Raw genomic sequence first — 71,808 nt, forward strand, 5'->3', positions numbered from 1 at the left:
AAAGGAAAAAAAAAGATGAAAGTTTACTAGCCTGCAAAATAGCTCACTTTTTCTGTTCTTATCAGCCTGCCCAGCTACTTAGGTCATAAGTCAAATACTTGAAGAGCCCCTGAACTGACTAGGATTGCAATGCATTATGGGCTGCAACAAAATGCAGCAAAACAACCCCCAAAAATAAAACACCTAAAGTCCCTGCCTAACAGTCAATGGGCAACGTCTGGGAAGATTGTGACCCCACAGTACTCAGCCTGTGGGGAACCGGGGGAGGGACCTGTGCACTGGGGGATAAACTGCTTATTGAAACCATGCTGGGTGTGCCTGCCCATCAGACACCTGATCTTACAAGACCATCATTAAAAGTCTCATGTTTGCCGTTCTCCAGGTGTCTGAGTCTGTTCTTCGGGTTTGGATGGGTAAGTTTGTTTCTCACATCATCACCAAGGGGAGAGTGCTAAGCCACTCACGAAGGAGCCACCCCATGATCCAATCACCTCCCACCAGGCCCACATCTCCAACACTGGAGATTGCAGTTCAGCATGAGTTTTGGAGGAGACAAACATCAAAACCAACACAGCTCCTTTTACCTTCCGTGCAGGCTGCACCCACAACTGCTCCAGGGCTACGTGGCTGGATGCAGTGCTCTGCAGAAAGCATGCTCCTTCATCTTTAACAAACCCTGCAGGGTAGGGATCTTTGTTCCATTTTAAAGATAACTGTGTAAGGCTCAGAGAATGGCAAGAACTGCCCAAGCTCATGCAGCACACTAGCCAGGGCTCTTTAGTTGTAAGCAAGAGAAAAACAGGTTCTGTCTAGCGTAAGCAGAACAGAAATGTATTAGAAAAATAAAGGGCAGCACAAACATGGCCAGAAGAAGGGGAAAATGCTGCGGAACTGATGACAGGAGGTATCTGTGGACACACGCCCTGCCGGCCCCGGACACGGGCTACTGGACCACACTGGCCTCTCCCAGTCTCTGTCTCCTTTTCCCATGGTTCCCATGCACAGTTCAAGGCAGACATCTGACTGGACACAATTTACAGTGGCTGTATCTGACTGTCCCTGTTTAGATCAGGTGCATCTGATTGGGCAAGACGTTCAGGGAAAGGGCACCTGATTGGACAGGTGACTCAGGGCAGGCTCATCTGATTGGCTGAGTCAGTCCACATTCCCGTGCCCAGCTTCCAGGGAGGCTGGAAAGCAGAAGGGACAGTGCTTTTAGAGTGTGTTCTAGAAGGGCAGGTTATCCTTACCAAGACCTAAGGAGGCAGGTCCTGGAGAAACACAGCACCAACAACCAATTATCTGTTGCTCAGCTACAAAGCCATGGGGAGGGAAACTAAAGGGAACCTGGGCGGGTCCAGTCCCAAAGCCCTTGTTCTTTCCATTTTCCATGCTGCCTCTGGGCAAGCCTGGCCCCTGGGTGGGCTCACAAGCCATGGGGTACCCCCCTCTGTAAGCCTGTCCAGCACCAACTTTCAGAGCTTAAAAAACAGAGCACATCTCCAGAGGACACTGCCTGTGGGACAAATAAGTGAGCTACAAAAATGGCTTGGCATTGATTCTGGTGCTGCTCTAAGAACAAAACCTTTCTCATCAAATATCTCATTATCCCTGCAAATCAGCTGATTGCACAGATAAGGGAGGCAGCCATATGGTCCGGCTTGCCAGGACAATCCCCGTTGTACACCTGTTGCCCTGGTGGAATTACTGATGGCACTAGCAGTCGTTCTCAGAACTGTGCAATGTGGATGACGGATGTGGTCCCCTACAGGTGAGGAGGAATGCTGAACTAAAGATGGGCTTGGCACGTCCTGGTGCGATTTCACCACCGTGCACCTGGATGTGGTCTTCCTCGTAATTTTTTTCTGCTCATTTGTACGTCTAGCATTTCCTTTGTTATTCTTTCCAGAAACATAAATTGAGATGAATAAAAAACACACTGTGGGCTCTGGCTCCCAGGATCACATCTTCTCAGCTGCACTCTTGGAACACAGTAAAGGTCAGGGCGATTTCTCTGCAGGGCTCCACAGAGCAACACCTTCCACTCAACTGCACTTGGCCGAAGCACAGGAGGCAGCTCCATCATTCTAATGGCTGATGAGGAAGTTTTTCTGCAGGTGAGCACAGAGCCACCTCCAGAGCCCAGAAGTTTCCAGGGCTGTCTTCCAACTTCTGGGTTCTCTCTCAGGTCTGCAACATCGAGGCTTTGCAGTGTCTACTCTGTTAGCATCAGCCCTCCCTCCCAGAGGCTTTGGGCTTGCAGCTTCCCTGATGAACAGCAGCCACTCTGCTCACCGTGCCCAGTCCCAGGGCAGCTACAATGCCAAATGCATCTCCCTGGCCTCATCTGTCCCCTGTCCTCTCCGACCCAGGCCAGGAGTCCCTGCTCAGACTAAGCTCTGCCCAAACCAAGCAGGAGAGCTGGCTGACCAAGGTGGAGGTCTTGGGCCAAGCAAGGGCCCTGGGTTCAGAAGGACCGAAGGGTGAGAAAAGAAGCCACACAGCCCAGAGGCCAGCTGGCAGAAGCCAGTGCCCAGCAGTCACCCTAGATCCACACCTCTGTGGAGGGTGAGTTGTCCACCTCCTTGTGCAAGCCTGGTGGACTGCAAACTCTGGGCCATCTATCACCGCACCAGGCTGCCCCAGACCTGGGCTGCATTAACAGGAGTATTATGTCCAGGACAAGGAGGTGAGAACCCAGCTGGGCTCTGGGATCACAACCCCAAACACTGTGGAGTACAGCGTTTGCTTCCTAGCAGTAGACTCTGGAAGGGGATGGATCCCCTTCAGAATGAATCCAGAAGAAATGGTCCCAGGAGCAACCAAAGGCAGGAGCCCTGCAGCCTGGAGGGGTCGATGCCTGGGAGAGAGCAAGCTGCTTTCTCCTGTGGAAATCATTCCCCATGAAGAGTGGAGACCTGGCCTGCACACCCCAAAAGTTGAGCTATAGGCTGGAGGTCAGTTCAGCATGACAACAACTCCTGTGCCCTGAGCACTTACCCTGTGCCTGGATCTGAGAGGATGTTGTGCACACACTCTCTTTTGAAGGCTGGAGACCTCTCTGCACTCGCAGTCCCGCAATGCTCCCACCAACCCTAGAAACTCAGGGAGCTTCTGTAACTTGCCCACATCATACAGCCAGAGCCTGAAGTCCCATCGGGCTCAGGTCTCATCTGTGCTCTGAACCACAAATGCTTGTCCACATACAGAACCTTCTAGTACAGTCATGTATCCACACTGTTATGGTCCCTGGGGTGATAGAGGAGGTGACTGGCCCTGTCCCTGCTTCCTGAAGCTTCCAGGTTGTCCGCAGAGTAAGGGTCTTGGGAAGTAGCGAGTCCCTGGATGAGGATCATTCCCACAGACACAGATGGCAGGGACTGGAGATGTGGATTCATGCACTCTGCAGGGCTTTGATGCAGGCAGCTTCTCAGAGCCACTTCCATGTGGAAACCCTCTGAGAAGCTTCTGGAGAACTGCAACCAGCTCCCATCCTCCAGCCAAGGACAGGCTCCCAGGGGGTGCATTGCAGCATGACCCTGTTAGACCTGTCTGTGGTTTTCCTCTAACCAGCAAAGCCTGGGGAGGCTGGAGGACTGCAGCTGGGGAGGACTTGCTAATGGGCACGGCAGGTGCAGAGAGGGGGCCAGTGGGAAGGAGCCAGGCAATGGGCTCTCCATGTGCACAGCCCAGCGGGGGCCTGGAAATGGCTGTCCTCCCAACTCAGCCCAGCTGGGCAGGGACCTGTGGGGTGCTGGGGAAATGCAGGAGCCAGTCCTCCTCTATCCATCTCCTGGGCCCAGCCTGAGCTCTGCCCCTCCCCTGGTGCACGTCTGCCCTGCTGGGAGGGCTTTTAGTGCTCAGGGTCCAAGTACTGCTTCACAAATGAGGAGACCACAAGGAAGATGCTTTCTCAGGACACAGCACTGCCAGGTAACTCTGAAAGACCCAACCCCTGGGTATGATTCCAGGACCAGTCTGTCCAGTACCACGGTGACCACTCCCCAAACCCCCATCCTTGTTTTCCTCCATAACCACCATGACCTGTGCCTACTGAGCACTTACTGCCTGCTAGGAACTGAGTGAGATGCTGTACACATCATATTTTTGGGTTTTCCCAATAGCCCTCTGTATTTCCCAATAGCCCTCTGTCTTAATCCCACCCCTATCATAGCAGAGGGAACTAAAGTTTGGGAAAATTCTGTAACATGCCTCAGGCAGCAGAGCTAGGAAGGGGTGGAGCCCAGGAGAGAGCCCAAGTCTCAGTGTAGAACCCAGCTCTCCATCACTCTGAACTGGGTTGCTCCTGTATCTGAGAGCAATCATTATGCAAGGAAACACCAGTCACTGAAGTGCAATGAGCTGGGAAGAGGAACTGAGTCAGCCCCTTCGTTGGCCAGCAGTGCCCATCTGGTCAGGTGTAATTGGCCTGGTGAATGGGCCCTCGGCCATCCAACCCCTTCTGGGGGGGCTTTCCATATTGCAGATGCCAGAAATCTAAAAACTACATTTCCCAGGTGCCCTTGCAACTTGGGCCCTGTATGCAAATTAGGCATCATATGCAAATGAGTTTCCTCCAATTATACACTGTGTGAGTCACAGCTGCTCTCAGCTTCTGTGATGGGCACCACCACAGGGATGTTGAGCTTTTAGCCTGTGGCCACTTTCTTTATTGGTGCCAAGAGGCAGCTGTGCAGGTGGCAGCAGCTGACCCCTGCATCATAGCCCTATGGAACATTCTGGAAGTCAGTATTTCCAAGGGCAGCCTTCTTCTCCCCATTTTCTTGCCTAAGACTTTCCTGGATATCCACTCTGGCCAGTCCACTCTTCTTGTCTTAAACTCTCAATCTAGACTGTGTGTGTTTCCTGCAGCTGAAGCTTGACTGATGACTCCGGTGATTTTCATTAAAGGCAGAAGGGAGAAAAATGTTTAAAAATTGTGCCTATTTTACAGATTAGGGTGCTGAGACACAGAGGGGATAATCAACCGAGAGTCTTGCCAGAGTCGTTCCTGGTGCTAAGACTACTCCCTGGACTCTTAGCTCTGGGCAAGAAAGGGATGGGGTGCAGACACAGTGAAGCCTACTGTGCTAGTCTTTGGATCCCTGCCCACCTTGAATCCCAAAGTATTTCCTTCCCAAAGGAGCTTTGGCATCAACTCTTCATCCAGTCACCAGCACAAATCCACTGTAGAACTATGAGTAATAGGATCCACGCCATTTGTGCAAAACAAATTTTAAAATGCAGGAAACAAAAACCAATTGTTTTGAGTTGGTTATGCAACGTATGATCCATTGTAATAGATGCATATGATATGCAGATTTATGCACACGCTTTGGAATGTGAAATTGCATAATCTTCTACCTTGCCCTTCTAAATCTCTGGCAAAAGGCGGGGTTTGCATCGGGGTGCGTTTGAACACCAAATTGAGCTTGAATAAAGAGATTAGAGAAAAGGGAAAGGCTGGCCCATCGCTTTCCATCTCATTTCAGCTACAGTTTTATGGATCTATCTTCATGATCAAGCTGCAATGCTTTTAATGTCCCTCATGCAGGCCAAGCATTTGGGGAAGTGCTGGATGGTCCCACCTGCCTCTGTGGCTGTGGCTACAGCTGTGGCCTCTATGGCCGGTGCCCAGGGTGCCCATCAGGCCTGACTCCTGCCCAAACACCCTCAAGGCAATGAGCCCTGAAAAGGTGGGAGGCCCTTTGTCCTGTGGCTTGGGCAGGTTTGCAATGTGTGGGAGAGGAGTAGGGTGGAGATGCTTAGCCTGAGGCTGGAGGTGGCCCCAGGATTTGCACTGAATCAAGTGTCTGCCTGGTCCTCCCAGGATATGGGCTGGGAAGAGAAGAGGCTGTTTTCTCTGCTCTGGTGTCCCCAGGCTGAGCCGAAATTCAGAAGCAGGAGGGAAGCTGGACTGGCCATCTGCTGACAGCCCAGCCCCAACCTCATACCCCCAGGTCTATGAGGGCAGCCCTGGAGACCCACCTGTAGTCCCTTGTCATGAAAGGGCTCCCAGCAAGGCTATTATAGGAAAGAGGAGGAGTCTTTGGGTGAGTAAACTCCCATTCTCCTTCTACAGGAGGGGAACCCCATCAGAGACGGGCAGCGGCTGAGGCATGCAGGGTCACCCTAGAAGCTGGCCCCTGATTCTGAACTCATGCTCCATTGCTGCTGCCACCCTGCCTGTTCCTTCACAGAGATTTGAGTTCTCTGCTCTACCCCCACCTCAGGTGCCCTAAGCATTGGTGGCCAACCTTCTCTGCAGTGCTGGGTGGCTGGTCCTGGCACCCTTGCTGTTTGCTCTTCCCATTCTGGCCAAACCCCAGCTCTTTCCTGAATGCCCCTATCCAGGGAACACCAGCAGGAATGCCCCTTGGTCCTAAGAGACCTGCCCTCGCCTCAGATCTAGAGGCTTTTTTGTTTTCCCAGTCTGCCGGCCCTGGTGAGTCTGTAGGCACCCCCCAGGCCTCAGTGTTTTCCCCTTTAATGCTGAGAGATTCATTCCCACATACAAGAGATGACATTAGAGAAATGTCATAGCTCCTGCCCAGCACATAGCTGGTGTTCATGAAATAAATGGTGGGAGCAGCTTTCCTCTCCAGTTAGATCAGTGGTGTGAACGTTTCAAGGGTTATGAAAATGTTAAGAATCTGATGAAGGGAACTGACCTTCCTCCCAGGAAAACACACATGTGCATTTGTAGAAAAATTGGATGGAACGTCATGGGTTCCTCGGTCATCTCCATCAATCTTTGTTTAAGGAGTGAGGACCCCGGCACAGCCCGGTCCATCGGAGCCTCCAGGCCACTGCGCGTACTCCCCAGAGACTCTGACCCACGTGGGAAGGAGGGGCTGGATCCAGGAGTGAGCGGCACAGGGAAGGAAGAAGCCTTCAGAGAGCAGAGCACCTGGTCCACCCACCTCACCTGCCCCAGCTCCCTCTCCAGGGAGATGCCACAGGTGCTTCTTAGGAGCAGGGAGGGGTAATCCCTCCATTCTCTCCATCTGAGGGGCCTTGTGTGGCTAGACTGAGGTGACGGGAGCTACTCTGCAAAACTTGCCTCTTTGTGGGACCTCTCCCAGCACAATTTAAATATCCAGAACTGGACATCATCAGACTTTCCAAGAAACACACAAGAAAGCCCACCCTTGCCTACTCACTTATTTTTAATGCTGTGATGCTCTGCCTCACAATCAGATATTCCATTTTGTTTACCAATGCATTATTTCACTGGCCATTGGTGGCTGTGTTGAGAATTAGATTTCTCATGAGTGTTTCTCAGATTGAAAAATGCTTTGTGATGAAGTAAAGCATGCATAGAACCTAGAGGTATGTGCCTAGTCATGAGACATCCTTGTCAGCTCTTTGTCCCTCTGCTGCCTGTGGAGGCCTCTGACTTCACGTTCGCATGGGCACCTGGCTCTGTCCTCTCCAACCTTCTGCGTGGAGGTGGGGAAGGGGCACCAAGTGGGAGCTGAGCCAAGGTGGCAGCAGGTTGGGCTCACGAAAGAGGTGGGGGGAGGAGGACAGGCCCCCGGACCTCACTGTGACGCTGCAGAATCGAGTGGCTGGCCCACCTCTGGCCGTCATTTTAGAATTCTGTTTCTTCAGTGTGTACAGAGGCCAGCAGAAATGCACAGGCCTGGTCACACAGGAAGTCACCTCTCCCATATGTGCTTTACCCAACAAACATCCAGCCAGCCCCAGTCCATGTCAGGCATTTTTCTAGGTGTTTGGAGCCTGGCCGAGTTCAAGGGGACCAATTCCTGCCCTAACAATGCGTCTGATGGAGAACAGCCCCTGGAGAACAAGTCAGTTACCTAATGAATAGGTCACTGTCAAAGGGTGGTAACGTGGAGAAGGAAGGAAAGTGGCAATTGGGGACCTAGGATGAGTGTTGGGTGCAGACAGCATGCTTACATAGAGTGGTCCGGGACGGCCACCTTGAGAAGGTGATGTATGAGCCAAGGCGAGGAGGTGGCGTGGGGAAGAACATTTCAGACGCAGGAATGGCCCGTGCAAGGACTGCAGGGCGGATGGGTGCACAGGTGGGGAGTTTGGGGAAGGGCAAGGAAGACTGTGGGGCTGGAGCTGAGCAAGTGGTGGGGAGAGGAGACAAGGTCAGGCAGGGAATGCAAGGAGCGGGGTTTCTGCAGTTGGTGCAGGCCTAGTGGGCCTTTGCAAGGGCTTTGGCTTTTATTCAAGGAGAAACAGAGAGCCCTCCAGGGTTTTGAACAGAGTCACATGCTGTGACCCACCCTCTAAAGCAGGGGTAATGGTCTGTGGCCTGTTAGGAACCTGGCTGCACAGCAGGAGGTGAGCAGCAGGCAAATGAGCATTCCGGCCTGAGCTCCGCCTCTGGTCAGATCAGCTGCAGCATTAGATTCTCATAGGAGCATAAACCCTATTGTGAACTGTGCCTGCGGGGGATCTGGGTGCTCCTTATGAGAATCTAATGCCTGACGATCTGTCACCATCTCCCATCACCCCCAGAGGAGGTCATCTAGTTGCAGGAAAACAAGCTCACGGCACCTACTGATTCTATATGACGCTGAGTTTTATAATTTCATTATAGCACAATAATAATAACAAAAATAAAGTGCACAATAAATGTAATGTGCTCGAATCATCCCAAAACCTTACCCCCTGCACCCCTGCCCTCCAAGTCTGTGGAAAAATTGTCTTCCATGAAACCAGTCCCTGGTGTCACAAAGGTTGGGGAGCCACTGCTCTAGAGGATCACACCAGGATCTGTGCCGCACAGAGCCTCTAAGCACTCAAGAGTGGAAGCAGGCGGACCAGAGAAGATGCCACTGCAACAATCCGAGCACGATGCCACAGCCACTCAGCCCGGGAGGTGGCAGTGCAGAGGCTGTGAAGTGCTCATGCTGGGATTAACTTCAAAGCAGAATTAACAGAATAAATTTTTTTTTTTTTTTTGACAAGGTCTTGCTTTGTCACCCAGGCTGGAGTGCAGTGGTGCAATCATAGCTCACTGCAGCCTTGACCTCCCAGGCTCAAAGGGTCCTCCCACCTCAGCCTCCCCAGTAACGAGGACCATAGGCCTGTGCCCACATGCCCGGCTTGTTGACACCTTTGATCTGGGTGTGAGACAGTGAGGGAGGCTGGTTTTAAACTGAACAACCAACCCAAAGGTTGGAGGTGCTACCACCCAGGATGTAGCAGGCCCAGTGTGGCACCTTTGGCAGGGACAGTTAGGAACTGGGCTGAAGACACTGGCAGACATACATGCAGCGATGAGCTTTCGGGCCCACACAGCTGGAGTGCAGGAAGGTCTGGGCTGGGAGCTGTGGGCACCTGGGTAGAATGAGAGACACGCCTGGAGCAGAGCAGCAAGGAAGGGACTGCAGGCAGAGAAAGGACACATCCAGCTGGGCTGTTCCAGCCTTAAGAGGAAGAGAGGAACCAGGCGCAGTGGCTCATGCCTGTAATCCCAGCACTTTGAGAGGCCAAGGCAGGTGGATCATGAGGTCAGGAGATCGAGATCATCCTGGCTAACACAGTAAAACCTTGTTTCTACTAAAAATACAAATAATAATAATAATGATAATAATAATAATAATAATAGCCGGGCATGGTGGCACATGCCTGTAATCCCAGCTACTCAGGAGGCAGGGGCAGGAGAATTGCTTGAACCTGGGAGGCAGAGGTTGCAGTGAGCCAAGATAGCGCCAGTGCATTCCAGCGTGGGCGACAGAGCGAGACTCCATCTCAAAGAAAATAAATAAATAAAAATAAAATTGTTTTTAAAAAAATTGAGCTGGGCATCGTGGTACACACCTGAGGTTCCAGTTACTCAGGAGGCTGAGTTTGGAGGATCAGTCGAATCCAGGAATTCAAGGCTGCTGTAAGCCGTGATTGCACCACTGCACTCCAACCTGGGTAACAAAGAAAGACCCCATTGTTTACAAAAATAAAAAATGAAAACTAGCTGGGTATGGTGGTGCACGCCTAAGGTTCCAGCTACTCAGGAGGCTGAGATGGAAGAATCGCCTGAGCCCAGGGGTTTGAGGCTGCTGCGCCCACGCCACTGCACACTAGCCTGGGCAACAGAGCCCTGGAAGCCAACACCGCCGAGGGAGGAGGGAGCGCTGTCCACACGTTCCTGAGGCCAACATGATGGGCACTGAGGACTGACCGTGCTTGGGCAACGCAGTGGCCACTCATGAGTGACCCTAACGAAAGCACTTTGGATGGGTTCCTCGGGTCCTCAAAGCCACCATGTGAGCAGGGGCCATCGCTACCAACATCTTACAGATGAGGAAACAGAAAGGCTCAGAAACGCAGCCCAGGTCCCACAGCCAGGAGTACAGGCAGGCAGGGTCTGCGGTGGATGCCTGCTCATGAGATGGGGTTCAGGGCCCGCGTCCTGGGCAGTTCCTCATACACCATGGTCAGGATGTACAGCCAAGTCCTGGGCAGTCCCCAGCATCTTGGTGCAGAGACCAAGTCCACCAGGCAGACTCAAAAGCAAAATCAGGCTAATGACAGGGGCTGGGCCCAGGGGAACGTGCTAGGAGCCTGGGACCAGAAGTCAGGCAGCTCGGCATGAACAGGGATGCAAAGCTCGTCTGTTCGCTGGGGTGCAGACGTGCAGCCTGGGAGTGGGGACGGGGGGACATCGGTGCAGTGCTATGAGGTGTCACCTGCACCAGGTGGAAGGGAGTGTTCATGCCAAGCCTCCCGAAGGACAGGGAGGAGGCCTTAGAGGCCACTGCCGGCTTCCTGTCTGCAACTGCTCTTGTCTGGGGATGGGAGAGACTGAACCATCCAGGGAAAGAGGGCTCAGGGCCTGGACTGAGGCCTGCTATGTTTGGAAGCCAGAGGCTGGAAAAACAGACCCAGACAATTGTGCAGATGGGTCCTCAGATGTTTTCTGTGTTTCTCTGCATCACACAGACCACAGCAGAAACGAGGGGCTTGGATGACAGGAGACCCTGTGCCCACCTGCACTTGGCCACTGCCCTTGAGGCGGACCCCATGCCTCCGCCAGGTGCGGTAGTTTGAGTGAGGAAAGCAGCCTGCCAGCGTCGTGTGGCCCGAGCACCCAAACATGCACATCTGCATTGACCCCATGAACACCGGAGCTGCACGGGCCCCGAGAGGGCGTCACGCCTGCAGCCTACGCTTCCCCAAGCCTTAGGACGTTATTGAAGTCACCGGCCTACAAGTAGGATGGCTGCCTGATTCACCTGGCTTCCCCTGGGGTTGCTTCTTGGATGGCACACATACACAGTCCACCGACTGGCCAGAGGAGGGCCGGGCAAAAGTGCAGCCACCTGTCCGCTGGACATCCCAGGAAGAGGACAGTCATGGCCTTTAATACCCCAGACCAGCGAATCAGCAGTAAGTGACAGATCTTTCTCCGTGGGGTTGGTGTTGGAGATGCCGAAAGGCGTGGAATCCGGCTGTGGCTGGCTCCTCCGTGGCTCTGGGTTGACCAAGGAGAACCCGCCTCTGGAGTGGCAGTGAATCCAGGAGTGGGCTGTGCTGTTGACACGCTGGAAGGGTCCCCTGGGGCCTGACTAACCGTCGCTGATTTGTAATTGAATGGTGCTGAAACTCGGAAGATCCTCGCACTCAGCAGGGAAACACCTCCTTCCTGGCCCTTCAAGCACCGTGAACTCAGTTTGCCAAGCTTTGTCCTGAAGCAGCAATGACCCTTCCTACCGAGTTGCACCTGGTGCAAACCTGTGGCCACCCGCAGGGTCTGTGGAGCTCTGAAGGAAGAGGTCACCAGGACCAGGCTTGTTCCGGGGACAGATGAGGATGTGCCTAGTCCTGAAAGACTGAACATTGCTTCCCATGGCACACGACCCCAGGGCACTCTACCTAGTCCAGTAGGATCCAGGCCCAGGCCAGCTTCCCTCCGTCCCTGGGGAAATGGAATTTGTGCAATACCGCCCGCATTCCTTTGCTGGGGCTGCCCTAACAAAGCCCCACAGACGTGTGGCTTAAGCAACAGACACTTACTGTCTCACAGTCCTGGCAGCTGGAAGGCCGAGATCAAGGTGTGGCAGGCCCAGCTCCTCCTGAGGCCTCTCTTCCTGGCTTGCAGACACCACCTTCCCCTGAGTCCTCACACGGTCGTCCCTCTGTGTGTGCCTGTGTCCTCACCCCGTCTTCTGATAAGCACCGGGGTCAGATGGGATCAGGGCCAACCCTCGTGAGCAGAGCGGGCCCATGTGGTTCTGCAGTCCCACCTTGGCTGTGTCGTCTCCACCCGGCCTTCACTTCCCCCCCACCTCCCTGGAGGGCCGTGTTCATGTCCGTGGCTGCTGTATGCAACAAATGACCACAATCAGGATGGCTTAAAACAGCACGGATTTATTCTTTCACAATTCTGCAGACTAGAAGTCTGAGACCAGGGCGTCAGCTCGGCTGTGCCCCCACCGAAGGCTCTAGGGAGGGACCCTTCCAGCTTCCAGGGCCCAGGGGTCTCATTGCTGGTGACTCCTCCGCTCCAGTCCCTGCCTTGCCTTCACAGGGCCTCCTCCACTTCTCTCTGTGTCTCGACCCCCTCTCTGTTCTCTTCTAAGGTCACTTGTCACTGGGTTTAGGGCCCATCCAGAAATCCAAGATGCACGTGGTTCAAAGCTTTAACTTAATCACATCTTGCAAAGACCCTTTTTCCAAAGAAGGTCACATTCCCAGGTGGTGCGAGTTGGGACAGGGACACGTCTCTCTGGCAGACTCTTTTCGGCCCCTGCGGGTGCCATGCTGGCATCCCAGGCAGAGGCCTCCTCCCTTGGTTGTCTTCTCCATGTCACTGGCCATCCATCTCCAACCCAAACCCCCGTGCTGCGTGTCCAGGTGTGTGTCTCCACCATTCTGCTCGATATCTCCATGTGTGGGTCTTGCAGGTGTCTCTACCTATTGTTCCCAAAATGGAACCCGATGTTCCCTCCCCACTGCTGCGTGCTTTTTCCTCTCCCAGTGGGCTCAGGCCGTGGCCTCACCACCCTCCCATCGCTCCTGCTGGCCACCTTCCTCAACCCTCCTCTCTTCCTTCCTCCTCGCTCCCATGAAGCCCCAAAGCCACGGATGGGTCCAGTTCTCTCCCTTTCCTCGGCCACCACTGTCTGCCTCCTGGACTTTGGACAGAGCCTCCTGGGGAGCTACTGCCTCACTCTTACTCCCCACAGTGCACTCTCTACAGAATGAATGCCATAATCTTTTTTTTTTTTTTTGAGACGGAATCTTGCTCCCTCTGTCACTCAGGCTGGAGTGCAGTGGCGTGCTCTTGGCTCACTGCAACCTCCACTTCCCAGATTCAAGTTATTGTCCTGCCTCAGCCTCCCGAGTAGCTGGGATTACAGGCACACGCCACCATGCCCAGCTAAATTTTATATTTTTGGTAGAGATGGGGTTTCACCATGTTGGCCAGGCTGGCCTGGAACTCCTGACCTCAAGTAATCTGCCAGCCTTGGCCTCAGTGCTGGGATTACAGGCGTGAGCCACTGCGTCTAGTGCCATAATCTTTTAAAATACAAATTATATTGTTAGTTCCCATCTTAAAATCTTCCAGAAGAATCTCACCACTCTTAGAATATGGTCCAATTCCCTACTATGCCCACAGGGCCCTGCAGGGCCAGAGGCTTCCTGCCTCCTCATCTGGAACTCCCCTCTGGTGGTGCGTCATGCTGACCAGCCTCAGGGCCTTTGCACCGACCTCCTGCCTGGAATGCCACCGCCACTCTCTATACCAGCTCCGCATCACTCAGGCCCCCACTTAGAGGCCATCTCACCAGAGTCCCTGTCCCTGCACCTGTGCTTGTCCTGCGCAGCAATCATGGCAGGTTGTAGCAACACGTTTCTTGGTATCTTCGCAGTGTCACCTGTCAACTTCCAGTTCCATGGAGGCAATAGAATAGGCGCCGGTGTGCATGGTGAGTGACGGGAATAATGAACGGCCCAGGGAAGGGACACAGGGACGGGATGCCCTGTACAGATCCAGGGTGCGGACCAGTGTGGGTGAGACTGAGACAGCTCCCTAGAGACATGACAGTACCTCCTGGGTGCCAGGACCTCGAATGGGAAGGGGCTAAGGCAGCCTCCCGCATAGTCAAGGGGCTGCCCTGTGACATCGTCTCTGAGTTATTATAGAAAGCCATTGCTTCTGAAAACCAAACTCAGTATGGGATCTACGTGTTCAAGTATTTACGGAGCTCCCATTAAGTACCGGGCACTGCCCTGGGGGCTGGGGACACAGCCCTGGACAGGTGTGGCCCCTGCCCTTCTGGACACTGTCCTCCTGAGCAGTGCCCCGTCAACAAGCAGACACACAGGGCGTCCTTGTAGATTCTGATGGGGCTTAGAAAGCCTCTCCCTGCACGGTCAATGTGGGCTCGGGAATATGGATTTACCACTGTGGCTGAGCATCCCTCCGTCCCCCAGGCTTCTCCGACCCCTCCTTCCTCAGGGCTTCATCTGCCCTCAGGCCTCCTATGGCAGCCGGTGGCCCTGACTCTGACCCTGGCCCTTTGAATGGAGCCTTCTGGCACGGGTTTCCTCCCCAGGTTCTCCCAGAACCAGCTTCTCTCCAGCTCTCCCGCCTCTGTCCTTGGCTCTGGCGTCCCCAGCATTTACCTCCCTGGGCCTGGGCGCTGGCTGTGTGCCTCAGTCTCTGGGAACAGCAGCCTCCTCTTTGACCACCTACACAGACACTTAAGGCACGGAGTCCAAGAGGGGGCTGGGGTGGCCACCTCCGCCGAATACCACGGTACTGTCACCAGCAGAAGGCCAGGGAGACATTGGACTAGCAGAAAACAACAACTGTTCATGCAGGTATGTTGGGGGAAGCCCTTGAGGGTCGCAAGACGGGAGACAGGCACAGCTCTGCAGCCTGGGAAGAAGTTAGGGGTCAGGGGACCCAGAATGGTTCAATCCTCCATTTGGGACCTCCCAAAGCAGGGAAGATCCCCAGGACCTGCTGGGAGCATCTTAAAAACACAGCGGGGACCAGAGCACCCCAGACCTGGTGGGACCAGAGAGAGGCGGTGGCTGGGAAAAAACTGTCTTGACAGTGACTGAGATTGCATCGTCCCTCAGCACCTCGGATAGGAGATGAGGCTTGAGTTTGGGTTGATTTAAAGTGAATTAAGGAGTGCAGTCTTCTTCATGCTTGGGGGTTAAGATTCAGGTTTGTTGTAAGTGGATGGAGGGATAGAGGCCAAAACAAAGAACATCTCTGCTTCTCAGCCTGCCCTGACAGTGTCTGACAAAGGCTAACCCAGGCGTGGAAGCGAGCAGTCCTGATTTAAAATACTCAACAGAAGAATCCAAGCTTATGCTCCACTCTGGAGCCTTGAGGGGTCTTTCCTGGGAGGTGGCTTTGGGTGGTCCTGCCACGGAGGCCTTGCATTAGGGAACTGGGAACGGGCATCTTCTCCCTGAATGGGTACCCAGGCCTCAGGGCATGGGGGCATCTGGGTGGGGCCCAGCTATGTTTGGATCCAGAGGGTTGGGGCAGAGACAGAACTCTGAGAGCGGCCCCAGCAGCTGGTCTTCCCAACCAAGGAATACTTCTGTCCAGCAGGAGGGAGTTGGGTGAGCCAAGCCAAGGAGCTAATTAAGCTCAGAAGCAAACGTATACTCCCAGATTGATCAGCCAATTCCACAGCAGTCACCCACATCGGACGTGTCCAATCTGTGTGGCTTGGCTCACACGAAAACCAATTAGAAGCCTGGCAACCTTGGGGTCACTGCCTTGCTTCTAGCCCTGTCGTCATGACGAGTTTGCATATTAGACTTGTAATTTCTGCCAGAGCTGTTGTAATTTTTTACAGCCATCAGCACGCAGGAAGGAAGGGGGAGAAATGACGTTCTGCAGGGTACGGGGGCCAACGACTCACCAGAAGTTGTCAACACAAAGGGTGGAAGGATGGCCCAGGTCACCCCCTGGTGGTCACTGGGATGACCACGTGAGAGTCACGATGTCCTGGGCTCCCTGCACATGTGATCTGCCCTTGCTCGATGTTACCTCTGGCTCTCAGGATGCCCCATGAGCTCAGTATCAGTACATGTCCAAAGAATAGTTTATGAAATGCACATCCTGGTTCACAGCACGTCCTGTAATTTCTCCTTTGAAGATAGGGAAACTGAGGCAGAGAGGATAAGTGACTTCCCCCAGGTCAGGTGGAGAGCAGTGGCATGTGAACTTCAATGCCCACAGCTTTGTCCTTGGACCTTCCGCAGGGACTGAACCTCCCTGCACCCTCCAACCTACCCTTCATCAATGAACAACAGCTGCCATGTGCCGACTGCTTCTTAAGCTATTGCATAATGATCTCATGCAAGCCACTCTACAAGCAGGGGTGCATTCATCCGTTCTTGCATTGCTATAAAGAAATACCTGAGGCTGGTAATTTATACAGAAAAGAGGTTTAATTGGCTCATGGTTCTGCAGGCTATACAGGAAGCATGGCAGCATCTGCTTCTGGGGAGGCATCAGGAGGCTTCCAATCATGGCAGAAGGCAAAGGGGGAGCAAGGTAGCTCATATGGTGGGAGAAGGAGCAAAAGAGAGAGGCGGGCGGTGCCACACACTTTTAAACAACCAGATCTTGGGAGAACTCACTTAGTATCACAAGGACAGCACCAAGAGGATGGTGCTAAACCGTTCATGAGAAGCTGCCCCCATGATCCAATCACCTCTCACCAGGCCCCACCTCCAACATTAGGGATTACAAGTCAACATGAGATTTGGGTGGGGACACAGATCCAAACCATATCGGGGGTCATGGGGCCAGCTTTGCAGACGAGGATGCTGAGGCTAAGGGAGGCTCTGGAATTTGCTGCAGTCAAGTCCCACCTCCCATCTGAGGTGCTGACAGATGATACAACCTCAGTCACTGTCAAGAAATGTTTTTCCTCCTCTGGCAACTGCCTCCCTGGTCCCGCCAGGTCTGGGGTGCTCTGGTCCCTGCTGTGTTCTTAAGATGCTCCCAGCAGGGTCTGGGGATCTTCCCTACTTTGGGAGGCCCCAAATAGAGGGTTGAACCACTCTGGGTCCCTTGCAGTCAGGATACCCTGGGGTGGAGGAAGGAAGGTGCAAACCAAGGAATCCCAAACTCCTAAATCCTGGCTCCTGGAATTCTCTTCCCAGCATGCTCATTCATGAACATGGGCCTAGGGATACCTAATGTTTCTGTGTCCCTCCTCTGTTGTTCTGCTTTCTGATAACTCCTCATAGAATAAGAGACGGAGGGACCGGAGGAACAACAGCAAATGAGTGCACGGATGGTCCCTACCCTCAAGGAGCTTGGAGCCAGGGTGGGAAGAGGGGTCAGGTATTAGATAAATGTATGTACAGGATCAGCATGGTGGCTGGCTTGTAATGAACACCCAATATTTTAAAATTAAGAACATCATTAGCATCTATCGTATACAACTTAATGTACGTTGAGGAGCATGTTTTGGATATTAATATTTATGGGACACTTACGTGCATAGGACCAGGCTTAGGAGGTTCAGTTTGAAGACTGTTTCTCCTGCAGTGACCCTTCCAGGGCTAATTAAGCAGCTGCAGATATGGTGTGATTTTCCTTATCGAACACTGCAGCGAGGACAAAGCATGAGGCAGGTGGGAGGTGATGGTCAGAGGGACCTGGACTATGGACCTCCTTCCCGCCTCAGGGCTATTAGAGAAGAAAGCCTCAGCCCTAATCCTCCTTTCCCAGTGGGTAAAAGTGCAGGGCTCTGGATCAAAGCCCAACTCACCACTTACTGTGTGACCTTGAATAAGTCAGTAGGTGGGACCACCGGGGGATGACCTGTGCCATCCTTCTGCCCTTTGTGTTGACAAGTTCTGGTGAGTCTTTGACCCCAGCACCCTGCAGAACGTAATTTCTCCCCCTTCTTACCTGTGTGCCGATGGCTGTAGCAAATTACCACCACTCTGGCAGAAATTACAAGTCTAATATGCAAACTGATCATGGTGACAGGGCTAGAAGCAAGGCAGTGACCCCAAGGTTACCAGGCTTTTAATTGGTTTTTCATGTGAGCCAAGCCACACAGATTGGACAGGTCTGATGTGGGTGGCTGCCGTGGAACTAGGTGATTGATTCAGGATGATACGTTTGCTTCTCAGTGTAATACAAGTTACACTGAGACACCCAGCTAGTACCGTCTGCACATTTGCCAAGCCAGCAACCATTCCCTTTGAGTTTACTGGAGACAGCAGCAATGACATAAAATTCATTCTCCTGGAAGCAGAAGGGAACTGGAGTTTTTCAAATTTGTTGTCTTATTTTCAGGTTTACTAGAAAGCAAAACAGAATAAAGCATGTCAGTGGTCTGTCTGGCCAGGAGTCTTGTCCCTCCCTCCTAGAATACAAGCCTAAGGTCTCAAGCAGGTGTGGGCTGGTAAACCAATTCTCTAAAGGAGAGCGGCAGAGAGTTAGCGTTGGCTCAGAGGCAAGGAAAAAACGTGGTCTGCAGAGACAAAGCAATCATCAGAGCAAAACTGGGATGTGACACAGGTGTTAGAATGACCAGACAGGGAACTTAAAATTACTATGATTATTATGTTAAAGGATCTAATAGAAAAAGTAGACAACATGCAAAAACAGATGGGTAATGTAAACAGAGAGATAGGAACTCTAAGAACCAGTAAAAAAAAATGCTAGATGAAAAACTCAGTAAGAAGAATGCTCCCGAAGGGCTCATCAGTGCCTCAACACAACCTGGAAAGGGTCTGAGCATCTGGATAGTGGAATGAAAACCTCTTAGAATGAAATCCGAAGAGAAAGAATTGAGCAGAGAATATAACACACAGGAACTATGGGGTCATCTCAAGGATTCAACAGAGGCCAGGTGTGGTGGCACATGCCTGTAATCCAAGCATTTTGGGAGGCCAAGGCAGGAGGATTACTTGAAGGCAGGAGTTCAAAACCAGCCTAGGCAACATAGTGAGCTGTCATTTCTACAAAAAATGAAAAAATTAGCTAGGCACAGTGGTGTGTGCCTCTCATTCCAGCCACTTGAGAGGCTGAGGAGGGAAGATTACTTGAGCCCAAGAGTTCAAGGCAGCAGTGAGCTATGATGATGTCCCTGTACTTCAGCCTGGATCACAGGGTGAGACCCTGTCTCAAACAGAAACAAAAACAAAGATGCAACATACATGTAATTGGAATACTGGAAGAAGAAGAAGAAAAGATAGAGGAGAGAAATATTTAAAGTAATAATGGGAAAGGTCTTTCCAGAATTAATGAGAGACAATAAGTACACATGCAGAAAGCTTGGAGAACACTGAACATGATAAATATCAAACACACACCCCCAGGCATATTGTATTAAAACTGCCGAAACCAGAGACAAAGAAAAATTCTTGAAAGAAGGCAAAGGAATACAACATCTGATACATAGGGGAACAATGGTGAACATTACAGTGGGTTTCTCATTGGAAACCATGCCAACAAGAAGAGAGTGGCATAAAATACTTCATGTTGAAATTTAAAACAAAACAAAACAAAATAAAAAAACAAGGCAGAGCATGGTAGCTCCTTGGGAGGCCAAGATGGGAGGGTAGCTTGAGGCCAGGAATTTTAGAACAGCATAGGAAACATAGTGAGACCATGTCTCTACAAAAAATAAAAATAAAAAATTAGCCAAGCATGTTGGCACACACCTGTAGTCCCAGCTACTTGGGTGGCTGAGGCAGGACAATCACTTAAGCCCAGGAGTTCAAGGTTATAGTGAGCTATGATTGTGCCACTGCACTCCAGCCTGGGTAAGAGAGTGAGACTCTGTCTCTACAAATAAAAAATATACGAAAAAGTTAAAACCAACAAGAATTCTATACCTAGAAAAATTATCCATCAAAAGTGAAAAATAAAGAAATACTTTCTCAGAGGAAACAAATGAAAATCCTGAAGGAATTCGTCATCTGAAGACCAGCCCTATTAGAAATGTTTCAAAGAAGCTCTTCATGCAGAAAGAAAATAGTATAGGTCTACCTATCTACACAAAGAAAGGAAGAGCATCAAAGAAGAAATAAGTGAAAGTAAAATAAAATCATTTATTTTTCTTATTCTTAATGAACCTAAAAGATAACTTTTTTCATAAGCAATAATAGTAACAATGTATTGGGTTACACATATTGGATTATAGCATATGGATGAGTGATATTAATAACAGCAATATCACAAGGAATAGGAAAGAAGAGTGGAGAGTACTCTTGTAAGTTATTTCTACCACACACATAAAGTAGTATAGTGTATTTGCGGGTGAATTTACATTAGTTAAAATGTATATTGTAAACTCTAGGACAATGACAAGAAAATGCATACAAGAAATATAATTTCAAAGGCAGAAAAGGGAGGGAGAAATGAAAAACTAATGCAACAAATAGAAAATAAATATATCAATCACCATTTTACATGTGAACGGTCTAACTACACCAATTAAAAAAATAAAGATTGCCAATGTAGACTAAAAACAAGATTCAACTATATACTGTCTACAGAAACCCACTTTAAATATAAAGACCCAGCTAGGATAGAAGTCAAGAGATAGAGAAAAATAGACCATGCTGACAGCAATCAAAAGAAAGCTGGAGTAACTCTCTTAGACTTCAGAGCATGAACATTAGTCAGGAACAAAGAGAGGCATTAGATAATGATAAAGGCATCAACTTTCAAAAAAAAAAAAAAGATAACAATCTTAAATATTTATATGTAACCAAAGAGCTTAAAAGTAAAGCAAAAACGGACTGGGCGCGGTGGCTCACACCTGTAATCCCAGCACTTTGAGAGGCCAAGGCGGGTGGATCACCTGAGGTCAGGTGATCAAGACCAGCCTGCCCAACATGGCAAAAACCTGTCTCTACTAAAAATATGAAAAATTGGCTGGGCATGGTGGCAGGCACCTGTAATCCCAGTTACTCAGGAGGCTGAGACAGGAGGATCCCTTGAACCCAGGAGGCAGAGGTTGCAGTGACCCAAGATTGTGCCATTGCACTCCAGCCTGGGCAACAAGAGTGAAACTCCATCTCAAAAATAAAAATAATAAGGCAAAAACTGGCAACACTGAAGTGGGAAATAGCCAAATGTACTATTAGAGTTGGAGTTTTTAATATTCCTCTATCAGTAATTGATAGATCAAGCAGGCAAAAAATCAGTAGAGATATCCATGATCTGAATAGCACTAGCAACCAACTTGATCTAATTGACATTTACAGAGTACTCCATCAACAGAACACACATTCTTCTCAAGCTCACATGAAACAAACCACATTCTGAGTCATAAAACATGCCTTATTAAAATAATAGAAGCCATACAAAGTATGATCTCAGATTTCAGTGCAATTAATCTAGCAACCAAAGCAGAAAGATAACTAGAAAATTCTGTAATATTTGAAAAATAAGCAACACTTCTAAGTAACCTGTGTGTCAAAAAAGAAGTTTCAATGGAAGTTTTAAATATTTTGAACTAGCAAAAATGAAAATACAACTTATCAAAATGTGTGGGATGCACTAAAGCAGTGCTTAATGGTAAATATACAGCCTTAAATGAATATATTTAAAAGAAAAAAGCTCTAAAATCAATAATCTTGACTTCTACCTTAGGAAAGTAAAGGAAAAAGGGCAAAATAAGTCCAAAGCAAATGAAAGAATAAAAATTAGAAATCAATGAAATTGAAAATAGGAAAATAATAGAGCAAACCAATGAGACCAAAAAAAAAAAAGAAAAAATCCAGTTCTTAAAAAATATCAATCAATTTAATAAACCTCTAGCAAGGTTAACCAAGAAAAAAGAGAAGACACAAATTACTAGTGTCAGAAATGAAAAAGTTTCATCATTATTGATCCCTTGGACATTAAAAGGATAATAACAGAATACTACAAATAACTATGCCCCAAAATTTGATGGCTTAGATGAAAGGAACCAATTTCTTGAAAGACACATATCATCAAAACTCACGCAAGGAGAAATAAATAACTGGAACAGACCTATATATTTGAATAGCAAACATGATACTGAAGAACAAAGTTGAAGAACTTATACTATTCCATTTTAAGATTTACTAAAAGCTACATTAATTAAGCCACTGTGGTACTGGTGAAAGAATAAATTCATAGGTCAATGGAATGAGAGAGAGAGCCCTGAAATAGACTTGCAGAAATACAGTCAACTGATTTTTGACAATGGCCAAAGACAATTCTGCGGAAAGAATCTAGACAAAAATTATTACAGAAAAATTAACTCAAATGGATTATAGACCCAAATGGATTACATTTAATACTATAAAATGTACTATAAAACTTCTAGAAGAATACATAAATAAAATCTACATGCCCTGGGTTTGGAGATGAGTTTTTAGACACAGCACCAAAAGCATCATTCAAGAAAACAATAGATAAGTTGAATTTTATTAAGATCAAAAATCTTTGGTCTGTGAAAGAATGAAAAGACAAGGCCAAGATAGGAAAAAACAATTTGCAAAACACATCATATCTGATAATGGACATGTATCCTAAATATACAAAGAATTTAAAAAATACAACTATAAGAAAAAAGGACAACTCTATTTTAAAATGGGCACAGGATCTGAAAATATATCTCATCAAAAAAGATATATAGTCCAGGCACAGTGGCTCACACCTGTAATCCCAGCACTTTGAGAGGCAGAGGCTGGAGTGAAGCATCTACAAGCCAAGAAATGCCAAGGATCGCCAGCCACCACCAGAACGAGGGAGGGAGGCATGAGATGGATTCTCTCTCTGAGCTCCCAAGAAGGAACCAACCCTCGACTGTGGACTGCTGGCCTCCAGAATGGTGAAAGGGTCCATTTCCATTGTTTTAAGTCACTCCGTCTGTGTCAGAAAGCCCCAGAAAACTCATACTGCGGTCTTGGCCTTTTGGTTTCAGATCCTCAAAAGGAAACTGTCCAGGTTACCATGAATTCCAACACATTAACAAGAATTTTTGACCCGGGATTCCAGGTTCCAAATCACAGAGCCTTTCTGGCTGCTTTCTAGGGGTATGAGTGCAGCAGCTGGAAGAAATTAGGGGTCTGCAGGTGCACCAAGAAGGGTGATCGATGTTCGACATCAGTTGGTATCAGCGTGCAGAAGAAGGCCTTCCTGGGGAGCTGAAGCAGGTTGTTTACAGGGTGAAGAAAAAGCGCTGTTTTATGAAGTGCCTTTTTCTGCTCATTTGGACAATCACAGCAATGATCTGATGATGAAGATATGTTTATATATGTATATATTTTTTGAGACAGAGTCTCACTCTGTCGCCCAGGCTGGAGTGCAATGGCACGATCTTGGCTCACTGCAACCTCCGCCTTGCGGGTTCAAGCGATTCTCCTGCCTCAGCCTCCTGAGTAGCTGGGACTACAGGCACAGGCCACCACACCCAGTTAATTTTTGTATTTTTAGTAGAGACAGGGTTTTACTACGTTTGCCATGGCTCCCCTTCTGGGCACGAGGTTTCTTAGACCCAGGACAATACTTACCATCACACGGGGCCTGTGCTTAGAACAGTGCCAGCTTTGGTTTAATGTTCTGCTGCCACTGTCTTATCACTTTTAGTAGTCTATCCTTGAACATGTGTCTTGTAACTGAAGTCCAATGGGACAGTGGAGCGTGTCTGTGGCAGGAGGCCTGAGCTGGGTGTGGGTTCACCAGCCTCACACAGTTCTCCCATCGTGTCACTAAGCAGGACTCCAAGAGAGTGGAAGTCCACGGTGTGAGGTCCGCAAATGCCTCAATGCGGTACAGCCCCAGAGGATGCCATTTCCATGTAAGTCAGAGTCTGCTTCAGATGCAGAAAGATGGCCCTCGAAGAAAAGGAACAGGCCAGGCATGGCAGTTCACTCCTATAATCCTAGCACTCTGGGAGGCTGGGGGAGGATCGCTTGAGCCCAGGAATTCCAGACCAGTCTGGGCAACATAGCAAGACCCCATCTCTATTTTTTATTTTTATTAAGAAAAAAAGATGAAAAATAAATAAATAAGAACAAGAACAACTGAGGAGTCCGTGTTAGTCAGTGTGTGCTGCTGTAACAAAATACCGCTGGCTGGGGGGCTCGAACAACGGATACTTTTTCTCTCACGGTTTTAGAGAGTGGAAGCTGAGATCAAAGTGTCTCAGGGCTAGTTCCTCCTGAGGCCTCTCTCCTTGGCTTGTAGATGCCACCTTCTCCCTATGTCTTCACAGGGTCAACCTTCTGTGTGTGTCTGAGTCCTCCTCTTCTCTTCTTATAAGGACACAGTCATCTGGGAATAGGACCCACTCTGAAGATCCCTCAATTTAACTTATTTGCCTCTTTAAAGACTCAAATGTGGTCACATCCTCAGGCACTGGGTGATAGGGCTTCAATAGATGAATTGGTGGTGGAGGGGAACAACCCATCATATTCTTTTGTTTTTTTGAGACAGGGTCTCACTCTGTTACCCAGGCTGGAATGCAGTGGCACCATCACATCTCACTGCAGCCTTGACCTCCCAGGTTCAAGTGATCCTCCCACCTCAGCCTCCCACACAGCTAGGACCACAGGCACACACCACCATACCCGGCTAATTTTTTATTATTTGTAGAGACAAGGTCTCACTATGTTGCCCAGGCTGGTCTCAAACTCCTGGACTCAAGCAATCCTCCCACTTCAGACTCCCAAAGTGCAGGGATTAGAGGCATGAGGCATCCTGCCGGACCTCGTTATATTCTTTCTTACTCATGTGACTTCCATGTTATAGCCAACCATTTATGCTGAGAATTATGACACAGAAGGAGAGAAAAAGTTCCCTCACCTTTCACTTCTTCCTTACCCACCAGTAAGTGGTAAGTAGAGAGTGTAGAATGTGTGCATCTGGAAGAGTAAAACAAAAGCTGCTGTTTTGTCTTACAAGAACACAATACATGTGTAGGTGTGAGCCACAAATGACAAATGGTACAATTTCTACAATTCCACACACAAGTTCAGTGATCTTATACATGAGCTAAAAACCAATTTATATGAATAATTTAAATTTTAAATTTTTCTTTATTTAGAATGATATTCATTGCAAATCTAAAAATAGGACATCAAGAGAGAAATGGAGGAAATTAGTGACAAGTTTATCTTACAATAGCTTTAATAACACGTTATTCCTGAGTTTTGAACAAAGGCTCTTCATTTTCATTTGAACTGGGGAAAATTATGCACCAAATTTTTGCAGCCAACCTTGCAGGAGCACAAAGGTCCCCCATCCCCAAACATTATACCAAATTCTTAGGTCCACCCTGATTATCTACCAATGGATTGCTGCACCGGAGAGGACAGGTCTGTGTGCTGATTGGCTTAGGTCTGAGTCACATGCCCTGCACTGACCAATCACAGTGGTGATCCCCATCAGCACCCACCCTGAGTTGGGGGCAGGGTCCGTCCCTCCCAATCCCAGGTCTACCCTGAGTTCTCACTGTGCGTGGATCAGCTGTGGAGAAGTCACTGGCACCCAGTTAGCACCCCTTCTGTGTTCTCTATTAAATTCTGGCTGCCGAAGTACCCATGTTGTTTCTGTCTCCTGACGGCCCCTTAGCAGCATGCCAAGTGCTGTGATGGGGCCATAAGCCGTGTGTTCTGGAAGAACTGTGGAAGAAGCAGTTCACTCTAACGGGGTCCCCAGAGGAGGGGCTTTCACGACACACCAGGGAAAGACGGGCTGTTCGAGGTAGGCGGTTCATCCTGCCGTCCCTCCTTAACACATAGGTCAGACCAGCACTGCCCTTCTGTAGCCAGGTTGCCCTGGAAGTTTCCTAGTTGGGCCCCTGCAAGGGTCATGCTGTGTCCTGAGCTGCCAAAGCAACCCAGCCTGGCTAACGGGTGAGGAGACTGGCCCGGCCCAGGTCTCTAGGGACAGAGGGCCTCCAGTCACCCTCCAGCTCCGCTCTGGCCCTACGATTTCAGACTCCCATCATCCCCTTTCCTATGCACCCTGCTAAACAGCAGAGTCCTGGGGACACCATCCAAAGCTGCCTGCAGAGATGGGACAAGCGCTTGCTGTGACAAATGCACTCATTCTCAGTAGCTGAGAGCAGAGGACTGGCAAGCTTTCTGTTTGTTCTGTAAGAAGATGTACTCGACTTCCAAGAAGGCATTTCTCCAGGAAAGACCTCGGATACAGATACATCCTAAATCTTTGCTTCTGCCTGCATTTGCTCCAAAACCTTCATTCCATTTCCATTGTCAGTACCTGTGTCTTTCATTTTCCGGGCGGCAGCTGTGCCTGGCTTTCTCAGGGTCATTAGAAAAGGCCCCTGCCTCCCTCCCTGGGCTATTCCACATCAGTCCCTCGCCAGGGTTTCACTGATGCAGTTTGGAAAGCTGAGGCCACTGCCTGGCTGATGGGGAGAACGCGAGAGGCTGTTTTTCTGCCTTTCTCAGGTCCCTGGAAATCTGAGCTTATGCAACATGTTCTTTTTGGTTGGGGAAAAAAAAAAAAAAGAGAAAACTCATCAATCATCAAGTCTGGGTAGCAGACCAGGCAAAATTGTGAAATATAGAACATTGTTAAGTATTTTTATCTGTGCTGTGTGGCCATTTCTCCCTTTCGTTCTTTGGTTTTCCAGTTGTGATAAACAGAACGCACATTTTTATTCTTTGGTCTGTTCTCTAGAAATGGCTCTTGGCTTGTAGCAATCAGGGCTAATTCGTAGTGAGGGCCTCCTGTGCGTAGGAACTTTTCATGCTTGTTTTCTTTTTCCTCCTCGAAGCTTGTTTTGGCTTCTTAGAGCTGCCAGAACAAATGGGACCACAAACTGGGGGGCTTGAAACAACAGAAATTTATTAGTGTCAGTTCTGGAGGCCAGTTTTTTGTTTGTTTGTCTGAAATGGAGTCTCACTCTGTCACCCAGGCTGGAGTGCAGTGACACCATCTTGGCTCACTGCAACCTCCGCCTCCCAGGTTCAATCAATTCTCCTGCTTCAGCCTCCTGAGTAGCTGGAATTACAGGCGTGTGCCACCATATCCGGTTAATTTTTGTATTTTTAGTAAAGATGAGGTTTCATCACGTTGGCCAGGCTGGTCTCGAACTCCTGACCACAAGTGATCCGCCTGCCTCGGCCTCTCGAACTGCTGGGATTGCAGGTGTGAGTCACCACACCTGGCTGGAGGCCAGAAGTTGAAAGTCAAGGTGTGACAGGGTTGGTTCCTCTGGAGGCTCTAGGGGAGGGTCCTTCCTTGTCTCTTCCAGGCTCTCGTAGCTGCTGGTGATCCGCAATGCTCCTGGGAGGGTAGACGTGTCACCCCAGTGTTTGCTCTGCATTCCCATCACATCCCCTCCGTGTCCTCTGCCCTTCCCTTCTCTTCTCTCATGAGGACGCTGGAGGTACAGCCGCTCCCGTGCAGAATAACCTCAGCATTTCCTTAATCACATCTGCAAAGATCCTTTTTCCAAACAAGGCTGCACGCACAGGTCCTGGGTGGCTGTACCTTCTGCGGGAAGTCACCACGCAAACCACCACATGGCCCTTTGAAGCAGATTCTATGGCCACCTCACTGAACTGATAACAACCAGAATAAGCACGTTTAGGGAGGTCGAGTGATGGGCTGGTGAGCGGCCATGCTGGCATTTGAGGCTGGGCACCTCCAGGCTGACGTGACTCATTCCTGGTGCTCCCTCTGGCTGGAGTTCCCGCTGGAGCTTCATACTTCCTCCGTGTCACGTCCCCCAGTGTTGGTCTGGGCTCTGAGCTCTGGACCAGCCTGGCTGCTGTGGCGGAACAAGCCACACTTTACCCACATCGGCTTAAACGTCACCTCGTCAGGCAGGACTTTCCTGTCCCCCGTCCCTGCACTAACATTAGAATTTACTTCCTGACCTCACGTAGGAGTCCCCAGGGATGCTGTAACAAAGGATCACAAACTTAGTAGCTTCACACAAGACATTTATTCTGTAGCAATTCTGAAAGTCTGGAGTCTCACTGGGCTAAAATCAAGGGGTCATCAGGGTTGGGTTCTGCTGGAGGCTCCGGGGAGAACTTGTATCCTTGCCTTGTCTGGCTTCTAGCAACCGCCTATGGTCCTTGGCTCAGCTCCTGGCCCCTTCCTCTTAGGCCAAGCTAGCAGTGTAGCGTCTTCCAGTCTCTGTCCGATGTTGAATAGACTTCTGCTTGTGTTGCCGCATCTCCTACCGTCAGGGATCCCCGTCTCCCTATCCTAAGGACCCTGCAATGACACCGTGCCCATCCAAATAATCCAGGATCATCTCCCTGCCTCAAGGCCCTAGTCACATCTACACGGCCCCTTTTTCCACATCAGGTAAGATACTCGCAGGCTCCTGGGATTGGATGCGTCACTGGGAGGCCGTACCCTGCCTACTGCACCCTGCTTTCTTTATATCCCTGGTGGTACCCGGCATGTTGATTATTTACTTCTATGGCTGATCTCTCCCCACTGGAAGGTCAGTTCCCTGAGGGCAGGGGTGTGGTTAGTTTCCTGCTGCATCTTCAGACTGTGTTTGGCACACAGCAGGCACTCAATAAATACTTGCTTAATGAATGAAATGGCATAAGACCCCTACTGAAATGTGGGTCTCACTGAGTGACTTAGAAGATGCTCTGTTCTGAATTGGAGCCACCGTAGGCTCAAAGAAACTTTTTTAAAGGCTAAATCTGAAAGCAATTATATCATGGGATTCTAAAAATGCCTACTTTAAATTGTTGACATAATGCCCACAGCCAAAACCTCAGTGCCCCTGAGAACATTAGCAGGTGCCAAAAGGGCATCTGAAATGCTGTAATTTGGGACAGCTGGTCCATAAAGCCTGGCCTGTGGGCTGCCCCTACAGCCATGCCTGTGGTGCCCACACCAGACCAGGGGATGCTGTCACAGGACCAGGGAATGCCGTTCATTTCTAAGCAAGGTGTGACTGGGTCCTTGGATGGGGAAACACAGCAGACCTGCCTATTTCTGAGACTGTTTTAAGCAAAGCCCAAGGCTCCGGCCTCCTCCTTGTATACAACAGAGACCTGCACCTTGCATCTGGGAGAGGAAGCAGAGGCAGTCAAGTGGCCACATCCTTCCTCAGAGCCAGAAACCACTAGTCCAACCCTTCTGGCCCCTGGTTCACTAAGAAACAATACCCACTTCTCTGAGTTTTCTGACTCTTCTTACATCTCTCTCTATAGTAAGCTTGCCAGAAAAAAAAATTTAAGATAAGTATATCCCAAATATAGCATGGGATATACTTATACTAAAACATTTATCCATTGCTTACTTGAAATTCATATTGCCTGTGAATCCTGCATTTAAAAAAATCATCTACAGCTCATCCTTGTTTTAAGAGCAGTTTTATGTGCACAGCCAAATTGAGCAGAAAGGAAAGAGACTTCCCATATACCCCCTGCCTCCACACATGTACAGCCTCCCCCATTGCCAACATTCCTACCAGAGTGGTGCATTGGTTACAACTGATGAACCTACATGGACACATCGTCACTTAAAGTCCATAGTTTATGTTAGGGATAACTCTCAGGGTTGTATGTTCTGTGGGTTTGGACAAACATTACAATGACATGTGTCTACCATTACAGTATTAAACAGAATTATTTCCTGACCTACATATCTCCTGAAGCCAAGCTCAGTGGCTCATGCATGTAATTCCAGCACTTTGAGAGACTGAGGAGGGAGGATCACTTGAGCCCAGGAGTTCAAGAACAACCTGGGCAACATAGTGAGACCCCATCTCTACCCCAAAAAAGCAGATTCTATGGCCACTCTGGGGAGGTATGATGCAGTGACTATGGGACTTTGCATTGGAACTCCATGCTGTGCTGTCACAGCAGAAAGCAACACATGGCAGAACTCAGCTGGTGCCCATGGAGGGAGCATTTAGACCAATCTTAGCTGGGGGGAACCACCCATCTCAGTGGTCAAAATCTGAGTTCCAGCAAGCCCTGACACCGTGAACTAAAGTGCTCTGGGGTTCTAAATACACTCAAAGGAAGTCTAGGCCACAATGACTGTAATTCCTGGGCAAGTCCTGGTGCTGTGCTCAGAGCCAGTGGACTTGGGCTGCACATGACCTAGTGAGACACCAGTCAGGGCAGCTGTGGGAGTGCTTGCCACACCCACCCTCCAATCCCAGGCAGTGTAGCTCACAGCTCCAGGAGAGACTCTTTCCGTCTGCTTGGCATAGTCCTGAGGCCGCTATTCCCGGCCCTAGCTCCTGGATGACATTTCTAGACACACCCTGGACCAGGAGGAAACCTGCTCCCTTGAAGAGAAGGACCCAGTCCTAGCAGGATTCATCACCACCTGACTAAAGAGCCCCTGAATCCTGAATAATCAGCAGCAGTATCCAAGCAGTACTTGTTGCAGGCCTTGGGTGAGGCTCAGAGACGTGCTGGCTTCAGACATGACCCAGGACATTCCCAGATGTGGTGGCTATGGGGAGAGAGACTCCTTCTCCTTCAGGACAGTAGAGAGAGGAGAAAGGAGGACTTTGTCTTGCAGCTTGGGTACCAGGTCAGCCACAGTGGAGTATAGCACCAAGTGGGCCGTTGGTGGCCCCACTTGCAGGCCTTGGCTCTTGGACAGCATTTCTGTACCTGTCCTGGGCCAGAGGGGGAGCCCACTGCCTTGAAGGGAGAGACACAGGCCTGGAAGCGTTGACCACAGGCTGATTGAAGAGCTCATGAGCATTGAGTGAACACTAGCACTAGCCAGGCAGTACTCACCACAGGGCTGGGGCAGTGGTGGCCGTGGAAACAGACTCCTCTGCTTGAGCAAAGGAGAGGGAAGAGTGGGCAGTGAGAAGGACTTTGTTTTTCAGCTTGAGGGCCAGCTGAGCCACGGTAGAACAGAGCACCAGGTATCTTCCTAAGGTTGTTGACTCCAGATTCTGGTTCCCAGATGCCATCTTTGGAACCCCCCGCAGCCAGTGGGAACCTGTCACCCTGAAGGGAAGGACAGAAGCCTGCCTGGATTCACCACCTGCTGACTGTAGAGCCCTTGGGCCTTGAGTAAACATAAGCAGTAGCCAGGCAGTGGTCACCGTGGGCCTTGGGTAAGACCCAGTGCTGTGCTGGCTTAGGGTCTGAACCAGCATAGTCCCAGTGTTGGTGGCCACAGGGGTGCTTGTATCACTCCTCCCCCAGCTCCAGGCAGCTCAGCACAGAGAGAGAGACTCTGTTTGTTTGGTGGACAGTAAGGGAAAGGAACAAGTCTGTACCCAGTAATCCAGGAAATTCTCCCCAATCTTACCGAAGACTACCAAGGCATTACCTCTACAAGTCTGTAAGAGCCACAGTGTTAGGCTTGGGGTGCCGCCAATGCAGATATGGCTGCAGTGACCAAAGACTTGGATCACTCAAGTCCCTTCAAATACTTGGAAAGCCTTCCTAAGAAGGATGAGTACAAACAAGCCCAGTGATATGGTTTGGATTTGTGTCCCCACCCCAAATCTCATGTTGAATTGTAATCCCCAGTGTCAGAGGTGGAGGTCTGGTGAAAGGTGATTAGATCATGGTGGCAGATTTACCCATTGGTGCTATTTTTGTGATAGCGAGTGAGTTCTGATGAGATCTGTTCATTTTATAATGTATGGCACCTCCTCCCCTCTCTCTTTCTCCTGCTCCAATCATGTGAAGTACCTTGTTCCCCCTTTCCCTTCTTCTGTGATAGGAAGCTTCTAGAGGCTCCCCAAGAAGGAGAAACCACTATGCTTCCTATAAAGCCTGCAGAAACATGAGCCAATTAAACCTCTTTTCTTTATAAGTTATCCAATCTCAGGTATATTTTTATAGCAATGCAAGAACTGACTAATACACCCAGACTATAAGGTACGATAAATATCTAACTCTTCAATGCTCAGACACAAATAAACATTCACAAGTATCAGGATCATGACCTCACCGAATGAACTAAGGTCACCAGTGAACAATCTTGGTGTATGGTATGTAACCATATACCAGGATGTAAAGGTATGTATGTAAAGGTATGCAACCTTTTGCACAGAAAATTCAAAATAGTTATTTACAGGAAGCTTGTTGAAATTCAAGATAACACAGAAAAGGAATTCAGAATCTTATTAGATAAATCTAACAAAGAGATTGAAATAATTTAAAAGAATCATGCAGAAGCCAAGAAATGCAATTCACATATTGAATTCATCAGAGGCTCAATAGCAGAACGGATCAAACAGAAGAAATAATTAGTGAGCTTGAAGAAAGGCTATTTTAAAATACATAGTCAGAGGAGACAAAATAAAAACATAAAAAAGAATAAAGCATGCCTATAAGATCTAGAAAATAGTCTCAAAAGAGCAAATCTAAGCAATATTGGCCTTAAAGAGGAGGTAGAAAGAGAGAGAGATCAGGGTAAAAAGTTTATTCAAAGGGATAATAACAGGGAACTTTACAAACTTAGAGACAGATATCAACATTCAAGTGTAAGATGGCTGTAGGATACCACGCAGATTTAACCCCAATAAGACTACCTCAAAACATTTAATAATCAAACTCCAAAGGTCAACGTTAGAGAAAGGACCCTAAAAGCAGCAAGAAAAAAGAAACAAATAACACGCAATGGAGCTCCAATACATCTGGCAGTAGACTTCTCAGTGGAAACCTTACAAGCCAGGAGGGAGTGGCATGACATATTTAATATGTGGGAAAAAACCCTTTCATCCTAGAATAGTATATCCAGCAAAAATATCCTTCAAACATGAAGGCAAGATAAAGACTTTCCCAGACAAACAAAAACTGAGATTTCATCAACATCAGACCTGTTCTACAAGAAATACTAAAGGCAGTTCTTCAATCTGAAAGAAAAGGACATTAATAAGCAGTAAGAAATCATCTGAATGTACAAAACTCATTGGTAATAGTAAGTACACAGAAAAGCACAGAATATTATAACACTGTAATTATTGTATGTAAACTATTCATATTGTGGGTAGAAAGACTACAAGATTAACATATCAAAATAATAACTACAACAACTTTTCAAGATATAGTAAAACACAGAGACAACACAAAATTCAAAAACAGGGAGATGAAGTTAAAGTGTAGAGTTTTTGTTAGTTTTCTCTTTGCTTGTTTGTAGTTTATTTATGTAATCTGTGTTAAGTTCTCACGAGTTTAGAATAATGAGTTATAAGAAGATATTATTTGTAAGCCTCATAGTAACCTCAAATCAAAAAACATACAACAGAGATATACAAAAATAAAAAGCTAAACATTAAAACATACTACCAGAAAAAAAAAATCACCTTCACTGAAAAGAAGATGGAAGGAAAGAAAGAAGGAAGAAAAGATCACAAAACAATCAGAAAACAACAAATTGGCAGGAGTAAGTCCTTATTTTTCAATGATAACATTGAATGTAAATACACTAAACTCTTCTATCAAAAGGCATAAGCATGGCTGAATGGATAGAAAAACAAGACCTAACAACCTGTTGCCTACAAGAAACACACTTCACCTATAAAGACACACAGTGACTGAAAATAAAGGGATAAAAAAGATGTTCTATGCCAATGAAAACCAAAAAAGAGCAGGTGTAGCTACGCTTAGATCAGACCTAATAGATTTCAAGATAAAAACTATAAGAGACAAAGAAAGTTGTTGTATAATGATAAACAGGTCAATTCAGCCAGAAGATATAACAATTATATATGTGCCCAACACTGGAGCACCCAGATATATAAAGAAAATATTATTAGAGCTAAAAGAGAGATAGACCCCAATACAATAATAGCTGGAGACTTCAACACCCCACCTTCAGCATTGGACAGATCATCCAGGCAGAAAATCAACAAAGAAACATCAGTCTTAATCTACACTATAGATCAAATGGAATGAATAGATATTTACAGAACTTTTCACCCAACAGTTGCAGAATACACATTCTTCTCTTTAGCACATGGATTGTTCTCAAGGATAGAGCATATGTTAGGCCACAAACCAAATCTTTGAAAATTCAAAAACATGAAATTAAACCAAGTATCTTCTCTGACCACACTGTATTAAACTAGAAATCAACAATGAGAGGAATTTTGGAAACTATACAAACACATGGAAATTAAACAGTATGTTCTTGAATGACCAGTGGGTCAATGAAGGAATTAAGAAAAAGTTAAAAAATTTCTCAAAACAAATTACAGTGAAACCACAACATACCAAAACCTATTGGATACAATGAAAGCAGTACTAAGAAGAAAGTTTATAGCAATAAATGCCTATAACAAAAAAGTAGAAAAATTTGATAAAACTTGACAAGAAAGTTAAAAGAATTTTGACAAAAGAATTAAAAAATTCAACAAACCTTTAGCCAGACTGACTAAGAGAGAAGACCCAATAAATAAGAATGGAGATGAAAAAGGAGACATTACAACAGATACCACAGAAATGCAAAGGATTATTAGCAGCACCTATGAGCAGCTATATGCCAATAAATTTGAAAGCCTAAAAGAAATGGATAAATTTCTAGACACATACAATCTACAAAGATTAAACCATGAAGAAATCCAAAACCTTAACAGACCAATAACAAGTAATAAAATCGAGGCCATAATAAAAAGCCTCCCAGCAAAGAAAAGCCCAAGACCCAAATGTCTTCACTGCTAAATTTTACCACAATATTTAAAGAAGAGCTAATACCAATCTTACTCAAACCATTCAGAAAAATAGAGGAGGAAATACTTCTGTATTCATTCTACAAAGACAGTGTTACCCTGATACCAAAACCAGACAAAGACACATCAAAAAGAAAAAGAAAACTACAGGCCAATGTCCCTGATGAACATTGACATAAAAGTCCTCAAAAATTACTTGAAAACCAAATTCAACAACATTTAAAAAGATAATTCATCATGACCAAGTAGGATTTATCCCAGGGATGCAAGGATGGTCCAATATATGCAAATCAATCAATGTGATACATCATATCAACAGAATTAAAACCATATAAGCATTTCAATTGGACTGAAAAAACATTTGATAAAATTCAACATCACTTCATGATAAAAACTCTCAAAGAACTGGGTATGGGAGGAACATACCTCAACACAACAAATGTTATATATGATGGACCCACAGCCAGTGTCACACTGAACAAGAAAAACTAAAAACCTTACCTCTAAGATCTGGAACAAGACAGGGATGCCTTCTTTCACCACTGTTATTCAACACGATACTGTAAATCCTAGCTAGAGCAATGAGAAAAAAGATAAAAATAAAGAGCATCCAAATTGGAAAGGAAGAAGTCAAATTAACCATGTTTACAGATAATATGATCCAATATTTGGAGAAACCTGAAGATTCCACCAGAAATCTCTTTGAACCAATAAAAAATTTCAATAGTTACAGAACACAAAATCAATACACAAAAATCAGTAGCATTTCTCTATGCCAACAACAAATAATCTTTCTGAAAAAAATCCAGAAAGTAATCCCATTTACAATAGCTGCAAATATAATAAAATACCTAGGAATAAACTTAACCAAGGAAGTAAAATATTTTTACAATGAAAACTATAACATATTGATGCAAGCAATTAAAATTGAAGAGAACAGAAAAAATGGAAAGATATTCTGTGTTCATGGATTGGAAGAATCGATACTGTTAAAATGTCTGTACTACCCAAAGCAATCTACAAATTCAATGCAATTCCTATCAAAATACCAAGGACATTCTTCAGAGAAATAGAAAAAATAATTCCAAAATTTATTTGGAACCACAAAAGACCCAAAACAGCCAAAGCTATCCTGAGCAAAAGGAACAAAACTGGAGGAATCACATTAGCTGAGTTCAAATTATACTACCGAGCTATAGTAACAAAAACAGTATGGTACTGGCATAAACACAGATACATAGATCAATGGAAAAGAATAAAGAACCCAGAAATATATCCCTACATCTGCAGTGAAATCATTTTTGACAAAGGTGCCAAGAACACATATACTGGGAAAAGGACAGTCACTTCAATAAATGGTGCTGGGAGAACTGGATATCCATATGCAGAAGAAGAAAACTAGACCCCTCTCTCTCATCATATAAAAAAATCAAATCAAACTGGATTAAAGACTTAAATCTAAGACCTCACACTAAGAAATTACTAAAAGAAAACACTGGGGAAACTCTCCAGGACATTGGACTGGGCAAAGATTTCCTGAGTAATACCCTACAAGCACAGGCAACCAAAGCAAAAATGGACAAATGGGACCACATCAAGTTAAAAACCTTCTGCACAGCAAAGGAAACAATCAACAAAGTAAAGAGCCACCCCACAGAGTGGGAGAAAATATTTGTAAACTACCCATCTGACAAGGGATTAATAATCAGAATATATAAGGTGCTCAAACAACTCAACAGGAAAAAATTCAATAGTCTGATTAAAAAGTGGACAAAACATTGGAATAGACATTTCTCAAAAAAAAAAAAAGACATACAAATGGCAAACAGGCATATGAAAAGATGTTCAACGTTACTGATCATCAGAGAAATGCAAATCAAAACCACAATAAGATACCATCTCACCCCAATTAAAATGTTTTTTATCCAAAAGACAGGCAATAACGAACGCTGGTGAGGATGTGAAGAATAGGCAACCCTCGTACACTATTGGTGGAAATGTAAATCAGTACAGTCACCATGAAGAACAGTTTGGTGGGTTCTCAAAAAAACAAAAAATAGAGCTGCTATATGATCCAGCAGTCCCATTGCTAGGTATAAGCCCCAAAGAATGGATATTAGTATATTAAAAAGATATCTGTACTGCCATGTTTATTGCAACATTGCTCACAAAAGCCAAGATTTGGGAGCAACCTAAGAGGATGGACAGAGGAATGGATAAAGAAAATGCAGTGCGTATACACAGTGGAGTACCAGTCAGTCACAAAAATGAGATCCTGCCATCTGCAACAGCATGGATGGAACTGGAGGTCATTATGTTAAGCAAAATAGGTCAGGCACAGAAAGACAAACTTCACATGTTCTCACTTATTTATGGGAGCTAAAAATTAAAACAATTGAACTCATGGAGATAGAGAGTAGAATGATGGTTACCAGATGCTGCAAAGGGTAGTTGGAGGGTGGGAAGGAGAGAAAGGGGATGGCTAATGGGCACAAAAATGTAATTAGAATGAATAAGATCTAGTATTTGATAGCACAACAGGGTGACTAGAGTCAACAAAAATTTATTGTACATATAAAAATAGCTAAAAGAGTATAATTGGATTGTGTGTAACACACACAAAAAAAGACAAATGCTTGAGGCGATGGATAGCAAAACAAAAAACTCAATCTTGAATCCACTTGTGGCATCATCTGTCATGGACAACAGCCCTTCCTGCCAGTCCCTAAATGCCTGAACAGCAGCCAACATCCTTCTCTCTGGCACCCTCTTGCTTGTCAACGATTAAAAGCACACTGGGCTGGCCACCGAGGGAGTGTTGAAAGAACATGTGGAGTCTCAGGCTTGCAGCTCTACCAGAGCAATGAAGCAGAGAGTCCAGTAATTGGATGCAGGGGCCAGAGACAGCTGTGTCCCTTAGCAGAATGCCCAGCCCGTGAACTCCTTTCTGTGGCTGCGTTCTCAAGGCCGGGTGCCAAGCTCACCATGCCGCACAACAGTGACCAAAGAGAGAGTATGCACGAAGACGGGCAGGGCTGGACCTGACCTTCCTGTGCGTGTAAAACTCCCCTGCTGCCATGAGCCTGATTTTAATTAAAAGTAACCAAGTTTGCTCCTGTTTAAGTTGACAGAAAGCCAACCCCAACAGACAACTCCCAGAAGGGAAAGTGCAAATGACACACACGTCAATGAAGAGCTGCTCGAACCCACAGGAATCAGAGAAATGCAAAGTAAAACGCAGGAATTCCCTTTATACCCATCAGATTGGTAAAAGCTAGAGGGTTGACTAACGCCAAGTGCTGGCAAGTTGGTGCAAAGCAGAGCCTTCCAGGACTGCCGTGGGAGGGAGACCTGGCACATGGCAGCCTGGGAAGCACTTAGGCTGGGCTGTGTAGTGGGCTGCGACCTTGCAGTCAGGCTGAGGAATGCATGTCTGAGAGAGGCTCTCACTGCATCTTCCCCAGAAGGGCTTGCATGGGTATCCATCAACACTGTTTGTGGAAGTGAGGGATGGAGCAGCCCAGAGTCCAGTGGTCGGCGACTGAGTTATCAACACGTCGTGGAGCAGCAGATGGAACTGTGCAGGTGTCACCCCGCCTGCATTAGGCATGCACCGACACGCCCTCAGCTGCATGGAGACAAGTAAAAATAACACACAGCACCACCTCACACTCCTCGGGATGGCTACTGTCAACGAGATGGAGAATAACAAGTGTCGGCGAGGCCATGGAGAAACTGGAACCCTTGCACACTGTGGGTGGGGATGTAAAATGGTGCAGCCCCTGTGGAAAATGGGATGGCGGCCAGGCGTGGTGGCTCAAGCCTGTAATCCCAGCACTTTGGGAGCCCGAGACGGGCAGATCACGAGGTCAGGAGATCAAGACCATCCTGGCTAACACGGTGAAACCCCATCTCTACTAAAAAATACAAAAAACTAGCCAGGCGAGGTGGCGGGCGCCTGTAGTCCCAGCTACTCGGGAGGCTGAGGCAGGAGAATGGCGTAAACCCGGGAGGCGGAGCTTGCAGTGAGCTGAGATCTGGCCACTGCACTCCAGCCTGGGCGACAGAGCGAGACTCCATCTCAAAAAAAAAAAAAAAAAAAAATGGGATGGCTGTTTCTCCAAAAATTAAACATGGAATTAGCACGTGATCCAGCAATGCCACTTCTGGGTCTGTCTCCAAAAGAACCAAATGCAGGGTTTCAAAGAGGTATTTGTACACCCCTGTTCTGAGCAGCTTTTTTCACACTAGCCGAAAAGTAGAAATGGACCAAACGTCCATTGACAGGTGAATGGATAAACAGAGTGTGGTCCATCCACATAACGGAATATCACTCAGCCTTGGAAATAAGGAGATTCTGACACAGGCAACAACATGGATGAAGTTTAAGGATGTCACACTGAGTGAAATAAATCAGTCACAGAAAGGTGAAGGCTGTAGGGCTCAACTTAAATGAGGTCCCTAGAATGGTCAAACCCATAGAGACAGAAAGTAGAATGGTGGTTGCCAGGGGCTGGGGGAGGAGGAAACACAGAACGGGGGTTTAATGCGAACAGAGTTTCAATTTGGGAAAATGAAAAGTTCTGGAGATGGATAGTGGTGACAGCTGCACAACAGTGTGAATGAATGTAATGAATGCCCCTGAACGATACAGTCAGAAATGGTTAAAATGGGCTGGGTGCGGTAGCTCATGCCTGTAATCCCAGCACTCTGGGAGGCTGAGGCAGGCAAATCACCTGAGGTCAGTTCGAGACCAGCCTGGCCAACATGGTGAAACTTCGTCTCTACTAAAAATACAAAAATTAGCCAGGCGTGGTAGCGTGCGCCTGTAATCCCAGCTACTCAGGAGGCTGAGGCAGGAGGATCGTTTGAACCCGGGAGGCGGAGGCTGCAGTGAGCCGAGATTCTGCCACTGCACTCCAGCCTGGGAGACAGAGCAAGACTCCATCTCAAAAAAACAAAAAAACAAAACAACAACAACAACAACAAAACAACAACAACAAAAAAACCCAGCAGGTTAAAATGGTCAGTTTTAGGTTATATGTATTTTACCAAAATTTTTTTAACTTGATGACAACAAACAAGAACAGCGTTGAGTGAAACTGAGTAGGATCCGGGGCACAGTGGCATTTACAATGTGAAGCGCTCACCGGAAGCCCCACGCCGTGTTCTGCAGGGAGGCGTGTGCATTGTGTGCGTGCATTGAACCTGCTGAATGGGAAAGCGATCAGCGTGAGATGGGGAATGGAGTGCGGGGGCCGTGAGCGGAACATAGGAGAGGAAAATGAATACGTCGACCCCTGCACCCTCGTCCCCGACGATGAAGAACAAAGAGTCAGGCACCTGTCAGATGACGGGAGGACGGGGAACGACTCAAGGACGGGGTGGGCCCACTCCAGGCTGAGCCCTCCCTGCCCCGAGCAGCCCCTGCTGTCACCTTTTAAGGATCACGCGTTCACTGCCTTGTCTTGATTCTCATAAATTTTAGCCCTGCACTTCCTAGCCTGGCCTCAGAACACACAAGTGCACGGCAGGCCTCTGTTAGCTTGGGCTGCCTGAAATCCTTTCTCCTTTTTCTAGAAAGAGTGCAGCAGTTCCTCCTAGAGAATCAGGCTGCCCCAATCCCTGCACTTATGGTTCCCATAAGGGAGGCTGACCCCTCCCTTGCAGCAGAAGTAGGCAAGTGGCCCTAGCTTGGCCCCACAGAACATCCCAGCATCCTAGGAGAGACGGTCACAGATGGGCTGGAACCAAGCCAGCCGTGGTCCAGGGCTCCAGGAGTGCACATTCTGGAATCCTGCCAAAAGCATTGGCCAGGGGAGGTGCTCTTTCTGCTGAGTCTAAGTCCAAAGGCAGGAGAAGACCTATGGTTCCACCTTGAAGACAGGCAGAAGCAAATAATTATCTCCTCGTCTTTTTATTCTATTCAGGCCCCTGATGGATGGGGTGAGGCCCACCTTCTGCGGGGAGGACACTCTGCTTGCCTCGGCCTGCAGATTCGAATGCTAGTCCCATCCAGAAACATCCTCGCAAACACAGAGGCTTGGCCAAATGTCTGGGCACCCCCACGGTCTCATCAAGGCAACACATAAAATTTACCATCATGCACGGTGAGACTATCAGCCACGGGGCTGGAAAGAAATGCCCCCGGTCGGCTTGCTCTCTGCCAGAGCTAGCACCCAGTGCCACCCAGTCCTTAACCTGTCCTGCGTCCTCACCCGCAGGCCCCATTCCTCTCTGTGTTTCCCAGGCTCCGTGCATTCCTGCACAGACCTCTCAGACCAGTGGGGTCTTTCTCATGGCTGCCATCCGGCATCTCCGAACAATCCCGCCTTCTAAAGTTTTATTGTTTGTTGGGTAAACGAGCTGGATTATGAACAAGCTCCCTCTTCCTGATTCTCCCACACACAACCAACCCAACCAGCCTGGCCTGTTCTGAACCCAGGCAGCTGGCACTCAACAGCGTCAGCAGGGCCCTCCTCCCAATACGAGCCTCAGAGGCTGAAGGGCAAGGAGGCGCTGAGAAGCTGACCTCTCCCCGCTCTGAAAGCAGCCGAGCCTTCCATTCTGCTCCCCCTGTTTCGGCTTGGTGTTTGATATAGAAAAATCACGTATTGGGAGGCCAAGGCGGGCAGATCATGAAGTCAGGAGATCGAGACCATCCTGGCTAACACGGTGAAACCCTGTCTCTACTAAAAATACAAAACATTAGCTGGGCTCAGTGGCGGGCACCTGTAGTCCCAGCTACTCAGGAGGCTGAGGCAGGAGAATGGCGTGAACCTGGGAAGCGGAGCTTGCAGTGAGCCGAGATCGCACCACTGCACTCCAGCCTGAGCGACAGAGCGAGACTCGGTCTCAAAAAAAAAAAAAAAAAAAAAAAATCACTTAGGGTCCAGGCGTGGTGGCTCATGCCTGTAATCCCAGCACTTTGGGAGGCCAAGGTGGGCGGATCACCTGAGGTTAGAAGTTCGAGACCAGCCTGGCCAACGTGATGAAACCCTGTCTCTACTAAAAGTGCGAAAATTAGCCGGGTGTGTAATTCCAGCTACTCGGGAGGCTGAGGTAGGAGAATTGCTTGAACCCAGAAGGTGGAGGTTGCAGTGAGCCAAGATCATGCCACTGTACTAGTCTGGGTGACAAAAGCAAAACTCCATCTCAAAAAAACAAAAACACAAAAAAAAACAAAAAAAAGGAAAAAGAAAAATCACTTAGGAAAGCCACATTGTTCACCCTCTATGGAGCACGTTTATTCAACACACGTCGGTTATATTAGGCACTGAGCCTGGTGCCGGGGATTCAAAAATGATGAAGGCAGGGCTCCTCTCATAATCTAATTGCAGGGAGACCCCTGCCAGACAAGGCCAGCACCCAAAGTCAATGCCGTGGTGGGGGAAACGGGAGCTATGTGGAGCCCAGGGGATGAGTTTGTCATCCAGCCTCAGGAATGAGGAGGTATCACTTGGTGGAACACCGTTCTGGAAGAGCTCCGAGGACTCTGCAGGGTTGGACTTGCCCGGAGACTGGGAACAGCACCCTCAGCAGAGGGAACGCCATCGGCAAAGACAGGATGCCCCAGGGCGCATGTGGTTCCCCGGGAGCACAGAGCACAAACCATGGGGTGTCCCAAGCTCGAGGAGGAGCCCCAGAGATGGGGCCAAGCTGACAGCCTTCCCTGCCAACCCGAGGCCCGTGGGGTTCACTCTGCAGCAGAGAAGTGTCCTCGAGGGGTGGGTACAAGGCATGGTCAGAAGTGAGGCCCCACACAGCCCTTCATTCCTGGGCACCACAGTCCGGGGCATCCTAGACTTCCCTGGAAGCCACCCCCACCCCTGCTGTCTTCTCCACCTGCTCTCTGGCGCTGCTGCCATCATTTGGGAAAAAGCCATTAAATGAACGAGACCAGAAGCTGCATGTACGTTTCCCGCTGTGCCCCGGCAATGCTCTGACTGTGCCCCAGCTATGCCCCAGCTGTGCCCCAGCAATGCCCCGGCTGTCTCTTAGCTAACCCTGGGACCCAAGGGTGCCTGGAGATGCTCCAGGCTGCTCCAGTGGGGAAGAATCCACCTTCCTCAGCCACTGGATTCCAAAAGGCCCTGGAGCCACATGTGAGACAAAGGTGGTGTGTTCCTGCTGCCAGAGTCACTCTCTCTGTCTCGCCCAGTGGTCAGAGCGAACAAAGAAGTGATTGAGGACTCTCATTCCTGTTTCCTAAGCTGCTCTCCTATTTATCTTCCTCAAGGTGCAATTGAATGAAGAGGCGGATGGGGACAGGCCCCAGCTAGGATAATGCCATGATTACTGGGTCTCCAGCTAAATTGTAAAAATGTGCACCATTCATAATCCTCCAAACGGCCTCACCAGGCACCAAGCCCAAACTTGAGGGTGGCCTGGAAGAGGTGGGCTCTGATTTAAGAACTTCGAGTCTCTTCAATTTTCCTGAGTGTTTTTGTGGCTGAAACCCAGTGAATGATAACCTTGGCAAAATAATAATAATGATGATGTATGAATGTTTTGTATTTTTAAATAAATCATATGAGAGTCATATTTCCTGTTGGGGTCGGGCTGAAAGCCAGGCCTCAAGGTCACTCCAAGGTCCCTGTTCCCCACAGGCAAAGTGAGTTCCAGCCTCTGTCCAATGTTTCCTTTCCTGCCCCACGGGCCTGGCACTGTTACCTAAAATCCAGGGGCCATTCTACTCAGTCTTCTGCTGTCTCTAAGGACTTGCATTCTGCATTCGGTCTAAATGTATTTTCCATGGATGGTGTTGCCAAGTGGCTCACCTGACAGCTGAAGTCAGTTCCAACGGCCGCAGAGGGAACCAGAAGTGCGTCTAGACATCAATGCATATTCTTATTTACCTAGTATTTGGCTCACATCTCAGGATCTCACTGAATGTTCAGAAGCTCTGGGAAAGAAACGTTATTACCCACTCCTTCATATTTTCAGAGTGGAAACAGGCCAAGAGAGGGGACGTGAGTTACCCAATGTCACACATCCAGCAAATGGCAAGGCTGAGATTTCACTGATTTTACAATTTTATTGATGTATAATTGACGTACAGTAATCTGCCCATGTTTTAAGCGTGCAATTCTGGGCCCATTGCAGTGGCTCACGCCTGTAAACCCAGCACTTTGGGAGGCCGAGGTGGGTGGATCCCCTGAGGTCAGGAGTTCGAGACCAGCCTGGCCAACATGGCGAAACCCTGTCTCTACTGAAAATACAAAATTAGCCGGGACATGGTGGCACATGCCTGTGGTCCCAGCTACTTGCGAGGCTGAGGCAGAAGGATCACTTGAACCCAGGGGCCGCAGGTTTCAGTGAGCCAAGATTGCACCACTACACTCCAGCCTTGGTGACAGACCAAGACTCTGTCTCAAAATAAATAAATAAATAGTGTACAATTATGTAATTTGTGAAACATGTATACACCCAGGTTTTTCAGCCTCAGCCCCACTGGCATTTGGGGTTAATTATTTTTGGGGGATGGGGGATGTCTTGTCGACTGTAGGATATTTAGCCTCATCCCTGGCCTCTATCCACTAGATGCCAGGGGTCTAATTAGTCTGTGAGGGGCAAAATCATCCCTGATTGAGGACCCATCGTGTCCCCCAATGAAGCCACCACCACCATCAAGTGATGAAGGACCCCTCACCCCCAATTCCTTCACGCTCCTTTGTGTTCCCACCTTCCCCAGGCAACAGCCCATCTGTTTCCTGTCACTGAGGATTCGGCTTACATTTTCTTTTCTTTTCTTTCTTTCTTTTTCTTTTTTTTTTTGAGACAGAGTTTCACTCTTGTTGCCCAAGCTAGAGTGCAGTGGTGCGATCTCGGCTCACAGCAACCTCTACCTTCCTGGTTCAAGTGATTCTTCTGCCTCAGCCTCCGGAGTAGCTGGGATGGCAGGCATGCACCACCACGCCTGGCTAATTTTGTATATTTAGTAGAGCCAGGATTTCTCCATGTTGGTCAGGCTGGTCTCAAACTCCTGACCTCAGGTGGTCCACCCGCCTCGGCCTCCCAAAGTGCTGGGATTACAGGTGTGAGCCACCGCGCCCGGCCTTGGCTTACATTTTCTAGGCTTTTGTATATCTATCTGGAATCGCACAGCAGGTACCTTGGAGCGGTCTGGGCTTCACTAAGTTGTGTTATTTTGAGGCTGCCCCGGACAGTGTGTGTGTCCGCAGTGATTCCTGTGGGGCCCTGAGTTGCCTCCTGTGGTGTAGACATTCTGTGCCTGGCTTCACCATCCGCCTATTGACGGATTTTCAGGTTGTTTTCAGTTTGGGACTGTGACAAGCAAAGCTCTTACAGACATTCATGCCTGACACCTTTTGTGGACACGATCATTCATTCCTCCCGGGTAAGTACCTAGCAGTGGAGGGGCTGGATCGGAGGGCAGGGGTGTGTTTACCTTTTCAGGAAATGGCCACGCTGTTTTCCAAAGTGGCCGACAGCTTCTGACTCCTGGGTCAGTTCTCTAGGTTCTCGCTCACTGGCTTCTCAGATCCAGACACAGCGGGGAGGAGCAAAGGCAGATGAGGGTGGGTGGAATTCCCTGGTTAAATGGAAGCCAGAGAGAGATTTTGAATCATTTAGAAAATACCAGGAAAAGGAGGCACGATAGGAGGGTTCAGAGACTCCACTCACTCTACAGGGGCCCTTGCAGACCCCAGCCAGGACGTGGCTACCCGAGCCAGACACCCACATCTCACTCCACACTTCTCACCTTTCACATCCTGGATGTTAGAATCTCATTCCTGGGAACCCAGGGCTTCCCTTGGCCCCAGGATGGGTCACATTCCACAGAAATAGTAATCAGTTTCGATTACCTTAATTCTTTTAAACCAGGAGAGAACCTTCACTAGAAAAAAAGTACGTCTTTTGGGGGTACCATCAGTTTTCACAGGACTGCTTCCTATGTGGATTGCTGCAGAGTCAAATTCTGTGTAACTTTTTCCCCTTGACTGTACCCACAAATAACATTTGCATCATAGAAATGAACCCACCGTAGCCGGGCGCGGTGGCTCACGCCTGTAATCCCAGCACTTTGGGAGGCCGAGGCGGGCGGATCACAAGGTCAGGAGATCGAGACCACGGTGAAACCCCGTCTCTACTAAAAATACAAAAAATTAGCCGGGCGCGGTGGCGGGCGCCTGTAGTCCCAGCTACTCAGGAGGCTGAGGCAGGAGAATGGCGTAAACCCAGGAGGCGGAGCTTGCAGTGAGCCGAGATCGCGCCACTGCACTCCAGCCTGGGTGACAGAGCGAGACTCCGTCTCAAAAAAAAAAAAAAAAAAAAAAAAAAAAAAAAAAAAAAAAAAAAAGAAATGAACCCACCGTAAACTTCCAGAAAAGCTCCTATGCTAATTTATTTGCTGTCCATTCACATGGCTTCAGATCTTCACTGCCAATTCTGCTGACATGGAAGAATTCTGAACCTACAGGGTAGGTCTGGAGAACTGACCCAGAATCTTGATGAAATTTTTCCCTTTCTTTGAAATGCTTTCATAAAGACTTAACGAGTGATCTCATGACATCGTATATAATCCCAAATTCTTGCATTAAGTAAGATTTCTCTTCAAAGCTAAATATACACCGTTCAACTAGGTAAACAAATAAGAGTACAAAGAATGTATTTTCCTGTTTCTAAAAGTGTGAGGATTAAATTTTAATCCATAATTTTAATGAGAAACAGATTAGCCCTGTATAACACAAGAAGAATCTGTGCTGGGTAGAATATTATTTTAGATCATTATTTTTTTTTTTTTTACTCAGAGATTTGATAAACCTTAGTTCCATAGTTAGTTGGTGAATTGGAATTACTTGAAAAGACAGGCCAGATACGGTGGCTCATGCACTTTGGGAGGCCAAGATGGGTGGATCGCTTGAGGTCAGGAATTCGAGACCAGTCTGGCTGACATGTTAAAACCCCATCTGTACTAAAAATACAAAAATAGCCAGGCGTGGTGGCGGGCACCTATAATCCCAGCTACTCAGGAGGCTGAGGCAGGAGAATCACTTGAACCTGGGAGGTGGAAGTTGTAGTGAGACAAGATTGTGCCACTGCTCTCCAGCCTGGGCAACACAGTGAGACTCTGTCTCAGAAAAAAAAGAAAGAAAGAAAGAAAGAAAATAAAAAAAAGAAAATATAGCTACAGAGAGAACATTTCTAGAACTATACCAAGAAAATATTGTCCCCAAAGAGTGAGAATGGGGGTTAGAACGGGAGAATGACTTTTTTCATTGGGCATCTGACTTTTGGTATTGGGGTTCTTTTATCATCTGTGGAATAATGTCTTAGTTTTAAAAGAATTCAAAACAGTATTTGTGGATAATCACCCATAATGCCCAGTACTAAGAGGCAAATAGTGTTAACTTCTTTTTTTTTTTTTTTTTTTTTTTTTTTTTGAGACGGAGTCTCGCTCAGTCGCCCAGGCTGGGGTGCAGTGGCCGGATCTCAGCTCACTGCAAGCTCCGCCTCCCGGGTTTACACCATTGTCCTGCCTCAGCCTCCCGTGTAGCTGGGACTGCAGGCGCCCGCCACCGCGCCCAGCTAAGTTTTGTATTTTTAGTAGAGACGGGGTTTCACCGTGTTAGTCAGGATGGTCTCGATCTCCTGACCTCGTGATCCGCCCATCTCGGCCTCCCAAAGTGCTGGGATTACAGGCTTGAGCCACCGCGCCCAGCCATAATTTTTTGATTTTTTTGTAGAGATGGGGTCTTACTTCGTTGCCAACTTCTTAAAGTATATATTCACAGGTGAGTTTTTTTGTGTGTGTGTACACATGTATGTATGCATGCACGTCATTATGAATAAATATATATTAGCAAAAATATTTTCCAACTAACCACTTTTCAATCTACAACCTATTGGAGACGTCTCTGCATTAGCAACACACGGGCGTACCACGGAGATGTTGTGGGTTTGCTTCCGGCCCACCACGACAAAGCAAGTATTGCAATGATGTAAATCACACAAATTTTTTGGTGCCCCGTTGCATATAAAAGTTATATTTTACAGCTGGGCATGGTGGCTCATGCCTGCGATCCCAGCACTTTGAGAGGCAGAGGTGGGAGGATCACTTGAGGTCAAGAGTTTGAGACCAGCCTGGCCAACTTGGTAAAACCCCGTCTATACTAAAAATACAAAAATTAGCCAGGCGTGGTGATGGGCGTCCAGCTACTTGGGAGGCTGAGGCAGGAGAATCACGCGAACCCAGGAGATGGAGGTTGCAGCGAGCCGAGATCATGCCCCTGCACTCCAGCCTTGGTGACAGAGTGAGACTGTCTCAAAAAAAAAAAAAAAAAAAGCTTTCTTTACACCATAATATAGTCTATTAAGTATGCAATAGCAGTATGTCTTAAAAAATGTACATACCTTAACTAAAAATACTTTATTGCTTAAAAAAAAAAAAGCTAACAATCATCTGAGCCTTCACTCAGTTGGAATTTTTGGCTGGTAGAGGGTCTTGCCTCGATGTTGATGGCTGCTGACTGATTAGGGTGGTGGTTGCTGAAGGCTGGAGTGGCAGTGGCAATTTCTTGAAACAAGACAACAATGATTTTTTTTTTTTTTTTTTTTTTTTGAGATGGAGTCTCGCTCTGTCGCCAGGCTGGAGGGCAGTGTCATGATCTTGGCTCACTGCAATCTCCACCTCCCGGGTTCAGGCAATTCTCCTGCCTTAGCCTCCCCAGTAGCTGGTACTAGTGCGCCACCACGCCTGGCTAATTTTTGTATTTATGGTAGAGATGGGGTCTCACCATGTTGGCCAGGATGGTCTCAGTCTCTTGACCTCGTGATCCGCCCGCCTTGGCGTCCCAAAGTGCTGGGATTACAGGCGTGAGCCACCGTGACCAGCCAACAACGAATTTTACTGCATCAATTGATTCTTCTTTTCATGAATAATTTTTCTGTAGCTTATGATGCTGTTTGAAAGCATTTTACCCACGGTAGAACTTTCAAAATTGGAGTCAATCCTCTCAAACCCTGTCACTGCTTCAGCAACTATGTTTATGGAATATTCTCAATCCTTTGTTGTCATTTCAACAATGTTCACAGCATCTTCACCAGGAGTAGATTCCATCTCAAGAAATCGCTTTCTTTGTCCATCCAAAAGAAGCAGCTCCTCATCTGTTTAAGTTTTCTCATGGGATTGCAGCAATTCAGTCCCATCTTCAGGCTCCACTTCTATTTATAGTTCCCTTGCTATTTCCACCACATCTGCAGTTGCTTCCTCCCTGGAAGGCTTGAACCCCTCTAAGTCATCCATGAGGGTTGGAATCAACTTCTTCCCAACTCCTATTGTTGATATTTTGTTGATATTTTGACTTCCTCCCATGAATCACAAATTTTTTACTGGCATTTAGAATGATGAATTCTTTCCAGAGGGTTTTCAATTGACTTTGCTCAGATCCATCATAGAAATCACTATCTCTGGCAGCAATAGCCTTGCAAGGTGTATTTCTTAAAAAAACAAGACTTGAGGCCAGGCACGGTGGCTCATGCCTGTAATCCCAGCACTTTGGGAGGTTGAGGCAGGCAGATTACGAGTTCAGGAGATCAAGACCATCCTGGCTAACATGGTGAAACCTCATCTCTACTAAAATACAAAAAATTAGCCAGGTGTGGTGGCGCCCACCTGTAGTCCCAGCTATTCAGGAGGCTGAGGCAGGGGAATAGCTTGAACCCAGGAAGTGGAGGTTGCAGTGAGCAGAGATTGCGCCACTGCACTCCAGCTTGGAGACAGAGCAAGACTCTGTCTCAAAAAAAAAAAAAAAAAAAAAGACTTGAAAATACAAATGACTCTTTGATCCATAGGCTGCAAGTGGATGTCGTGTTAGCAAGCATGTAAACAACATTAATCTCCTTGTACATCTCCATCGGAGCTCTTGGATGACCAGGTGCATTGTCAATGAGCAGTAATATTTTGAAAAGCATCTTTTTTTCTGAACAGCAGCTCTCAATAGTGAACTTAAAATGTTCAGTAGGTTGGGCATGGTGGCTCATGCCTGTGATCCCAGCACTTTGGGAGGCTGAGGTGGGCAGATCACTTGGGCTTAGAAGTTCAAGACCAGCTGAACTTCATGGCAACATGGCAAAACTCTCCTCTACAAAAATTACAAAAATTAGCTGGGTGTGTTGGTACATGCCTGTATTCCCAGCTACTGGGGAGGCCGAGGTGGGGGGATCACCTGAGCTTGGGAGGTTGAGGCTACAGTGAGCTATGATTGCACCACTGCACTCTAGTCTGGGTGACAGAGTGGAGCTCTGTTCCTCCCGTCCCCTCAAAGAAAAACCAAAAACTCAGTAAACCATGCTGTAAACAGTAAACAGATATGCTGTCATCCTGGCTTTGCTGTTCCATTTGTAGAGCACAGGCAGAGTAGATTCAGCACCATTTTTAAGGGCCCTGGGATTTTCAGAATGGCAAACAAGCACTGGCTTCAACTTAAAGTCACCAGCTGCAGTAGCCCCTCACAAGAGAATCAGCCTGTTCTTCGAAGCTTTGAAGCAGGCATTGGCTTCTCTTCTAGCTGTGAAAGTCCTAGATGGCATGTTTTTCCAAGAGAAAGCTGTTTTGTCTACATTGAAAATCTGTTTAGTGTAGCCACCTTCATTGATGGTCTCAGCGAGATCATCTGGAGAACTTGCTGCAGCATCTCCATCAGCACCTGCTGCTTCTCCTTGCACTTTGATGTTATGGAGATGGCGTCTTTCCTTAAATCTCATCAACCAACCTCTTCTAGTTTCCAACTTTTTTTCCTGCAGTTTCCTCACCTCTCTCAATTTTCATAGAGTTAGGGCTTTGCTCTGGGTCAGGCTTTGGCTTAAGGGGCTGCTGTGGTTGGTTTGATCTTCTGTGCAGACCCTTCGGACTTTCTTCATACCAGCAAGAAGGCTCTTTTGACTTCTTCTCCTTTGGTGTTTTTACTGGAGTAGCACTCTAATTTCCTTCAAGATCTTTTCCTTTGTATTCACAGCTTGGCTCACTGTTTAGCATAAGAGGCCTAGCTTTCAGCCCCTCTCAACCTGCCTTCCTCACTAAGCTTAATTGTTTCTAGTTTTTTATTTAAAGCGGGAGGCATGTGACTCTTCCTTTCACTTGACACCTAGAGGCCATTGTAGGGTCATTAACTGAGCTAATTTCAATATTGCTGTGTCTCAGGGAATGGGGAGGCCCAAGGAGAGGGAGAGAGGGGAATGGCTGGTGAGTGGATTGGTCAGTACACACTGAGCATTTATCAATTGGTTGACGGGGTCCTAAAACAACTACAACAGTAACAGCAAAGATTGCCGATCACAGATCACCATCACAGAGCTATTCAGAACAGAAAGGTTTGAAATATGGCAAGAGGTACCCAAAAGTGACACAGAAACATGAATCAACCTCATATTGTTGGAAAAATGCCACTGATTCACTTGCTTGATACACGGTTGCCACAAACTTTCAATCTGCAAAAAATGCAATGAAGTGAAGCTAAACAAAATGGCATGTGCCTGTCTCTTCTTTAATGCTGAAGCTCAATGTAGTTGGCAGAAAATCTGTGATCAGGGAAAGTCCTTTTCCTGGTCTAAGGGTATTAGTCAGCTTTTGCTGTGGTACCAAACAACCCCAAAAGCTTAATGTCTTCTGATTACAAGCATGTGTTTCTTATGAGACTCAGTGGGCTTCGCTGGGCTGGGATTTAGGATGTGGTCGGAAGCGCTGCTCAGAAGACCCCTCCACGGGTCTCTGTAGAAAATAAAAGTTCCTCTTCAAAGTTGCCTTTTTTTTTTTTTTTTTTTTTTTTTGAGACGGAGTCTCGCTCTGTCACTCAGGCTAGAGTGCAGTGGCTTCTGCTCACTGCAAGCTCTGCCTCCTGGGTCCATGCCATTCTCCTGCCTCAGCCTCCTAAGCAGCTGGGACTACAGGTGCCCACCACCATGCCCGGCTAATTTTTGGGTTTTTTTTTTTTTGTAGTTTTAGTAGAGGGGTTTCACCGTGTCAGCCAGGATGGTCTTGATCTCCTGACCTCGTGATCCGCCCGCCTCAGCCTCCCAAAGTGCTGGGATTACAGGCATGAGCCACCGTGCCTGGCCAAAGTTGCCCTTTTATTAAAGAATAAATCATAAGTGTTGAAAATAAGTTTCTTTAAAGACTAACTTCCTTCAAGCCTCCGTACTTTATGCTAATAACTCTTTGTTAAGCCCTATCCTACGTAGCTGTTAGACGTGCTCACAGGCACATAGTACATTCTATGTCCTTGTACTTTACCCAAAATATTTGTGCTGGACGTGCTCACAGGCATGTCCCAGCTCACAGCCTATGCCCCTTCCTTATTTGGGAATGTTATTATTTTCTAAGTCCTTTCATAAGCAACTTCCTCCTTTCCTGGTTTCCATTGCTTTTACCTATTTATAAAAGTTTTAAAGTTATTAGCCAGTCGGGTTTTAGTTTAGATTGTGCGGTCTGGCTTCAGCCAATGGAGAGAGGTCACAGTAGCAGGGACAAACTGCATAAGGGTAAAAAATGCTTCTCTCCTTTGTCCAGGTGTGCTCTCGTCATTGTTCCATCTGCAATGAGCACCCTTTCTGCAGAAAGGAAAAATTGCCTTGCTGAGAAAATTAAATGTATGCTCAAGTGCCATTTATTTGTGGCACTGGGGAACAAGCATTTCTAACAGTCTCTCATTCTGAGACTGAGGATGAAGGAGCAGCCATCTCTGGGGTCTGTTCTGCTCAGGGTGGAGATCAGGAGTAAGTGAGAGCTGTTGGGCACCTGCACTGTGTTCCTCACCACCAGGTCAGGTTGGTCAGTCTCATCCAAATTCTATGGGCCAAAGCAAGTCATATCATTGGCCAAGTCAACATCAGTGGGGCGAAGGAGTAAACTTCACCCATGGTGGAATGGCGGGGTGGGGGTGGGGCAGTAGAGTCGATATTTGCTGAACAATAATGCAGTCCAGTGCACTGCGTGAAAAGAAATAAAAAGAGAAGTTGGGATTCTGCTGAATAAGTCACAAGGGCTTTAGAAACCGAGCTGGAACTTGTATTTTGTGGCTGCTGTAGTAATTCTTCAGATCTTACTCCATTTTGTTTTTTGGGCTTGAATTGCTGTGAATGTTAGTGAATAGAATGTAATTTATACCATGAATAATGACAATGATGATAGCTGTGAATAGCTCACCATTCAGAGCACTTTTTATGAGCATTTCATTGAAATTATCTTATTCAATTCTCACTATAATCTGATGAGATGTTTATCATTATGATCCCCATTTCAAAGACGAGAAAACAGAGGCTCAGAAGATTAAGTTACTTGTCCAAAGTCACACCCTAGTGGGTGACAGTCGGGACTCAAATTCAGTTCTGTTTAACTTGAAGCCCAAGCATTTCAACACTATAGAGTCCAACAGTAGTATCTGAGGTGTGTGTGTGGCTTTAATATCCTCCTTCTTCTTGATATAGGAGGGAGGGTGGCTGTGTGCTCTTAGGGAGGGGGCATTATCTGCATGGGTATAATCCCTCCAATGACAGGTGCCATTGGTGAAGGCCCCGACCCCAGGAACACTGACCCTGCATTTCTACATAAAACATGGCCTTGTAGTAAGCACTGCTGAGGCTGATCAATCCTAGCTCTGCTTCTCCTTGCCTTCCTGAACACAGAAGGACTATGACCTTTTCCTGCCTCCTTGAGTGAGGCCTGGCTGGTTGCTTTCCTTGGCTGATGGGGTGTGAATGGCAGGGGGTGGTGCCACTTCCAGGAGGGAGCATTTAAGAGCTGGTGGGTGATTCCCATCGCCCACTCTTCCTTTGTGGTGACAGTTTTGGAGGTGCGTGGAGGACAATTGCTCCGGAGGGTCAGCGGCCCACAGTGAAAAATAAATGACATGAGAAATCACGTTGTTGTGCTAAGCCACCTGGAGTTGGGGGATGTTTGTTACCACAGCATAACTCGGCCCATACTGGCAGAGACAGGTCTCCCTGGCTGCCTGTAGCACTGCTCCCCTCTCCTCTTCTGAGGGTTTGCTCTCTAGTTAGCCTACAACATTCTTCACTCCACTCTGATCTACAACGGACCTAGCTCCCCTTTGAGAGCCCAGGCAGGCTCCTTTGCTGGTGCGGGATGGGGATGGGGTCTCTATTGTGAAAATCACAGCAGAATCCCTGAGGACCCTGCTATCCCCAACTGGGCTGACAGCAGCCCCACAGGCCATCTGACCCTGCAGACAGGTCCCTTTGTGCAGTTAACAGGTTTCGAACTCACATCTTCAGATGAGCATTAGAGTTTGGGTAACAGTGCCCAAGGGTTTAACGGGCACCCAGGCCCTATCTATCAAGCCACTGTGATTTAATGAGCTCCCAGCCTTTCTTGCCTAATTATCATCAGCACTTTACCACAATTTGCTTTGCAGAGTGTTTTACAGAAATTTTGGTAGTTATTAATCCCAAGACACAGAGAATAAGACCACCAGAGTGCCTGAACAAAGCCTTCAAAAGCAAGGCAGAGTTGTGAGTGGAAATTTCTTCAGTCCTGACCTCATGTTGCCACAGTGAGATGCACACATGGCCTCTTCTGTGTCACACAACAGGACCCAACTCAAGAGAGGGTGTACCCGTTCTCCCTAACACTTGGTAAGAAGATTCTGAAGCCCCACAAAAGGCCAGATCCACCTAGTTGCTTTCATTTTCTACCCCTGCCTTCAGGTTAATTTGCTATTTTTAAGAACACATGTGGCTGGGAATGGTGGCTCATGCCTGTAATCCCAGCACTTTGGGAGGCCAAGGTGAGTGGATTGCTTGAGGTCAGGAGTTTGTGACTGGCCTGGCCAACATAGCAAAATCCCATCTCTACTGAAAATACAAAAATTAGTCATGTGTGGTGGTGTGTGCCTGTAATCCCAGCTACTCAGGAGGCTGAGGCAGGAGAGTTGCTTGAACCCGGGAGGCGGAAGTTGCAGATCACACCGCTGCACTCCAGCCTGGGCAACAGAGTGAAACTCCCTCTCAAAAAAAATAAATAAATAAAAGAGAAAGAGAAAGAGAAAGAGAAAGAAGAAGAACACATGTGACAATAGAAACTCCTACCCACAGAAGTCTATGAAGCAATCCAAGCTCTCATTATAGAATTAAAAATAAAACCAGGCCAGGCACAGTGGCTCACGCCTGTAATCCCAGCACTTTGGGAGGCCGAGGAGGGAGGATCACCTGAGGTAGGGAGTTGGAGACCAGCCTGACCAAGATGGTGAAATCCCATCTCTAGAAGAAATACAAAATTACCCGGGCATGGTGGTGTGTGCCTGTAATCTCCGTTACTCAGGAGGCTGAGGCAGGAGAATCGCTTGAACCCAGGAGGCAGAAGTTGCAGCGAGCCGAGATTGCACCATTGCACTCCAGCCTGGGCAACAAAAGTGAAACTCCGTCTCAAAAATAAAATAAAATAAAACAAACAATAAAAGAGTTCAGATATGCAAGTAATCTATAGTTAACTGTTATTAGAATTATCAATCGCCTATTCCAAATTGTCTCTGCATCTTTATCCCACTTTCATGGAGGCCCCATTCTTGTTCCCTTTGTGCTCTTTGCAACAGCAAGGGACGGGCATCTCTTGGTCTGCCAGTCTGTACATCCCTTGCATTAAAAGGCTCTCAGGAAATACATGGAGAGGAGCCAGGAACAAACCACTCCGTCAAAGGCCCTGGTTATAATTCTCTGTAATGTGCGTTCCTAATTAAGTTGTTATTGGGCCAATTAACTGTTAATGCCAGGGCCTAGAACACAAAGGCTTCTTTAATAAGAGTGTTAATCACTGCTAACTAAGGAGGGTTAGGAGGTTGTCTGTATTTTCCAAGAATTCAGCCGAAACCTCTCTTGTTCTTTCATTCAGCCCTGCAGCCAACACAGGGATCCCCACTGCAGCCTCCACGCCAGTCACCGGTCATGTTTCACCTCGGCCTGAACCCTTTCCACCAGCCACATGGGCTCTCTGTGAGACAACCCAGGGTGTTCCTGCAGGAGCCTGACTGGGGGCACCTAAGGGGTGTGCCCAGGTGGCCCACAGGGTGGGAAACCCCTCCATAGAGGCACCGCCTCCAACTTTTGATCTTTTGTCCAGATGAACTACTGCTACAACAGTGGGCATAGTTAAGGCGCTGTCTTCAAGAAAGAATTTTGGTTGAAATAGGCCTTGCTGTGTGCAGGAGAGCAGGTGCAGCTTGCTGTGTGTACAAAGGGTGTGGACAGAGGGGCCATCTAGCAGGTACCCGAGAGTGACCACAGCAACTGGGAGAGGATATACGGCAGGGCAGAGAGCAGTTTCATGCTGTAAAGACATTGTAGGAAACGCAGCAGTTTTTACTCTTGTTCTCGGATTTCTGAATTCTTTTAAAATGAGTCTTAAATGCCTTAACCCCTCCTTACAAGCCACCCAAAATTCTTGAAAGTGCACCCCGAATGTAATGCAGCTCGAGTCACTGACCTCGTGGCATGGCCGGTTCTTTGTATTGAACCCGATTCATCACTTTAAAGTTCCACTGATGTTACTTTTGTCCCAACAGGAGCTGTGCAAAGTCTAATCCAACGTTCATGGGCCATTGTTCTCAGTGATTTTGATGGCAGCCCTAATGCCACCTCCAGCCTTCTATTTCCAGTTGTGATAACAATTCTCTCAACCAGATGTGATAACAGCAATTCTCTCAACCAGATGTGATAACAGCAATAGCTGACATTTGCTGAGGATCTACTCTGTGGCAGCAGGCTCTGTGCCAAGCCTCGTGCCATGCGAGATTTCATTTACCCTCATTAAATAAAACACAATGAAGACATTGTTGTCCCCCCTCCCCCCCTTTTTTTTTTGAGACAGAGTTTTGTTCTGCCACCCAGGCTGGAGTGCAGTGGTGCAATCTTGGCTCACTGCAACCTCTGCCTCCCGGGCTCAAGTGATTCTCCTGCCTCAGCCTCCTGAGTAGCTGGGATTACAGTCGTGCACCATCACACCCGGCTAATTTTTGTATTTTTAGTAGAGACGGGGTTTCACCATGTTGGCCAGACTGGTCTTCAACTCCTGACCTCAACTGATCTGCCCCTCTCAGCCTCCCAAAGTACTGGAATTACAGGCGTGAGCCACTGCACCTAGCCAGTTGTCCCTATTTAACAAGGAATCTGGGACTCAGCATGCCCAGGTCAGCCCCTCAGCATCATAGAGCTGGTACAATTGGCAGAGAGGGGACCAGGGCTCCATGTGCCATATCCTCAGGCAGTCAGGGCCAGCTCCAAGCTCTCCTCCACCCCCAACCCCCTCCCCCTCCATGAGGCCGTTCCCATTCTCAGTGTTCCAAACGTGTGAAATGAATTCTTCCGCCGGCCTGTCTTGTCACAAACACAAGGACAGCACGATATTCTGTTTCTTCTGTGGAGAGTGTGAGGGTGGGGTGGTTTTAAAGTCCGAAAAGTCACAGGGGCACGACTCGCATCCACCGACATTGTGCAGAACACAAATCAGAGAGATTCTGGAATCTAGAAAACCTGGCTCAGTCTCCTCCTCCTCCTCCCAAAGCCCAGGCTTGGACCCACTCCCACCTTGCAGAGGCAGCGGGGGTAGAACTGGGCGTGGAGAGAGGGGCATGGACTGTCAATGGGGAAGTAGATCTTTTTAATTTTAGAGTATGTCTTGACAAACATTAGTTAAACTATTATGCTGTTATTTTCATAATAACAACGAAGAATGTAAGTATTAGTTAACAATAAATCGATAGCAATGGAAGTATAATAATAGTGCAGTGAGAATGAACATGGGAAAGCCTGACTCTCCGGCATCCTAGTTGCAGCCCTGGATTGTTTCCAACATCTGCGCTCTCTCCAGGGACGTCTGGTGGAACTCGGGACGTTGTGGTGGGACAATGAAGGAGACGGCTGGTGATGCAGCTGTGCCCTCTCATGTAGCCTCCGCCAGCCTCTGAACTTCCACTGCCATAGAAACAGGGAGGCTGGTTCCCACCTCACTTTATTAGAGGAAATTGACAGAGGAAGAGCCGGGGGCTGAGGGAGCTGTGCAGCGGACCTTTCCCAGGGCACAGCTCCCCGAGGTGCATGAGCTCATTCTGAGGGGAGCCCAGACCACACAGGGAACAACAGGGCAGTAGACGGACCACCAGGTGACAGCAGGGACCAGGCAGACGGGGAAGAATGGATGGTGGTTTGCAAACGACTCAAGCCTGGGAGATGCTGGGAGTGAGGACTGCACAGCTGCCAAGCTAGGGGTTCCCACTCTGCTCGACTGCCCCATCCTGCAAGCTGCACTGGCCCTGGCTTATCTACTGGGTCTCTAGGGCAGGGGCCTGCCCTGGGTGGTGGGGTGGGTGGTTATGGGACCCCAAGGGAGACAGTTTCTGGGGGGAAGAGTGGAGGCTGTGGCCAAGTTTAGAGGAGGAGGGAGTGGGACCTGGGTTCTGGGGGTCCCTGCTGGCTCCAGCCCGCATAGCCTGGAAATGGCCTCCTGCCTTAGATACCCCAAACCCAGCCAGAGAGGGAGAGGTGGACTGAGTAGAGGCAGCACCCTGTTTTGTTAAAATAGAGCAAATCCTGTCTAAACCCTATAGTTATGTACTCTGCATCCTGCACTCCAAAGAAATGAATGTAATTGTCTCCAACAAAATGATCCTCTTGGTACACTTTGCATTTGGCCTCAGGGTACATTCCGGTAAGGAAGGAGATGCTTAGGGGAGGCTGTCCAGGGGAGAAGGCCTTGGGTCTCTTGTCAAAAAAAAGTCAAATAATTTACCATTGGCCATTTTATTTTGACTTTTATATCACCTATTCCATTTAGAATTAATTTCCTTAACTGTGACCCGGGGAAGGGCATAGGGAGGCCTTTTTAAAAGTGGGAAACTTACCAAGTGGCTCCATATCCTTCCCAGATAGCAGCAGTAGACCCGATTCATTGCTTCATCGATCATTTACTTAAAAAAAAAGGTCCCACATTTCCTTCAGAGAGGTGAACGCATGAAAGTTGGTTTTTCTTTTTCTTTTTTTTTTTTTTTTGAGACAGTCTTGTTCTGTCGCCCATCTGCCTCCTGGGTTCAAGCCATTCTCGTGCGTCAGTCTCCTGAGTAGCTGGGATTACAGGCGCACACCACCATGCCCGGCTAATTTTTGTATTTTTAGTAGAGATGAGGTTTCACCATGTTGGCCAGGCCGGCCTCTGACTCTTGACCTCAAGTGATCCGCCTGCCTTGGCCTCCCAAAGTGCTGGAAGTACAGGCATGAGCCACCGTGCCTGAGCAAAGCTGATTCTTCTAACGAAAATAAACTTTGGACCTTGGGATAAATTCAGTCACTGTGTCCCTTCAGAGGTTTTTTCACAGAGCGCATTGTAGCAGTGTGCACTTGGCCAGATGAACACGGTGCAGCCTCTGGTGGGCCCGGTTTGTCCAGAAAGCAGACAGCCTGCACCTCCTTCCTGTGCCGGATTCTGAGCCCAGAGGCCCGCGGGCGCGTAACCCGCCCCAGGAGCAGCTCTGCCACATTTCTTACATGGAACTGGTTTGGAAACCGGGCCTGAGTCCCAACCTTTACTGGCTCCACTCTGCAAATGTGGAGGGTTGCTGGGCTCAGGAAACAAGGCAGGTAAAACACAGCCCCTCCCCACGAGGAGGAGCAAGTGCAGCTGAGGGCAGGATCCCGGGGAACTGGCCCTACCCGGACAGGGCAACAGTGGAGCCAGGAGAACTGGGAAGTTCTCTGAAGGGAGTGAATGTGCGAGCCAGTCTTAAGAGGTGATGAAGAAGCAGCCGGGTGAGAAGTTCGGCCCCTCCAAGGGGCCGTTTACCCAGCAGAGGGGTTTGGATCTGACGCGGGAGGGATGGAAGCCAGACAGGAGTGATGGAAGCCAGACAGGAGTGAAAGCAAGGTGCAGTTTGAGGCCAGGCCAAGAGCTCCAGGGCTGGTGAATGAGGCAGGTGAAGGGGCTGAAGGTGATTCAAAATCAACAACAGATGGATGACGGCAGGGCCCCTGCAGGATAGATGGAGAGACACGCGGGACCCAAGGCGGGTGGAGGAGGTCGATTCTGCAGGGCTTGGAGATGTGAGAGCTGGCGGGGGAGCAACAGGGGTCCGGGACACCGCGGGGTCCTAGCTTAGGGCACTAAGGTGACAGTATTGACACCCCTGCCCCCAGCAGGGAGCCTGGAGGGGAACAAGCACTGTGTTGTGATGTTCTGTACTTCTGCCACTCAGTTAGGGATCGGGGTCCTCTTTTTCGTGTCTGTCTGTAAATTTAGATCTACGTCCCCATTTGCGTCAGCTGCTTGGTATTCTATTGTCTTCCCGTGTTACATTTTATTTGTGCTGAGCACTTATATTTGTGAGATTAATCCATTTTTGAGATCCATCCACATGTTGTGTAGTAATAGTGCATTCACTCTGTGGCCATGAAGATGGCATGATTTGTTCATTCATAGCACTGTTGACAGGCTTTTGGGTGCTGAATGAGTCAGCAGGGTTCTCCTGAGAGACAGCACCAACTGTGTACACGTACACGTACACACACACACACAGGGAGAAAGAGAGAGAACGAGAGAGTGAGCAAGCATGAGAGCCACAGAGGGGCTTCGTTACGGGAATTGGCTTAGGCAATGATGAAGGCTGAGAAGTCTCAGGACCTTCTGTGCAAGCAGGAGAACCAGGGAAGCCGACACAGCATGGCTCACCCCAGACCAAAGGCCTCAGAACCAGGGGCGCAATAGTGTTGCTCTCAGTCTGAGGCCAAAGACCTGAGAAACTGGAGCTCTGATACCCAAGGCCAGGAGAAGACAGGTGTCCCAGGCCCAGAAGAGACAGCAAATGTGCCCTTCCTTTGCCTTTCTGTTCTACCCGGGCCCCCAGCTGATTGGATGGTGCCCGCTCACATTGGGTGAGGGCGGATCTTCTTACTCAGTCCACCCATTCAAATGCCAGTCTCTTCTGGAAACACCCTCACAGGCCACACCCAGAGAGAATGCTTTACCAGCCATATGGTCATCCCTTCACCCAGTCAAGTGGACAGCCAAAATCAACCATCACAGCTATTAACACTTTCCAGACTGGGGAGCTTATCAACCTACGTACAGGTGATCTCCTTCAGGCATAAATCCCTTGGCGATAATGTGATTGTGTCCTTAGAATAACCTAGAATTTGGTTTCCTGGATTCCTACACTTTTCCCTTTGACATGGGTGGCCATGCTGTAGTCACCTTGCTTGCAACTTTTGTGTGTGTGTGTGAATGTGAGATGGAGTTTCACTCATCGCCCAGGCTGGAGTGCAATGGCGCGATCTCAGCTCACTGCAACCTCCACCTCCCAGGTTCAAACTATTCTCCTGACTCAGCCTCCCAAGTTGCTGGGATTACAGGCACCTGCCACCACGCCCAGGTAATTTCTGTATTTTTAGTAGAGATGGGGTTTCACCATGTTGGTCAAGCTATTCTCAAACTCCTGGCTTCAAGGGATCTGCTTGCCTCAGCCTCCCAAAGTGCTGGGATTACAAGCATGAGCCACTGCACCTGGCTACTTGCAACTTCTTACACCATCACCCAGTCCTGCGGGCTCCCCTATTCTCACGTCCTGGAAGACACTGGGGTGCATCTGTCTTTGATCCTCTGTTTGCAGAAAAGGAAGTAAGTAGTTTTGATTTTATTTCATCATCTTGAATTATCAATGAATAAAGATATTTTTGAGATATATGTCAATTGTCTTGATTGTTTAGAATAGATTCATTGATATTTTAATAGTTGAATAAGTTTCATTTTCATAATTTGTTTTCCAACTTACATGGAGAGTCCTTCTTTTTCATTTCACAAGTTTTGATAGATGCACAGTCATCACCACACTATCCAGATAAAAAGCAGTTCCATTGCCCCCAAAATTCCCTCCTGCTGCTTCTCTGCAGCTTCTCTCCAACCCAAACTCTCGCAACCACGGATCCCTTCTCCGTGCCGAGGGCTTCGCGTTTTCCAGAATATTTAAGTGAGATCACTCAGTAAGCAATCTTCTTCCTGATGCTGCCTTCTTTCTCATAGCACGAAGTATTTGAAATTCAGCCACTCATCGCATGTGTCCGGAGATGATCCTTTTTATTGCTGAGCAGTGTTCACTGAAGGACATTCATTTGGGTTACTTCTACATTTTAGCAATTACGAATAAATCTGCTATAAACATTCAGACAAGTTTGAGTGTGGACATAGGCTTTTCATTTCTTTTGGGTAAATATCTAGGTTGAATATATTAAGGATATGCTTAATTTTCTAAGGAACTGTCAAACCTTTTTTCCCCCTCACCAGAAATAAAGTCTCACTCTGTGGCCCAGGCTGGAGTGCAGTGTCACCATCACAGCTCACTGCAGCCTCGAACTCCTGGGCTCAAGTGATCCTCCCGCCTCGACCTGCTGAGTAGCTGGGACGCACAGGCACGTGCCACCGTGCCTGGCTAATTTTGTTTTTAATTTTGTGTTTTAGAGACGGCGTCTTACTATGTTGACCAGACTGGTCTCAAAATTCTGGTCTCAAGCTGTCCTCCGGTCTCAGCCTCCCAATTAGCTGAGACTACAGGAAGAAGCCACCATATCTGGCTGGCTAAATCTTCAATTCATCTGAAATTTACTTTGCTATGAGAAGTTGGCTAGAGATTTAACTATGTTTTTCAAAAATTTCTAGGCTTGTACTTCAACACCATATATCGAATAGTCTTTTTTTCTATACATTTTTAAAAGCATATTTATGATCGCTAAATTTCCTCCCAGGTTCCCTCCCTCCTTCCCACCCTGCCTTCCTTTGCTAAAAGCATACTGAGCACGTACCAAGAGCCAGGTTCCATATAAGTGCTGCAAATCCAGGTGAGCAGGAGCGAGTTAATGGGTTTTGCTGTTGTCATTGTTTTGAGACAGGGTCTCACTCCCGTTGCCCAAGCTGGACTTCAGTGGCACAACCATGACTCACTGCAACCTCTACTTCTGGGCTCAGGTGATTCTGTCATCTCAGCCTCCCAGTAGCTGGGTCTACAGGTGTGTGCCACCATGTCTGGCTAATTGTGGTTGTATTATTATTTTTATTATTATTATTACTATTATCACTTGTAGAGAGGGGGTCTCTCCATGTTGCCCAGCTTTCTAGGCTGGAGCAATCCTCCAGCCTTTGCCTCCCAAAGTGCTGGGATTACAGGTGTGAGCCACCACACCTGGCCTGAGAGAGTTAAGATGTACTGGTTGACAAGATGCTCTGAAGCACATGGCCCTGGCACACAGTATTTCAGCTTTGCTGTAAAAGTTGAGTGATGGATAGACAGTCAAGGAGGTATGGTGGGAATGGGAAAACAGAGGAAAGAGAGAGCCTGGCGTCATGAAAACTTGAAAGGAGATCATTGTGGTTGGAGCACAGAATGCAGGTAGTGAGTAACCTGGTTTTATTTCTGATGGGTCGGTTGCTCTATCACTCTATTTCTGTGCCTGTTACACACTTGGTCATTATCATAGCTTCTTGGTATATGTAAGCTTGAGTAGGGCAGGTCTCCTTTGCTGGTCTCTTTGAAGGTTTTCCTTGCTATTCTAAAGTCAACTTTTATCGAAGTCTAGCATATCTATAAAAAATGCATAAATCATAAGTGCATGACTTGATGGATTTTCACAAAGTGAGCACACCCATATGAGCAGACCAATTAGGAAACAGAGCACTCAGCACTGAGAGCTTTTCCTCATGTTCTCCCCAAGTCCCAGCTGCCGACATTATAGATTACGCTTGCCTATGACTCAATCTTCTATAAATGTGATTTTACAGGACCTTCCTGTACAACATGTAAAGCTTCTTCCACTTAAAATGGTAGCAGTGAGATTAATTCCCGCTTTTGCATGTAGCAACAGTTCCTTCATCTTTATTGCTGATCAGTATTTCATTCATGTATCATTTCATTTCACTGCTGATGGAGCTTTGGGTGATGTTTTAGTCCGTCCAGGATATGATGGACTAAATACCATAGACTGGGTGGCTTTAACAACAGAAGTTTTCTTTTTATAGTTCTAGAGGCTGAGAAGTCCAAGCTCAAGGTGCTGGTGGATTCTGTGTCTGGTGAGGGCCCACTTCCTGTTTCACAGACGTCGTCTTCTCTCTGTGTCCCCTACACATGGCAGAGAGCAGAAGTGAAGCTCTCTCATGACTCTTATAAGGGCAGGAATCCCATTCTCGGGGGCTCCACTCTTAAGACCTCAATGAATCCTAATAACCTAACAAAGACCCCACCTCCTAATGCCACCAAATTAGGGGGTAGGATTTCAACATACAAATTTTGGGGAGACACCAATAATCAGTCCCTAACAGATGGTTTCTGTTTTTGCCACATAATGAATGCTTTGCCTCTTTATCTTTTTTTTTTTTTTTGAGACAGGGTTTTGCTGTATCCCAGGCTGGAGTGCAGTGGCACGATTGTGGTTCACCGCAGTCTCTAACCACCCAGGTTGAAGTGATCCTCCTGTCTCAGGCCCCTCTGAGTAGCAGGGACTACAAGCACATGCCACCATACCTGGCTAATTTTTGTATATTTTTAAGAGGCGGGGTTTTGCTATGTTGCCCAGGCTGGTCTCAAATTCCTGACCTCAAATGACCCTCCCATCTTAGTCTCGAAAAGTGCTGGGATTACAGGCGTGACCACCATGCCTGGCTGCTATGCATCCTTTTTTTTCTTCTTTTTTTTGAGATGGAGTTTCGCTCTTATTGCCTAGGCTGGAGTGCAGTGGCGCAATCTCGGCTCACCACAACCTCTGCCTCCCGGGTTCAAGTGAGTCTCCTGCTTCATCCTCCTAAGTAGCTGGGATTACAGGCATGTGTCAACATGCCTGGCTAATTTTGTATTTTTAGTAGAGACAGGGTTTCTCCATGTTGGTCAAGCTGGTCTCAAACTCCCAACCTCAGGTGATCCGCGTGCCCCAGCCTCCCAAACTGCTGGGATTACAGGCGTGAGCCACTGTGCCTGGCCTGCTATGCATCTTTTGATGCACATATACACTCATTCCTCTGGAGTGTCTCCCTCTGAGCAGACCTGCTGGGTCATAGTAGACAGGGCCAAAGCGTTTTCAGGCAGCTGTGCCAATTCACACTCCCAACCGTAGTACACACACGTGTCCATGGCCCCATGGCATAGTCTCTCATTGTCATTTTAGCCAATCAGGTGACAGAGGTGTTTCGCTGTCAGTTTATTTTGCATGTTTCTCTGATGACAAATAAAACTGGGGACCTTTTCATACCCTCACAAGCCATCTTGATAGCCTCTTTTTTGAGGTCCTTGTTCAAATCTTTCACCCACTTTATATATGGACTTGTTTTTATCTTGCTAATGTATTCTTTTATATATTCTAGACATAAATATTTTACCAGATAAACTGCATGTCAAGTTAAAAAAAAAATCCTGCCATGATTGTGTTTAGGATTATGTTGGATTTTATGATCTGTTGAGGAAGAGTTGCAGCCTTGCAGTAGTGTCTCCCTCTTCAAGAACAGCCAGGTCAGCAGCACTTACATTAGTAAGAATTACTTCTTGGCCAGTGGTGGCTCATGCCTGTAATCCCAGCACTTTGGGAGGCTGAGGTGGGCGGATCACTTGAGGTCAGGAGTTGGAGGCCAGCCTGGCCAGCATGGTGAAACTCTGTCTCTCCCAAAAACACAAAAATTAGCTGGATGTGGTGGTGGGTGCCCATAATTCCAGCTACTTGGCAGGCTGAGGCAGGAGAATCACTTGAACCTGGGAGGCGGAGGCTGCAGTGAGCTGAGATTACGCCACTGCACTCTAGCCTAGGGTGCAGTGTTCTAGTGCTGTATCTAGGGTGATACAGCTAGACTGTCTCAAAAAAAAAAAAAAAAAAGTACTTCTTGCAAGGTGTGGTTCTGAGTAGATTACATAGGTTTGTCCATTTAACTTTCTCAGCAAAACGGTGCTGCTTCAACTTTCATTTTAGGTATGAAAATGGAGAAAAAGGCCAGGCATGGTGGCTCACGCCTGTAATCCCAGCACTTTAGGAAGCCAAGGTGGGCAGATCATGAGGTCAGGAGTTTGAGACCAGCCTGGCCAACATGGAGAAACCCTGTCTCTACTAAAAATACAAAATTAGCTGGGTGTGGTGGCACACGCCTGTAATCCCAGCTACTTGGGAGGCTGAGGCAGAAGAATTGCTTGAACCTGGGAGGCAGAGTTTGCAGTGAGCCAAGATCGTGCCACTGCACTCCAACCTGGGTGACAGAGTGAGACTCTGTCTTAAAAAAAAAGAAAAAAAGAAAAAGAAAATGGAGAAAAAGAGAGGATAGGGAACTTGCCTACATCCAACAAATTCATGGGTGGTAGAGCTGGGATTTGAAATCAGGCAGTTTGGCTTAACAGTCCCGCTTCTTAACCACAATCTTATGCTTGTTTTTTGCTCATTCTACTTTTTTTTTTCTTTTCCTCTAGAAGGTTTTTAGTATGTTTTTTCTTATAGGCCTAGAAATATTCTCATTATATTTGTCTTGGCATATTTTTCTTTTTGTCTTGTTGATACCAGGAGTTATGGTTTTATTTTTATTTTTTGTATTTCTGACGTGTTGTTCCTGTGAAGAAAAGCTAGTGCTTTTGAATAGTCTGCTTACTAAACTCCTCCATGAACTTTCAGTTTCAGTGTATTTGCTTAGATTTTTAATCAAGAAAATCATAGCACCTCCCCAAATGGTAAATTTGCCTCCTCTGTTCCCATGCTTATTCTTCTTATTCGATTGCATTGGGAGCATTTAGAGATATGCTAAGTGCTAGTAATGTCTCTTGTTTAATTTTCTTATTCAATTGCATTGGCTATCATTTTAGAGAAATGTTAAGTTCTGGTAATATTAGCAGCATCACAGTTCTGGTTCCTGAATTGAATGAGGGCAATTCAGCATTTCATATTGGACATAGTGCCGGTTTGATATACAAAATTGAATAATACTAAAATATTCTCACACGATTTCTTTTTTTAACCAAGAAATGTTATTGATCAAACATATTTCCTAATAGGTTTGCTAATACTGAAATATTCCAGCATTACTTGGCTAAACCTTGCTTAGTCACGGTGTGCTGTTTTTGTAAAGCCTTGATGTATTCTGTCTGTTGATCATTTTAAAAGTTTTGCTTCTTTCCTTGCTTGGCCAAAAAACCCCAAGGGTTGTGAGTTGGTTGTAATGGGATCCTCTGATTCCTTCCTTCCTTCCTGTCTTCCTCCCTTCCTTTCCCTTTCCCTATTTCTTTCCTTCTCTTCTTCTCTCCTTCCTTCCTTTCTCTTTCTTTCTCTCTTTCTCTCTCTCTTTCTTTCACAGTTTCCCCTCTGGGCTAGAGTGCAGTGGCATGATCTCGGCTCACTGCAACCTCCACCTCCCCAGGTTCAATTGATTCTCATGCTTTAGCCTTCCGAGTAGCTGGGATTACAGGCATGCACCATCATGCCCGGGTAATTTTTGTATTTTTAATACAGACAGCATTTCGCTGTATTGGCCAGGCTGGTTTAGAACTCTTGACCTCAAGTGATCCACCCGCCTTGGCCTCCCAAAGTGCTGGGATTATAGGCATGAGCCACCACGCCCGGCCAATATGTTTCATTTCCCAATAATAGCATCAAGTTGCTGATAGTGATTTGGATCAGCTGAACCCGCTCCTTCCTTAAGGTTCCTTCACGCAAGCCTCAACTCACATGGCCTGCTGGTGACTTCAGGCGGATCTGACCCATGACACAAGACAGGTTTTTTTGTTTTGTTTATCTGTTTTGAGACAGAGTCTTGCTGTGTCACCCAGGCTGGAGTGCAGTGGTGTGATCTCGGCTCATTGCAACCTCCATTCCACCCCGGTTCAAGTGATTCTCGTGCCTCAGCCTCCGGAGTAGCTGGGATTACAGGCGCCCGCCACCACGCCTGGCTAATTTTTTGTATTTTTAGTAGAGACGGGGTTTCGCCATGTTGGCCAGGCTGGTCTCAAACTCCTGACCACAGGTGATCTGCCTGCCTCAGCCTCCCAAAGTGCTGGGATTACAGGCATGAGCCACCGTGCCTGGCCTCACAAGACAGTTTTTAATATAATAGTGCCCCCTATCCACAGTTTTACTCTCTGTGGCCTCAGTTACCCCAGGTCAACGAAGGTATGGAAATATTAAATGAAAAATCCCATCAATAAACAGTAAGTTTTAAACTGTGTGCTATTCTGAGCAGTGTGATGAAACCTCAGGGCATCTGGCCCCATCCCTCCCTGGATGTGAACCATCCCTTTGTCCAGTGTCTCCATGCAGCATACACTACCCGCCCGTCCGGATCAAGAGATAGAAAAATAGTATATACCGGGTCAGTACTACCTGCAGTTTTGAGCATCCACTGGGGGTCTTGGAAGTATCCCCTGTAATAGAGGGTTAGGGGACACTGTATTATTTTGGGTTTCCCCTCAATGCTTTCCCTGAAACAAGGACTTGGAATGCAGGCTCCTCTATTTGAGAGCTGACTCCAGGGAGCAGCGGAAGGGAGATGCAGAAGGAGGCCATCTCCAAATAAAGGTGTTTTGTCCTGGCCCCTGCTGTAAACAACGGAGGCTACAAAGGCCCTTCCTAGAAGCCAGACAATGTGCCCCAGCAGGACAGTTCACCTGCGGGGTGGAGAGCAGCTCCCTCTCCCAGTCTCCCAGCTCTGCTTCCACAAGGACTAGAAGTGGCCCCTCGGGGAATTAACTCCTCCATTCTACAGGATGCCCTGCACCCCCACGGGAGACCTGGGAGAAGGTGGACGATACCCTTGTTCTGGACGTGGGCCTCAAGGGAAGAGACCATGGCCTGGCTGGGAAGCCCGGCAGACCCTGTCCTGCAGCTTTCCCTCCTGCCTGCTGCTTCCCACATCCTCCCGCTCCAGTGCAGCAGGAAAAGCTTCAGATCATTCCCTCTCATCAGCTCAGATTCCAGGAGACAGAAACTCTCCCTCCAATCTCCCAGGTAGCAGCCAAGACGCTTACATTCAAAGTCCCAGGAGGCTTTTCTCCGCAAATCCATCCACGTAAGCTCATGGAAAATTAATGGAGAGGAATAAAAGTCCACAGTAAGCTACAGAGGTGAGACGTGAGAGGCACTTCTGCACAGGAGTGAGAGGGCTTGTAAAACCTGGGAATCCTTACAGCATCAGGTTTATGTGATTGAATTAGAAGTTGTCATGAAATTATGGAGAAACGAGTGAATTTTCCAGTACTTGACATGGGAGGGAACAGGAGGGAAGTGGACCTCTTGCTGTATTAGAAAACAAGCAGGAAAAAAAATTGCAAAAGCATGGGAGAATCTGGCAGGGACAAGGGGATGCAGCAGACTTGCTGGCCAGAGCACCTACCTTTACTTGGGCACACCTGCCTTTACTTGACTTCACCTGTGTGTGCTTGCCTTTATCTGGCTTCATGGGTTCACCTGCGCACACCTGCCTGTGTGGCCCTGACCTCGTGCCCTTGAGTGAGTCTCCTCCCCTCCATGCACCTCAGCTTCCTGCCTGTTAAACAACAGGGTTGCCTTGGGTTAGGCCACTGCCACTCGGGCTGTCTAGGAACCGTTCTCTGAAGATGTGCAGGCCTCCAACTCTTAATACATAAGCCTCAAACCCAGGAGCTTCTCTGGGGGGGAAGGGAGGGACTGCTGCTGAAGGCAGTGAGCATCTGGGTTAATCTAAGCCACAAAATATTTATAATGTTTTCCCCAGGACCGAAAAGGTGGCTGTATCTCACATCCCTGATGGTACGGTGTCCCAGTTTCTAGTTCTCTATAAAACAGTTACTCTTCCCAGAAAGTTCTGGCGTGCTCAGGACCACACAGCGTGCACTCCACAGAGGTGGCTGACGGTTTCATGGTTCAGGTCGGACAAGAAAAAAGAGAAGATGATTAGATGGAAAACCTTACCCCTTTCTGCAAAACCTGGTGAATCCTGGAAAGCAGCTTCCAGAAACAAAACCGGAGGGTCATGTCTCCTTTTCCTAAACTGAACCTAAAACAAGGCATTTGGTGGTGTGTGTGGCTATGGGCCCACCAGAAATTAGAATGCCAAAAGAGGTCCTACGTCAAATGAGCAGTGGGGGGTAGGTGTTCCTCTCAACCTGAGATGCCTGCCCAGGGCGTTAAGGTGTGAATAAAGGCACTGTGGCAGTGTTATCTGACCCTGAACCTTTTCATAAGAGGCTTTTTTTTTTGGCTGTCAATACTTTTAGTTGACACATAACTGTATGTATGTATGGGGTCCAGTGTGAGATGTTGATACACGTATACAATGTGTAATGATCAAATCAGGGAAATGAGTATATCCATCACCTGCAACCTTGATTTTCTTTGTTTTGGGATCATAAGAGATTTTTACAGACTTGAAGGATGTTGCTTCATCAGAGTACAAGGCTGAACTGGATATCTCTAAACAGACACAAAGAAACTGGGGCGTAAGCAGGATGCTGTCCTTAAAATGCCGAATGCCGGGGCTCTCACACAGCGCTCTTGTTGGCTAACAGATCAGAAGGACTGGAGGGGGATGGCCCAAGGGGTGTCCACTTAGGTGAGGCTGGCAGAGGCCTGCGTCCCTAGGGGAGTATTTCTTGGAGATAGCAGAATGGCACTGGCCTTAAACCTTGCATGGAGATAGCAGGAAAGTGTTCACGATTGAACTGTGACCAGCTGCCTCCTTTGCTATCTGCAGTGGTGGTTCTAGAAACCTAGGAAGGGGCATTCCGGGGGTGGGGATCTGGTGAGAGGAGGGAAATATCTTGAGGATAGGTCTTTGAGCTGGGTTTGAAGGGTAAATACACTTTATTCAGATGACTTGCCTTCTTTGGTGGGGAGGGTACTGACGGACTGTTACGGAAAGGTAGAGCCCCCACCCCCACTCCCTGCAACCCAGGTCTTGCATCTGCCACTCGCCAACCCAAAGAACATCCGATTGCCCTGCTGACACCCCTCCCGGGCGCCCCAGCTTCCATGCCAAAGAAAGGATGCCTGCAGGATCCTGTGAGGATGTCCTTCTTCCTGTTTTGGGGATTATTATTATTTGATTGCCTCCTTTATTCATTCGACAAATATTTTATCAAGTGTATGCTTAAGGAAGCAGCCACGAGAAAGACGTTTGCATAAGGCAGCTGCCCTCAAGGAATTACAATATTTACTCCATGTGTGTCCTGAAATATTCAGGCAGGCCCAAAACACAACTTTTTTTTTTTTTTTTTTAACCTAAGTGCTTTTAAAGATTTCTTTGAAATGTGGGACAATTATGCAAGCAGGAAAAAAAAGTATCTAGAGCAAATATTTAACTTTGCCTTTGGTATGTTGAAGTCACCAGCCCATGCAAACCTCTCAGGCATGTCCTGTAAGATAGACTGACTTACACACACACACACACACACACTCTCTCTCTCTCTCTCTCTGTCTCTCTATGTGGGGGGCACAGTTTTGGGTTTGCATAATGCCATGCTCCAGGGTTCTGGAGACAGTTGTTCTACTTCACAGCCTGGACTCTGATCCTTACCCACCCCTTCCAGAATACTGGAAAACCCAGAACAGAGAGACCTCAAGAGCTTACTCAGAAACACGCAGCTTGTACTGGGGGAGATTCCTAGTGAATGATCAAGGCCTTGAGAAAATCTAGCTCACACATCGGCCACAGCTCCAAGCTCAGGATCCGCCCCTTCGGGCTTCCGCAAACCTAGCAATCCGGAGTCCTGGATAATAACAGGATTCCTGGGAGTCTCCGGAGGGTGCCTTTGACCTCTGGGATTCACCCGAGCCGTTGGCTTTTGCTCCCCCCACCCCACCCCCTGGCTGTTTTTGGCTTGGAGGGCAGCTGGCGGAGACACCGTTGTGCACCCCTGGGCGGAAGGCGCCCCAGACCTGGTGGCCTGGGCAGCAGACGCTGGCGTTATTACCTGGGTACAAAGTTTTCATTTGCTCTGCAAACGTTTTGATGTGCAGGCGGCCTCTATTTCCGAATCCTATTATTATAAATACTCTGTAGCGGGAGCCAGCTGCGTTCGGGATAATCGTGCAGACCCAACCGGACTTTACAAAATTCAGGGACTTTCTCGTCCGCCGGCTTTGGCCGGGGAGGGGGAGGTGCGTGAGCCATGCAGCCCGGGGCGGGGCGGAGGCGGCCAGGGCGCCCCGCGGTCTCCCGGGGTTGCCACAACAGACCCCACGCGCGCGCCCGAGCCGCAGCCGCGGGCGGGAGCGGGGGCGGGGGCGGGGA

At 47.7% G+C, this 71,808-nt stretch overlaps 1 protein-coding gene and 1 long non-coding RNA gene across 7 annotated transcripts in view; one reads left to right on the forward strand and one right to left on the reverse strand.

Annotated features, from left to right (window-relative positions):
- Window positions 1-16,388: 16,388 nt before the first annotated feature.
- On the reverse strand, window positions 16,389-58,780 carry LOC144334051 (uncharacterized). The gene is made up of 3 exons (XR_013403420.1): window positions 58,457-58,780; window positions 44,998-45,141; window positions 16,389-18,285 (listed from the first exon to the last, which is right to left on the reverse strand). It is a non-coding gene; the product is annotated as an uncharacterized LOC144334051 (long non-coding RNA).
- A 12,510-nt stretch (window positions 58,781-71,290) lies between these two features.
- SHANK2 (SH3 and multiple ankyrin repeat domains 2) overlaps window positions 71,291-71,808 on the forward strand; it is a 671,410-nt gene continuing 670,892 nt past the window's right edge. For 2 of the 6 annotated variants that reach the window (XM_077961777.1, XM_077961767.1), the window contains exon 1: window positions 71,782-71,808. This exon is cut by the window's right edge and continues 387 nt beyond it. The gene's annotated coding sequence lies outside the window, so the exon portion shown is untranslated. The other 4 variants (XM_077961772.1, XM_077961764.1, XM_077961763.1 and 1 more) reach the window with 4 other exon arrangements.

This window comes from Macaca mulatta, chromosome 14, assembly GCF_049350105.2.
Source record: "Macaca mulatta isolate MMU2019108-1 chromosome 14, T2T-MMU8v2.0, whole genome shotgun sequence".
Lineage (NCBI taxonomy): Eukaryota > Metazoa > Chordata > Mammalia > Primates > Cercopithecidae > Macaca > Macaca mulatta.